Source organism: Dryobates pubescens, chromosome 12 (assembly GCF_014839835.1).
Source record: "Dryobates pubescens isolate bDryPub1 chromosome 12, bDryPub1.pri, whole genome shotgun sequence".
In the NCBI taxonomy this organism is placed as follows: domain Eukaryota; kingdom Metazoa; phylum Chordata; class Aves; order Piciformes; family Picidae; genus Dryobates; species Dryobates pubescens.
In genome coordinates, this window is record NC_071623.1 from 8469994 (window position 1) to 8534767 (window position 64774).

At 42.7% G+C, this 64774-nt stretch overlaps 1 protein-coding gene across 1 annotated transcript; it reads left to right on the top strand.

Annotated features, from left to right (window-relative positions):
- The first annotated feature begins 9218 nt into the window (after positions 1 to 9218).
- On the top strand, positions 9219 to 55384 carry PDK3 (pyruvate dehydrogenase kinase 3). The gene is made up of 11 exons (XM_054165894.1): positions 9219 to 9496; positions 26118 to 26259; positions 33655 to 33726; positions 39293 to 39477; positions 41465 to 41554; positions 45716 to 45793; positions 46382 to 46458; positions 48199 to 48300; positions 48902 to 49012; positions 53577 to 53690; positions 54410 to 55384. The coding sequence occupies exons 1-11, from the start codon at positions 9391 to 9393 to the stop codon at positions 54551 to 54553; spliced, it is 1221 nt and encodes a 406-aa protein (XP_054021869.1). The 5' UTR covers positions 9219 to 9390; the 3' UTR covers positions 54554 to 55384.
- Positions 55385 to 64774: the final 9390 nt, after the last annotated feature.

Here is a 64774-nt window from a genome sequence, read left to right on the forward strand (position 1 = left end):
TCTAGTTTTTAGGACTGACAGTTATAAATATATTTGCAGAGTAAGAATCTGACTGGGAGGCCAGCCTGGACTCTCTTCTTCCACATCAAATTCTTTTTTTTTGAGGACTGCATTATCAGTCTTGCCAGAGAGATTTGCCTTCAGTGCTGGTGTATTTCTTGCAAACAAAACAAGCTTGCAGAATTATGTTGCTGAGTAAGCTAGATTGCAGTGACACCAAGAGAACTGCTGCCTACCAAAGGGAGAAGGGAGATCGTCTCAGGAATGTTTCCAGCAGAAGCAGCTGTCCATATTTCCAGAACTGCACAGCTCAAACAACCTAGTCCATACTCTCATAAGTCAAGCCACTTGCAGCAGAGACTATGATGTTCTTTGCTCACATGAAGTAAAAAAACAGGAATCTCTTCTGTGAATGCAGTCCCTCAATGAAAGCAAATTTTTACCTTCTCAGCTCCTCTCCTCCCTCTCCCCCACCTGAATTCTCCTGAATTACTCATGGTAACCCACTCTGCATTTCAAACACATGTTTGTATTTGTGCAATGGTGTGCATGCTCTCGTTCCTTCATTGCATTTTATTTGCCTTTGATTAATTATTGAAGATGATTTTAAGTGCTTCCTTAGCAGAGAATGGAGCTTGCAGTAAGTCTGCTTTAGTGGCACAACACTCCTGCCTCTGCCAGCACCAGAGCTGGGTCGCTCTGGGCTGCTCATGAGCTCAGTCCTGCAAATATGACTTGAGATGATGCTTTCTGCCCCACCCAGACTGGTTTTATCTGCAAATACATTCACAAGACTTTGAAAACAACATTTTATTTAATAATGATATGGAGATTTTTCTGGTTTGGTCCTCTAATTTGTTTGGAGTATTCATGGTAGTCTTCTTATGAAGTAACACTACTCAGAGCTCCATAGCAACTGGATGTTCCCACTGTAATACTAGAGAGCAGTGACTGAAATCCATTTGTGCTTCATTGCCATTTGGAAAGGTAGCAGTAGGTGCAGTTGTATTATGCTGCTTTAAAGCTTTTTTCTCCTAGCAATGCCAGTGTTTGCCTTTCTGACTCAATGACTGACTCTGATGCAATAGCTGCTTCACTCCATAAGTCTCTGGACCTGATGGAGCAGGTCCAGAGGAGGGCCACAAAAATGATGAGGGGGTTGGAACACCTCTGCTACAAAGACAGGATAAGGAAGCTGGGGGTGTTCAGCCTGGAAAAGAGGAGGCTCCAGGGAGACCTAATAGTGGCCTTCCATGGAGAACCTGAAGCGGGCCTTGAAGAAGGATGGTGAGAGATGATTTAATGTAAAAATACAAACTACAATAAAATAATCAAAGCCTAATCTTATAGTGGAGAAAAATAATACAATAGGTGTAAGTGTGACAAACAATCTGGAAAATACCACACTGTTATATGTAAATACCACATGAGCCTTATGAGGAAAGGCTGAGAGACCTGAGGCTTTTTAGTCTGGAGAGGAGAAGACTGAGAGGGGATCTAATGTCTATAAATATGTGAGGGCTGGGAGTCAGGAAGGAAGGGACAGCCTCTGTTCACTTGTGCCCTGTGATAGGACGAGGGGCAATGGATGGAAACTACAGCACAGGAGGTTCCACCTCAACATGAGAAAGAACTTTACTGTAAGGGTCACAGAGCACTGGAACAGGCTGCCCAGAGAGGTTGTGGAGTCTCCTTCTCTGGAGACTTTCAAGCCCTGTCTGGATGTGTTCCTGTGTGACCTGTGCTAGATTCTGTGGTCCTGCTCTGGCAGGGGGATTGGACTTGAAGATCTCCAGAGGTCCCTTCCAACCCTAACATCCTGTGATGCTGTGATTATAGCCAGTGAGTCAGGAGACAAAAGCAGAACACAGGAAGAATGCAGCCCTACACCTAGTATTGTTAACCTTCTGTTCACTGTGCCTGCCTCAGAAAGATTATTTTTCACGTTAACAGAGCTAGATTCCAGCTTTCACTTAGATATATTGGAAAAGGATAGTGAGGAGTGACACTAGTTCCCTTAATGTCACACTCAGTGATGTGAAAGCATCAAGCAAAGGACAATTTCTGAGAGCAGCTCCCTCCAGTACTACTTTATCTCAGGTGTTTGCTTATCCCCAGGCTTCCTGGATGCTTTCTGCAGTGAGGTCCAGCTTGTATTTGATCCCATATCTTATCTGGTAGTATGAGATTCAACAGCTGTGCTCCTCCAAGGGTAACAGCTGTAGCACAAACAAGACACGGTCCCTTGGAGCTGTAGATAGATAGCTCGTGTTGCAACTTCAGTCATTAGTGCACCTGATGAACTTTTTTTCCCCCTTTCCCTTCTTTTAGAAAAATAATCTTCTATTTGCATCAGATTCATTATGCATGTGTAACATTAAACTACCAAAATTCAATACAGGTTAAATGGTTAAGGGTTGGTTAAGGGTTGGTGAATGCCTGCTGAACACAGCTGAAAATGACTTCTAAAAGGTAAGAATTCAGCAACCTTAAAAATGTTCTGGGCTTTATGTTTTGCTTTTTGGTGTGCCTAGCACACACCATTCCTGGCTTGAGCCAAGAGGAAAAGCATTAAAACTACCCAGATGTGGAACTTTCACTTGTTATTTGAGTGTGACACCCTCATGTTTAGTATTCTGTTATTTAATGAAGTGTAAAGATGACTTTGGACCATCAGTGATTCCATTCTAATCCGTGTCCACATCCAAATCCGTATCTAACCTTCCAAAACTAATCCATCCTATGACAAACATGTAGACCTGAGTGATGGTGCAACACAGAGAAAGTAAGACTTCCAGACAATCAGGGCTCTGCACAGAATCCATTTTTCACCTGAAGAATGGCATTTTATCACTCCTGTTATCTCAAAGCACACATCTACAAGCAAACACTGAAGCAAAAGTTTTCTGTCCACCCACAAAGCTCTCAGGCTATTCTTTCCTACTGCATCAGAATAATGTACAAACCAAACTGCATTTTATGCTTAGCAGGTAGAGCACTTAAACACCACACCCCATACCCTTTCCACCCCTGTTAAATGACAGAATTTCCCAGTCCTCTACTTTGAGGAGGCTGTGTAAAGAGCCCCAGGATATTTTGCCAAAGGGTACTCCTGGAAAAGCCCCCAGGTGTTTGCAGCAGGCCTTCGAACTGGAATTGAGGCCTAATAGATTTAGAGGCATGGATATACCAAGTTAACATGATGAATTTACTTCTCTCTTGGATTATATATATAAAGACAAGCTCAAATGTGCTGGGATTCTTATTTGGCATTGGTCTCAAGTGTGGTCTGAGCAACACACTTGCATCCTGATGCAACTCCTCACTGTTGCAGGGAACTAGAAATGAAAGCTTATCTTTAATCAAAAACTAGTGCTACCATAAAGCTGACACAGGTTTCTTGTATTAGTGAGGAGCCACAATCTTCCTTTGAATGGTTCTTTTCTTTTTCCTTGCAGAACTTCATCTGCTGGAAGTTAAGCTTAGGATTAATTTGTTAAGTCACTGCATAGAGACATGACCACTGTGTTTGCCTATTTTCTCATCTAGACCAATCTACAAGCTACAGTTTGCAAATTGCTACAGAAAATAAAGCAAAATATTGCCTGCTGTTTACTCTACAGTGAAGAGGAACTCCAGAATCTGGCAAAAAGCAGTATCAGCAAAAGGTGCAAAAGTATATTTGAAATCCAGAGCATTACAAAGAGGCTAAAGCTTACATTTAACTTGTGCTATGTAAAGCATTTCAATTTCTGTACTGTGCATTACCAAATCAGTATTAAATATGCTGAATAAACACAGGAAAATGGGAACAGTTAGAAGTTTATTGACTGAAAAAAAATGCAGAAAAGTTTGTTGTTGTTTTTTTTTTTTAACAGAGAAACTGGAGAAACTAAATCATAAGTTTAAACTTTCCACAGGCTCAAGCTAAGACTAAAAAATCCACCAATTTATGTGTAAATCCATAGAGTGAAAAAGCCTAATGAACAGTAAGAACCAAGGGTTAATAAAACATGTCAGGTCAGACAAACCCAATACTGAAACCCACTGTAATTGTGTGTGTGTTATATAAAGGCATTCCAGTGCATGTAATGCTTATTGATTTCAGAAAAGCACTTGATATGATACTGAATTATAAAACTTTCAGCATTTGATGCATGAGATACAAGGAAATATCATAATGGGGTGAAAAGGAGAGACTGATCGATGTGGAAGCACAAAGTGATGTATCACTGCACCCTCAGAGGGCACAGCTCCTACTGGAACAGATACTCCTCTCTCAACCCATTTTCTATTGCTCTGGAAGAGAAGGCAATCACAAAATGCTCTTGTGCTTCCCTAAAATGCATTACAAAGGGTGCATTTGGACTCAATTTGTTTGTCTCTTGGCACACAGATACCTCTGGAAATGGCAGCTCAGGAGCAGGAATTATTCTCTGAAAGATTTTTAATAAGCAGAAAGCTTCACAAGGACAGGCATGACAGCTCCTCTTCCCAGCTGTTTCTGGAGGTGAACTTCTACACTATGTTGTTTAAAGAATCCCATGAAATGGGCAATAAAGAAACTCCTCCTAGACAGTTTCCTTCTTCCTTTCTGAGAACTAATACTTTGCTTTATCCTGAGGAAGCTGGGTTTCTTTAGCTTGGAGGAGTCTGAGGGGTGACCACATTCATGTTTATAGATATGTAAAGGGCGAGTGCCAAAAGGATGGAGTCAGCCTGTGCTCAGTGGTGCCAAATGACAGGACAAGGGGCAATGGTGGAAGTTGAGGCAGAGGAAGTTCCATGGAAACATGAGGAAAACTTTTTCACTGTGATGGTGACAGAACACTGGAACAGGCTGCCCAGGGGAGTTGTGGAGTCTCCCTCTCTGGAGATTATACAAAATCTACTTAAATGCACTCCTGTGTGATCTGCTCTTGATGATACTGCTCTGTCAGGGGGGTTGGACTGAATGATCTTTCAATGTCCCTTCCAGCCCCTAACAGTCTGTGATTCTGTGATCCTACATGTTACACTAAAATGGGACTTTTCCATCCTCACTGACATTTTTTCCTGCCACAGAGGCATTGCATTCAGAACTCTGCTCATTCTTTTGGGGTGCTGTCAGGGCACTTGGACAATAACAAAAACAGGTTCCTGCCCAGAGCCCACAGAGACTTGTCCTCCTTCCCCTAAAATGCATTTGAGAAAGGGGCAAATATTTGTACTCTCTTGGGGAAAGAAAGAGAGAGGAACCCCAACAAAACAAAATAAAAATGTGTGGCTAATGGTGTAGAAATAAGTAAGAGTGAGTAAACTCATAAAGTGAGCTTTCCTCACTGATGAGAGATGTGGGTAAACTGTTTTTCTCTGTATTTACTCTCAGTTATCTCAGTGGCAAGGATTTTTCTCTCCTGCATGCCTGAACAACTTCAGAAGACAATCACCTCCTCATTTTTCCTTAGAGACTAAAATTTTTTTGGCTATTAAAGAATAATGTAGCTCTGTCCATTAATATTAGACACAGATGGCGTCATCTGACAGCCAGCCAATATAGCCACCATGGTGGCACCAGCTCTGCTTACTCCCTAACAAATTACTCAGGATAGCTGTGTAACTGAGGGAGTCATAGAGTGACTGCTCTAAAAAATCCTAACACATCTGAGCCAGTTATAAACAATTTGATGAGCCATGGTATTTTAATTTACAAAGAGAGTCAAGAATTTCTTTAACTTCCAAATTCTCAGATTTGCTGAACATACTTTTTGATAGTCCCTGATGGCCCCTTTAGAAAGAATGCTGAACTTTGCTGGTCAACTGACTAGGATGAGGAATACTGAATGCAATGACTACAAGCTTTTGCTGGCAAAAAAAACCCAACCCCGGGTAAAGGAACTTTGTTTTCTTAGGTAATAGATAAAAATGTCTGAAAATGAAGACTATGACAGTAACTGAACATAGCATTACAAATGCATTCCCAAATGCAATGATCATATCTACTGCAAACTTTGAGTGCCTTTGAGTGCCATCAATCTTCTGACCATTACAAACGTAACCCTGTGCATAAATACTAGGAAGAGAGAAATTATTAAAAATAAAACCAGGTAATATTTTTTCCTTCTTTTTTTTTTTTTTTTTAAGTTTAGGAAAGCTTCATTAAATAAACTTACCCCTTTTTAACTCCATGTGTTCCCAATGGGGCTTCACATGACCCACTGCTTGAAAGCATATAACAGCAGGTGGGAAAATACAGAGGTGGTTTTGAGAAAAATTAGTATTCTCAGCAGAGGGAATTTGTATGAAACATTGCACTACCCTCTACCACTTTTTCCTGTTCTGTGCTATTTTTTCCTTTCTTTCTTTCTTTTTATTTTTCTTTTTTTTTTTTCCCCCTGTCATCTTGTAAAATGTTCTTTGGGTCTATAATTCTCTGTGTGAATTTCCCCCAAATAACTGTTATTGGTTACTGTTAGTGTTTCACTTGTATTATACCCATTCTCAATGAGTGCCTCTGAACTTTAAGATACAGGGGTTTACAAAACTTCAATACAGGAGGGTTTTTTGTTAAAAGAAAAATAAATCACTATGAATTCCACAAACTCAATGTGTCTAGAAAACACTAATAGCCATATTTTCTTCGTTTACTGTTTAACATTCCTCTTCCTCTCATCTGACATCCATACAAAGAAGTTCATTATGCTGAATCCCCTGCAGCTAGTTTATAGAGCTACAGAGTATTCAGCAGTGAAGAAAAACAAGCTTTGTTAAGGAGGCTGTGGCTCTGGTGTTCTAATAATTGGAAATGCAGGCTGTAAATAAATCTTAATTGGATGGAACATCAAATGCAAAGCCTTTGATTCCTGAAAACAGAAGTGCAGATCAGAGGGCTGGAGCACCTCTGCTATGAGGACAGGCTTAGAGAGTTGGGGTGGTTCAGTTTGGTGAAGAGAAGGCTCCAAGGAGACCATATTATGGCCTTCCAGTATCTGAAGAGGGCCTACAAGAAAGCTGGTGAGAGACTTTTTAGGGTGTTGGGTAGTGGTAGAACTGGAGGGAATAGATCCAAGCTGGAGGAGGGTAAATTTAGATTAGATGTTAGGAAGAAGTTCTTCACCATAAGGGTGGTGAGACACTGGAACAGGTTGCCCAGGGAGGTGGTGGAAGCCCCATCCCTGCAAGTTTTTAAAGCCAGGCTGGATGTGGCTCTGTGCAACCTGATCTAGTGGAGGTTGTCCCTGTCCTTGGCAAGGGGGTTGGAACTAGATGATCCTTGAGGTCCCTTACAACCCTTACAATTCTATGATTCTATGATAGAATATAAAGGTCTAGAAAGAAGAAGGTCTGAAAATGTAACAAAGATATGTCTTCTAAATCATCCAGACCAGGTTTTACTACAAGAAGTGAATCTCTAATTGTAACTGAGGGCTAAGAAAACTAAGAAAAGTCTAAGAAGACTTTTTTTTTTTAAATCAGTAACTTTATTTTCTGACTACTAGTCACATCCGTGTTCCTTCTTTATCCCTGTGGCTCCACTGAATTAACATAGAAGAACTAGTCATGTCTGTAGAGCAGCAAAAGCTCTTCCATGTAGACTCTGCCGTAAGGGTACACCACCTCACCTCCCCATCACAGGCAAAGCACAAAACTAGGGGAGGCCAGTTTTTTAATACCAGCACTGAATTCAGTGGGAAGTAACCAGCAATCAAACTTTTTGAGTGTAGGAAACAATAAAAAGCTTTTGGTTATGTAATTATGCTCTACATCAGACCCCCTGTTTTAGAGAATCACTCTGCAGCAAACCCTGATGTTATTACTTTTCAAAGTTTCTCGGGTTTGTGAAGTCAGAGAATTGATTTTACACCAACTCCAATGCAGAAGCCCAAGAAAAATAATTAAGGCAAGACTGGCTACTCACATTAAATTATCCCTCTCCTTTGTCACAGTGATGACCCAACAAAAATTGATTCGATGTGTCGAGGTGCTGCAAAGGCTGAGGATCCCTGGGGCAGCTGGACCAGGGCGTGAAATCAAAACAAAATGCTGAAGAATATCCAACAAAAGTTTAAAAACACTTTTCTTCATCTGCCAAAAAAAGCTTCAGAATTACAGATTTTGCTTTTTGTCAGCCTTGATTACATTACATGCCTCAAGGTGGTAATTTCTATGACCTGCAATTGGAGTGATTTAAAAACGTTTTCCGACTGCTCTATTTTGTACATTAGGTCAAGATTCATTGGTCTCAAATTCTGTAATGACAATCACAATAGGAATGATGGAGAGAGGCTTCCAGTAACTGAAAAGCAGCTGTTCCTTTTGTGAGTCTGTTATAAAATTAGAGCAATGCTGAAGTTTATACTGAATTAATTGGAGGGGAAAGAAAAAAAGAGGAATTTGTGACCAGTTATTTGTCATCAGATGCCTTTGTCACAAATCTATCTAAACCACTGCAGAGCAAAGCAGGAAATGACAGGGATTTCATTTGGTGGTGCATTTCAGCTCACAAATACCCGGCTTCACTTTTGATTTTAGCAATCTAAGTTAACTTTTAATTGTATTCAGGTGCTTTCTCAGGTAAAACTGGACTTTTCAGGAAACTGTAAGAAATATCAGAGTAGAAACTTGACACACCCTTGACATAGGCTGTCTTCAGTAGGGCCCCATCTGCAGCCATAGTAGGCATAGTGTTACAGCATGGTGGAGTCTTCCACATTTCAACCTTGTTCTCTCCATTGCTTTAAACTTGCTTTGTTGTGTCAAGAGAAGGTGGCTTTTCTTCTAGCAGGCTTGCAGAAACTGCAAAACTCAGTGATTCCTGATAGCATGAAGGCTGAACCTCAGGCTGAAGCCAATGGCACATCCCCATTTTGTGCCCTGGTCGAGTCAAGATTAACTGATCAGGTCTCAATGCTAGCCCAACTCTTGCAGCGGAATGAGTGTCACAGGCTGGAAACGGGCTACACACAAAAGATGCCGGGCTATTCTGCCATTTGGGACGAGACCCTGTCCCCACTGTTCATCTTGGCGCTCCCTTTCTCCCGCCCTAGGCACCGGCTCCAGCCCGCCCTCAGCAGCCGCCTCACGCCGTGCCCTGCCCTACCACGCCTGCGCGTTAGAGCGCCCCACCCGGCGGGAAAGGGTGGCATGCGGACCACACGCGCCAGTCGCTCGCGCTCGCCCCGTCCATCCCCCTGCGGGGGCGGGTCCCTCCGCTGGCCCCTCCTGCCGGGACAGGCTGGGCTGGGCCAAGGCCGGGCTGCAGAGAGGCCGACGGGCGCCGTCGGGCCAGCCGCTTCCCTGGCATGAGCGCGGGTGGCTGCGCTGCTGCCACCGCCGCTCCAGCGCCCTAGTGCTGCTGCCGGGTAGAGGAGGAGAGCAGGTGCGGCGTAGAGGAGCCGGGCGGGCCGCGCCATGCGGCTGTGCGGGGCGCTGCTGAAGAGCCCCGTCCCCAAGCAAATCGAGTACTACTCCCGCTTCTCCCCCTCGCCCCTCTCCATCAAGCAGTTCCTCGACTTCGGTGAGTGGCAGGGCCGTCCGCCGACGTCTGTCCCGTCCTCCCCCCACGCCCACGGCTCGGGAACGGGGTAATGGGTAAGGGTCACCTCGGCTTTCCCGCCGCGTAGGAGTGGCGAGGGCCCTCCCGTGGCGGGGGGAGCGGCGGTGGAGGCCGGCGCCTAGGCCTCGTCTCCTCGTCCTCGTCTCCTCGCCAAGCATCGGTGCTGCGGGGCCCGCCCCTGCGTGCGGCCTGGAGAGCCCGGGGTGCACAGTCACGGCGGGGGCCGTTGCGGGGGGCGGCCGGGAGGTGCGCGCCGCCGCGTTGGGGCTGCCCTGGCCCGGCTCGGCCTGGCCTGGGCCGGCCGCAGCTTACCCATCCCGGGAGGCCCCGCAGGCAGTTGGGGACCGTCTTGTGCGAGGCGGGAACCTATGGTGACAGCCAGCTGCGCGTGCACGTCTGCAGCCGGTGGTAAACACTGCCTCTGCTCTATCTGGCACCCTCGGCCTCCTGAATTGTGGTGCCAGGAGACAGGAGAGGCAGGCTTACCATTCTTGTCTTGCGTTATTGCCAAACAGCAAGCTCCGTGGGAGAGTCAAAATAAGGGTTTCTGACCTGAAAATATGTGAGTTTAGCGAGTGAAGGAGAAATTAAGTTACAGATCTTGAATGTGAAAATTTCAACCTGCCGTGAAAAGATTGGCTCACTTAAACCTCAGGTGTAAACTCTGACGGTGCTTATGTAGGAGACCTGTTCGTGGAAGACCCATGTGTTTATGGAAGCATTGCTGATGAGTGAATAGCTTTTTTTCTTGTCAGAAGCACTGGACTGAAAACTAGAAATGACTTGTGTTCCTGTTAGAAAACTGACGTTTTGGTCTAGATGACAATAAACTTCTCCTATTTGTGTCAGAGGTTATTTGGCTCCTGCTCTTTGGCACAAGAGTTCTTTACATTTTTATTATCCTAAGAATGCTGCCAGTTAAGTAAATGTAAAGGCCATATGTAATATTGTGAAGCTGAATAGAGTATTCTTTCATTCCAGCATTACAAGAAGACAAAAATGAGTCAGAGGTGATAAACCAGAAAGTAATTAAAAGTGGAAACAGTTGCACATTTATGGCGATGGTATTAGTGAAAGAATGCTCTAAGTATAAAGAACCAAGACTGGGCTTGCTACCACATCTCAGTGAGGCAGATCTTTATATCATTAAAAAAACCACAACATTGCACCTTATCCTGTGTTTCATGTAAAGGAGGACCTGACTAGAACCCATGCTTTCCTGCTGTGTTCTGCTAACTGAGTTTCTTCTCAGTTTCCCATGCCTTCTTTTGCTTTTCTGCACTCTGACATTTGTGCTGCTTTTGCCTTGTCTTTCTGTACTGGCAGAAACAGTGGCCTAAAACTGAGATTATCTTTACTTCAGCCCTGGCACTAAAATAATTTTGTCATTGTCTGTTTGAAAGTCTGCTTTGTTTCTGGGGAAAAAAATGCATGTGAGACTTTTCAGTTGTGACTGAAGAGATAGAAAGATTTCAGTCTTTGCTTTAATGATTTGGGTCTTCTGGCAAAACTTTGGATTTTTTTGGTAAGGTTTTCTGCCATTCTAAGTTTTCCCTGCATTACTGCTTTCATTGGACCATCTGTCATGTGGCAGCGTTTTCATAATGCTATTTTTCTGACTTTGTAGTATCTGTATTACTATATGGTTTGAAAAGTGTCTCATGGTTTTCCAGGAAGTAGTAGTCCTCTATTTTAATGATTTTTAAGCCTTGTTTATGTTAGTGGAAATGAATAGAGTAAGAACAGTATGTTACAGCCTGGCCAGCCTTGTTCTCTGGATGTGCTCCAGTCTGTTGTCACTGGATATAGGCTATATATTTAAGCATATTCATGTCTTAAGGCTGATGGGAAACTATATAATAATTGACATATAAAACTTCTAGAGAAAAAAGTGCCTGTAGTTTAGGCTTCTAAGATCAGGGTGGGGAAGGTGAGGGAAGGGCTGTTTGGAAGGGCTTGTAGTGAATAGGACAAGGGGCAATGGTTTGAAACTGGAGCAGGTTAGATTTAGGTTGGACATAAGTAAGCTCTTTTCAGTGAGAGCAGTAAAATACTGGAATGGGCTGCATAGGGATATGGTTGAGATCCTGGCCCTGGGGACATTAAAGATCACAGTAGATGTAGCCTTGGGCAGCCTGATTTAGTTGGAAGTGTCCCTGCTGACTGCAGGGGAGTTGGACAAGATGACCTTTGAGGGTCCCTTCCAGCCCAATGCAATCTGTGAATTGGTAGTCTTGCATCACATCAGCCTTGCTAAAACTATCAGACTTATGGTCCACTTCAGATGGCCTCTTACTTTCTCTTCAGTTCTTGTACTGTGTTTACTTAGGAAACCTCAACTAGGAAGATTATAGCAGTTTAATCAAATAGATTAAAAGTAATGTAGTTAATTAATTTCTGGATCCTAGACGTTGACAGCTTTGGGTAATTTCTAGTTTTGTTGGAGACGTCAGAGGCCTAGAGGAGAAATTTGCAATGAAATGAAAGATGTTGATGCAGAAGTTTATCACTCAAGGCAAGGAAGGCCTGGACAGAATGCACCCACTGTATGAGGGAGTTATATTATTTATACCTGAATTAGCCAATAGAGTTTTCTGGTGGCACAGGACACAAATATTCAAGAGAGCAAATATGCACATCATATGGAGTATGCTACTCAAGGTGCTTGAGTTGTGCTTACAGTTATTTGAACAGTTGTATTTATCTAACCTGAATGTTTGATGGGAAGAAGATAGTGTTTTGTAGTCAGCTTATAGAAGCTAATGCATGTCTCAGTAAGAAATGGTATTTTTTGTATATGTGGGACTTAAGTTATGAAAACATGACTAAATTTTCATCAGATATTGCAGCATAAGCTCAAAGGAAATGTGTGAATAATCCTCCTGTGGCAGTTTGTGCTTTGGTTTCCTAATGCACACCTTTCTTGCATTTCAAACAAAAAAAATTTGCACTTTCTGTAATGCAAATTAATTTGGAGAAGAGTTTTTTCCTGCTGACAATAATGATACTACAGTATGGTCTTCATGTCTTTTTTTTGGTATTGATTAAGACTCAACTCACTTCTGAGCTTGTCTAATTGTGAAATCCTGGTGAATACTGAAAGGGAAACTTTATTTTTGTGGGCTGAAGAATCTTTTCAAACACAGTTGATGGCAATGTATATTGACATACAGCTTAGACTGTTACTGAGTAACAGTGTGGGCTGTATGGAATACAGTTGTGTGTGTAGTGGAGCTGTAGAGTCTCTATTCATTTCCAATGATAGAAATTAAGGATAGGTAGCTTAATTCAGTTAATTCAACCACTTTAAAAAACAGTTTGCCTGTTTACTCAGAAGCAAAAACCTGTGAAACATACCAGAGGTGGTCAGTTGGTTCTTACAGTTGTTTGTGTCTACATACCATGTTCTGCTATATGCCCAATGTACTTTCCATGAAGTTTGCAGCGATCTTGGTGCCTGCTGCTACTGTGCCAGAGGTTACTGTGTCAAGGGCTTGGGACTTGTATGTTGCAAAGTGTGAATGCTCAGATTATCCGTGCTGCTTTTTTTCCTCTGTTTATTTTCTGTTTGCACATTCTTCTTGAATGCTGTTCATCATTTTCTTTCTTGCAAAGTGCACTTCCCAGGGTTCTTGTGCAGTCTCATTCCTTTGCAAAGGAATGATGTTCTGTAGGTGTGCTTTAATACAAACAAGTTTTGACCTTGTTTCATGTCAGCATGTCACTCCAGGTTTATCCAGATCTCCATAATTGTTTTGGCCTGAAAAAAAAAAAACCCACACAAAACCAACAAACCAAACCCACAACCAACCAACTAGATTCAGCTGTATACTTCCAAACAGGGTAGTTACACTGGAAGTTGTTTTGGTAGATTTCCAGGTGCAGACATTCCTAAATTAAGCTGAGGGAGAGTAGGTTTAGACTGGATCTTAGGAAGAAGTTCTCCAGTATGAGGGCTGTGGGACTCCGGAATACATTGCCCAGGGAGGTTGTGGATGCCTCCTCCCTAGGGGTGTACAAGCTCCAGGCTGGATGAGGCCTTGAGCCAGCTGAGCCTAGTTAAGAGGCGTCCCTGCCTATGGTGGGGAGGTTGGAGTAGATGATCTCTAAGGTCCCTTCCAGTCTAAGCCATTCTATGATCCAGTCTGATATAATTAGTAAAATAATGGCTTCTGAAATGCACTTTCAAGTGGAGATGTATTTTAACATTTAGGTACAAAATACTCAGTCTTCAGCAGCAGCTACATACATGGGTACCCAGTTTGGTCATGTGTGCCTGGAGCAAGTAAATAACGCATCAGATAGGTCCATCTGAGGAAAGCAGACTTTCTATGTCTAGGAGTGCCCTAGCATTTAAAAAAAACCACAGAGACTTGAGCTCATTCTTGCTTGTACTAAAACCTGGGTGTGAGTGCTGGGTGTGAGCCAAACCCCCTTACTGATGCTGAACTCTGCCCGAGCTGGCAAGCTCCACGCAACTGCTTGCTCTGGGTCATGTTGACCAACCTGATCTCCTTCTATGATCAGGTGACCTGCCTGGTGGATGTGAGGAAGGGTGTGGATGTAGTCTACCTGGACTTCAGCAAGGCCTTTGACACTGTCCCCTACAGCAAACTCCTGGCCAAGCTGTCAGCCCATGGCTTGGACAAGCACACTCTGTGCTGGGCTAGGAACTGGCTGGAGGGCCAAGCCTAGAGAGTGGTGGTGAATGGTACTGCTGCCAGCTGGCAGCTAATCACTGGTGGTGTGCCCCAGGGGATCAGTGTTGGGCCCAGTCCTATTCAATATCTTTATTGATGGTTTGGACAAAGGGATTGAGTTCATCATCAGTAGGTTTGCTGACAACACCAAGTTGGGGCAGGTGTTGATCTGTTAGAGGGTAGGAGAGCTCTGCAGAGGGACCTTGGCAGGCTGGACAGATGGGTGGAGTTCAACAGGATGGCATTTAACAAGTCCAAGTTCTGGGTGCTGTGCATTGGCCACAACCTCATGCAGTACTACAGGCTGGGGTTGGAGTGAATGGAGAGCAGCCAGGCAGAAAGGGACTTGGGGATACTGGTTGACAGTAGGCTGAACGTGAGCCAGCAGTGTGTTTATCTGGCCAAGAAGGCCAATAGTATCCTGGCCTGCGTCAGAAATAGTGTGGCCAGCAGGAGCAGGGAAGTCATTCTGCCCCTGTACTCAGCACTGGTTAGGCCACACCTTGAGTCCTGTGTCCAGTTCTGGGCTCCTCAATTGAAGAAGAACATTGAGACACTTGAACGTGTCCAGAGAAGGGCAACAAGGCTGGGGAGAGGTCTTGAACACAAGCCCTATGAGGAGACGCTGAGGGAGCTGGGGTTGCTTAGCCTGGAGAAGAGGAGGCTCAGGGGAGACCTTATTGCCCTCTGCAACTATCTGAAGGGAGGTTGTAGCCAGATGGGGGTTGTATCCTTCTTCCAGGCAACCAGCAACAGAACAAGAGGACACAGTCTCAAGCTGCACCAGGGGAAGTTTAGGCTGGAGGTGAGGAGAAAGTTCTTCCCAGAAAGAGTAATTTGCCACTGGAATGTGCTGCCCGGGGAGGTGGTGGAGTCCTCGTTCCTGGAAGCGTTCAAAAAAAGGATTGGATGTGGCACTTGGAGCCATGGTTTAGTTGTCATGAGGTGTTAGGTATTAGGTAATAGGTTGGACTTGATGATCTCTCAGGTCTTTTCCAACCTGGTTGATTTTATGTGATTGCACATTGGAATGGGCTGCCTGGGGAGGTGGTGGAGTCGCCATCACTGGAGGTTTTCAGGAGGAGATTTCATGGGGTGCTTGGTGCCGTGGGTTAGTTGTTTGAGTGGTGTTTGATTGGTTGATGGGTTGGATGTGGTGATCTTGAAGGTCTCTTCCAACCTGGTTTATTCTATGTATGTATGTATTATGATTCTATGTTGGGGTACCTTGGTTGACAGTACAGATATTAATAAACATTTCAAAGAATGGATGGCTCTACTCAAAGGGTTACTTGTAAAACAGTTAAGCTCAAATAAAGACACAGATGAGATACAAATTGTGTAGTCCTTTGATCATGCAGGAAAGAATCATTTAAAGTGGTCCTAGTGCTCTATTGTGAGTATATGCCAGTATGCTATACTATTGTAATGCTTCATTGCTACTGCTCAGCTGCTGGAGTGCCTGACTGTGACTTTCATGAGCCTGAGATTTGTTTTATCCAAAGCAAATACTGCCTGCTTTTGGAGCTTGTTCACTACTAAAGCTGTCTTGGCCAGTTGTACTTGGCTATATTCTAGCCTTTTCTGCTTTTCTGTTTCGGATTAATTGTGTTCCTATGGAGTTACACTCTGCTTTTTGTTAGCTCTTCTGCACATATAGGTAAAACTTAACAACATGGCAGTTCCCTTGTTTGTTATGTTAGTGTTTGTGTACCACATAGTTACTCATGTACATGACTTTTTTTGTTCAAACTCATACTTCAGATAAGAGGTTGTGAATCATAGTGAATTCTTGTTGTGCAGCGTGGCTTAGGAGACCCTGATTTCATAGCTTATAATCAAAATATCTGTGGCAACTGCTATGGCTATGGGCATTGAAAAATATCCCAAAGGTTGTAATTTAGTAATTTTGTTGTACTGTGAAAGCTGAGCATGCAGCAGATAATCACAGTGAGTACATGCAGTTTGGGAACTGTGTCCTGGGCTATATCTGAAAGAAAAGATGAGCAATAGATCCTCCCCATTCTTAAATGCAAGTTTTGGTATGAAATTGATTTGTTGATGTGGTACCTCTTAACCTATCTTGAGGGAAACTTGTAGGCCTCTTCCTGAAGTGATACGAAGAGTAAACAGCACTGCTGTTGATTGCTGTCAGTTGCATGTGCAGCATTAGATCAGGTTTCTAAAAGTATTTACACTGCGTGCTGTCTTGTTGGGATCAGGCATGCATCAGCATTGGAACTGAAAACGTGCCTTTGAAGAAGTAGCTAGCAGATACAATTAGGACAACAAGGTGTGGGGGGTAGGGAAGTAGAGATCCAAAGTTACCTTGTATCTCCAAACCTATTTGTTAATCTTCTGATGGAAGGTTGTTTGGTTTTAAGTTCACAAATATAGTAGAAGTTTTGTGAGTTTATTTTATTACTTCATTTCTAAGACCACACTAGTGGAGAGAAACTGTGCATCTAAGAGATTCACAAGGTTTAGGGCTAGAAGATACTATTAAATAATTGCCTGACATTTGTTGTTGCCTGCAGCTGTGTTGTTTCTCTTGCTGTTTGTGCATTGACCTTAAAACTTCATGCTTGATTTAAATGCATCTTCAGAAAAATTTCCCTCTTCACGTGGATGTTAACCATTCGTATGCTAACCCCTGAATTGAATCAGAAAGATGAATGCTAGTCAGACATTGCTGTTTTCTTTTCATCTGACTGGCTTCAACTTCCAGACAGTAATTTTGTTACAGCTTTCATTGGGAGGTCGGGATCCTTTGATGCCTAAAATTTTTTGACTGTGAGGTATTTGTACGTTGCGATGGAGTATTTTGGCTTGGTTTTGTGACGCTAAATACATTCATTAGATGAGTTATTTCAAGCCTTATGAAAATACCATGGTATTATCCTTTTCTCTTTTTTTGGGTTTTTCCAGTATTTTAAGTATTGTTTTCAAATATGTCTGTTAGAAGTTTAAATAGAATCCTGATTTTTGCCTAACATGGGAATAAAAGCAGTTTGCTGCTTTGTTTTTACCTTGAAAGGCTACCTTCTTGTCTCAGTGAAAGATGGATGTGCAAGCTGCGTTATCTGTCTGCTTTTTGTCCTTGAATTATTTTTGGGTTACTGCTTTTCTGTATTGTCCTTCATTCTCTAGATCTGAGGATGGTTAAAGTTTGCATTTCATGATATTGTAAAGGGGTGGGTTGTTCCCCCTGCTTTTTGAACGCAGCAACTAGCTGGAAGCCTTTGGCTGATGGGAGTTGGTGTTATTTATAACCTGTTACTATTTACAACTCAGCCAGTCCCTGGCCAGCAGTAATATTCCAATACTATGTATAACATTGAAGGGTTTCATAAGGCCTAATATTGATTGTTGTGAAGGTCTGCCAGAGTCATTGTGGTTAGATAACAGCAGTCACTATTGAACTGTGGTATGACAGACTTTTTTTGTGTGGGAGTACTATGTAATGTTAGATCATGGTACATTTAATTTATCTGTATCAGTCACCTTTGGAGGCTGTTTCAGGGATTAAGTGTGCTTGTTTGGGAGTCACTTTCTCAGAAAAGGTTTGTTTTCAAGTTTTATGCTGTTAGTTAAATCTCAGGTAGTGCAGTTCTCAAGGAAAATGTTAGTTTTGGTTTCGATTTCTAACTGTTTTGATTGTGCAGTAAAAAACCCCACTCAATTTCTAGGAGTGATTGAGACTTCATATTCTGAATTCAGCATTTTAGTATAGTTATAGAACAGATTGCATAAATGGATGTGAATGATCAAACTGTATCCCCAAGACCATAGATTTATTTGTGTTTTGGCCTACTTGCTGGGGCAGGAGATTGAGTACAGCTTTCCTGCTGTGCAAGGAAATAGGCAAAGCCAAAACCTAGGTGTATCATCAACACTTGTAGTCACAAATCCAAAGCACAGCACCTTCTAGGGTGCTCTGAAGAAAGCTGACTCCATCCCAGGCAGAGTCAGTACGTGTTTTTGAAGAACACTTCATATATACATTTCACTAGCAGTCATTGATCTTCACAGTACTGTTCTGTGTAGAGTATTACTGCAGTTCTGCATAGCTCAAAACCGTATCATATATAATTGAATTAGGCATAGTTTTAGGAACTGTTTTATCTAATTCCATAACTATAACACGAAAGCAGCTTTTCCTGATGCTAGTTATCCCTAGTAGCATTTTTAAGAGCCATTCTTTCCCCAAAACCTCTAAATAATTTTTCAGATTGCTAGTTGTCCTTCGAAAAATGTTTGATTTTCGTGTGTGTTCCTGGGATTCAGTTAAATGTAATCTTTCTTCCTGGAATAGTAAATTGAAAGGTTGGATTAGAGAACTGAACTATGACTTTGAGAGATAAAATTATTCTTAGTTTTCTGAATGCTTTGTGTGTTCTTGCATTTGACTTTTTTTTTCCTCTGAACTTTTCTGTGTAAATATGACGTTGTCCCTTAGGTGCCTCTTTGCCCTATTTGTTTCAAATATTTTCTTTGCCTGGGAAGAGGCTACTCTTTGTGTGTGTCTGAGTATCTCTATCTCTGTATTATATATATATATATATATATTGAACTGGCATATTAGTTCCTATTCACTGTAAAACAAGTAACACAGTATTGTAAATACTTTTACTGATGTAATTCCTGGTGCAAGTTTTTGTTGGTATTTTTTTCAGAAATAGGTTTAAGAATGTGTAAATAGAGGAGGAGACAAAAAGTGACGAAACAGATGTTTGAAAACAAACAGAAAAACCCCACCCAAAAATATTCTTGCTGCTTTGCTGTAGTCCTTGTTTATGCTTTTCTTAAATGTTTTATAGACTGCATAAATGCATTTGAATCTTTCTAGCTAGCAGTGGCATGGAGGAATCCTCTAATCTTCTTTTTTTGCCATGTGGTTTGTTAATCATCAAAAGCATTTTGTAATGAGATGTTTCACCTCATGGAGACTGGAAAGGGAAACTGGACCATGTGGTATTGGCAATATTTTTATGTAAGTGATATTAACTGAGTCTTTCCTCACAAACGCTGATTTTTATTTATGCCAGAGATTTGTAATAACTTTCCCTTTGGCATGTTGACAGAGGCTGAAGGATAAAGTTGGGGATTTATATTTTTCTGTAACAGCTGGTAGGGAGTTAGGGAAGTTTTTCATAAAGATTAGGGAGGATGATGTCAAAGCTGTGAGAGCTTAAGAGAGTGTTAAAAATTTGGAGCATCTAATCATAACCTTTAATTTGAATTAGGTCTTCATCTTTTGTGAGGGGAAAAGGTGATGATCAGCTCAAAGGGTCAAAATTCAGTCTTTTCTAGTCAGTTTATTGTAACAGAATCTGACCAGCAAGCATCAAATGGAGAATAGAATTTCTTTGGTTTGGTGTTTTAAGCCCCATCTACATTTAAAAAACAAAACAAAACAAAAACAACCACTAAAAATCTTCAAGTCACACCAGCACAAAACACTACATTTGTGTTGTCCAGGATCTCTGTGTTTGAAAGCTATGGAGCCTCTACACAGTGTAGGTGATGTGCTGCACAATATGCCCACCTCTTCCCTGCTCTCAGGCTATTCCCTGCTTAGTTCTCAGCAGTGTTAGTGGCAGAGGAGCAGATGTCTGAGGAGCCACTTCATTGTGCTCTTTGTGATTGATTGGGGAGGGAATCCTTGAGTTTCAGGTATAGCTCTAGGATCAGGAACCGGATCCCAGGCCAGAGTTTCAGGCTCTCTGCCTGTCATGTGCTGAGATGATTGCCTGTAATACTGGCAGGACAAAGCTTAACTGCTGAAATGATTCCTCTGACTTTCAGCCTGCCACCAAATTGCCCGAAGGAGGGACAGCCTTGGGCTTACATGTCTTAAAAATAATCCAGCCTGTGGGTAATTGTCTGAGTGCTTCTGTATTAAACTTGATTACTGTGCTTTCTCTGGGAAGATGCTTTAAAATACTGAAAAAGTTATTTCAATAAAACTGAGTGGTAAGCAGTTAAACATTAGTTGTAGATCAGGGAAGGTTATTTTAAGAACGAATGCTTTAATTTGGGATGATCCATAAAATACATGGTACTGGTATACAGCTTTTAAAAGTGTTTGCCTGCTAACCCATTTTTCCTGAGAAAGAGACGTATGTCTTCCTTTGAGTCTTTTCTATGACAGGAAGGCTATGGCTTTTAAGATTTAAAATTAGATTACAGTTTGACTAAGACTTTGGTAGATCTACAGTGCATTGTGCATTTGTTAATTCCTTCTGTTTATCTCTTCCAGTTCAGGAATAATGTAAGTTGCTTTCCAGCACAGTCAATTTCATTTGGAGCACCATTTACTTCAGACAGGCTTACTGGAGTTCACAACTTATATATTGTAGCCTATTACATTATTATTACAGTATTATTTAGTATCACATTAGTCTACAGCTAATATAATAGTGAATGTAATAATTTTGTCCAGTTGTGCTAATGACAGCTGTCTAACATTTTGTCCTTAAATTGAATTTACGTGAAAGTGAGTTGACTTACTCACGGTGCCAGTTTTACCACAGCAGTTAATACACATAAGACAGAAACAAACTGACTATCAGAGATTTTTGGAAGTAAATGGAGATAAGTGTTTTCCCCCCCCCCCCCCCGTATACAAATTGATGAGTAGTTACTGAATTTTGAAATTCTTAAGTTGAATTTTAAAACTGTGATTGTGAATGGGATTTGAACTGGTCTTTTAGACAACAATATATAAACTAATGCATTCTCATTAGTGAAAGGGATCCTGAAGTCTTCTCTTGGAATAGAAAGTAAGTGCTGCAGTTGGCCCGGTCTGGGAGTGCTTGAATCTGTTGTTGATTGAATTGGATAAATCAGAAATGGTTTATTAAACTCACCAGTTTCTGTACTTAATCTCTGGTAATTTACCTGTATGCTTTGTCACATGGCTGTTGGAAAATGTAACTGGAAAGCTCACTAGCACCCGAGTTTGCTAGTTTGGGTTGCACTTGGCAATGAAATGGCACAGACTGAAAACCAGTGGTCAGGTACTGTTAAAACCTAAATTATCATCTGTGAACAGAAACAGTTTAGATAGAGGAGGTTCAAATGGCTCTTTCTGTGCTTTCCTTTAGACTGCAAAGGAGCAGCTGGTGAAGGGAATTGAACTGAAGAACAGAAACATGTTATGTGTGGAAGCTCACTTGCAGACTTAAATTCCTCTGGTTTTAGTTGGTTTACTGGCAGTAGTTTTGTAACAAAAACTTAGCTGTTCAGACTTTTAAGAATGATACATGGATGTAAACTACAGCACAGGAGGTGTGAGGAAGAACTTCTTTACTGTAAGGGTCACAGAGCACTGGAACAGGCTCCCCAGAGAGGTTGTGGAGTCTCTGGAGACTTTCAAGCCCTGTCTGGATGTGTTCCTGTGCGACTTGCATTACATTCTATGGTACTGCTCTGGCAGGGGGGTTGGACTCGAAGATCTCCAGAGGTCTCTTCCAACTCTAACATCCTGTGATGCTGTGATTGTGGTTCAATAAGATATAAAAGTATTCTCCTGTCCTTTATTCTTTCTAAGTTGAATTTTTTGAAACTCCAGAGTTTCTTCAGTTTCCTCACTGACAAAGAATCAGTCTTTTAATAGCATGATCACAGGTTCACAAACTTTGTTGGGTTGGAAGGGACTCTCAGTGGTCAGCTAGTCCAACCCCCTTGCAGACATCAGGGACACATCTAGCCTGGTCTTGAATGTCTTCAGGGATGGGACCTCAACCGCATCCCTGAGCAGCCTGTTGATCATATTTACCAAGTGGAAGCATGCTCTTAAAACTGGGCACTTTAATGAAAAAAGCATAGGTGTTGGTGGAAGTAGCCTAATCTTAGAGTGCAGTGATGGAACTTGGTCTGAAGCTTAGATCTGAAATGTCTAAAAAGAAGAAGGGGGGGGGGGGGGGGGAAGGCAGCTAAATACCCAAGGTTAATGTTGCCATCTGCTGGCTACCTCTGTTTGAACAGCTGAGGCTATGGTTGCTATCCTGGACCACAACGTGGTAGGTCCAAAAACGGAATCCAGTTTCAGCACACAGCTTTCTTAGATGAAGCCTGCGGTAGAGAGTTTGGTCAGTGGGATTCAGCATCTCCACTTATCTTGTGTGTGTTTTTTTCCTTTTGCTTCATCATTTGAGTTGGGTTTTGCAAAGCCCTGTTTTTTACCAAATAAACAAACCCTGTCTGCTTTTTGTGGGATTGGTATTTTTAGTGGTGGGTGAGATAAATACCCTAGAGCCTGTGCTGATGAAAATGGGGAATAGGAATATGCTTGGAATTGGAGTTGTTTTGGGTTTGGGGTTTTGTTTGTTGGCTTGTTGCTTCTGAAATGGTGTATAATCAATGGAATTCACTGATCCTTCATCAATTCTGTTTTTCTACCTTCAGCAGCAAGTTACTATTTTTTAGCCTTTGCTTGGTCCACTGTGATGCCTTGACCTTTTTGCATACCTTTTGGAAAATTTCTTCATCCCTCTGCTTCATGTCTGTCTATCTTTTTTTCTTTGCCTGTATAGAAGAGAAAAGGTATTCTGGAAGTACTTCTGGTAGTAGATAGGATTCTACCTCTCCCTTCCTGTCTTTCTTCCTTTATTTTGCCCTAGCTAAAAGCAATAGTAGTAGTTTCACAGGAGGTGAAAGGCTTCCAATCTTGTTTTGTGGATTCTGAATGGAGTCCTTCCACTGAGACATACTACAGGTGGCACTTACCTGCTTTTGAATCTTAAACTAGTGTGGTCTTGGCTCTGTATTGGATAGATAGGAGAGAGAACTAGACCTCAGGGTGCAGTGAAAAGTCTAAAAAGAGCACTTAGTTTCTTCTAAGTTGATGTTTCTTTCATGGGCATAGTGTAGCATGTGGACTGATCCATAAGTGAAACGCTGATATTGGAAAATTATCCAGCTGCCAGTTCTAACTGTTTTCCTAGGAGTTAAAATCTTCCCTAACTTCTAACTTGCAGAAAATTGTCACTCTCTTGCCACTGCAAAACACGAATCTAGTTCAGCATTGTTAGAAAAACAACCAAACGCTCTCCTCAAATGCTTTACTTTTAAACATTAAAATCACATGTTGAACAAACAATTCACTGTTGTGCTCTTTTGTGACTAGTGCTTGAAATCTAAATTGAGGTTTTGGACAGCGAAGCAGAAGTACATCATATGTCATTACCGAGTCAGGAGAAGGAAACTGCTATGCTACCTCAGCACATTTTTGCTTGGGGAAAATGAGTATTTATTTGTATTTAACATAATATGTCTGGTTGGAATAAGATCATCCAGTCTAACCCTTGAATCCGGCACTGAAGGGTCAGCACTAAACCGTGTCGCTAAGCATCTGGTCCACATGCTGCTTGAACACCTCCAGGGATGGTGACTCCAGCACTGACCTGGGCAGACCATTCCAATGTTTGACAACCCTTTCACTGAAGAAATATTTCCTAATAGCCAGCCTAAACCTCCCCTAGCACAGCTTGTAACCATTTCCTCTGGTTCTGTGGCTTGCTACCAAGGAGAAGATGTTCTCCCCTCCTGTCTCCAGCCTCCCTTCTGGCAGTTTTAGAGAGCAATGAGGTCTTCCCTTGGCCTCCTCCGTTCCAAACTGAACAACCCCAGCTCCCTCAGATGCTCTTCTCATAGGCCACATGTTCCAGGCACTTCTCCAGCCTCCTTGCCCTTCTCTGCACATGCTTCAGCACCTCAATGTCCTTCCTGTAGTGAGGGGCCCAGAACTGAACACAGTACTTGAGGTGTGGTTTGAAAGAGTATTTGCTGGTAGGTTAGCTGTTTTTAATTGAAACATTTTACTTACTTAATTGGAAATCACTTTACTTAGAAAAATGTAGATGGGAAGCACTACTAAAGAAGGAAAGACAAAAAAGGGAGAAGAGGAAGTGAGTCTCTTTGACCAGTCCTGCTTTCCAGTCCAGTAGCTTTTGTCATCTGCCTTGCACAAACCCGTTAGCTGTCTGTGAAGGGCCCCCATGGACTTTCACAGGCTATGGGTTCTTGTTCACCATTTCTTTATTCTCAGTCTGGGCTATCTTTTGCTTTTTATTGCCTAGAAAATAACTAAGCTTGTTCTCAGTCACTCTTGAGAAGCAGCGGTTATGCTTTTGTTTCTGAGGGTTTTTCCATCCATGAAGGTGTTGGGTGAGCTAGTTGAAGAGTGTTTCTTGCTGTCCAGCCACAGTATTCTTATATTCTTATACTGTATACAGTGACTTGTGAACAAACAAGTGTCTGTCCTCTATTGTAGGTGAATTGGTATCTAACTTAATTGCATGTCTGAACCCTGCAATCATTACTGTGCTTCCCAGGAAACAACAATGGAATGTCTTATTTCCTTTGTCTAATTTTGACAGGATGTGTATATTTGTAATTGAAGATGTAAAAATGCAAGTAAGTAGAACAGGTCTAAATGTTTGCTGAAAGAGCAATTACAGAATTGCTGACGCTAATAGAATTTAACGATCTGCTGATTGATGATATCTAAATGAGAGGGGAAAAAAAAACACACCAAAAGGAAAGCCCTAATCCTTCCTCCATAATCCCCGAGCCTGTGTTGTGGTTTGGAAATGAATCCATCAGTGAATGTTACCTATGCAAAGGAGGTGAAAACTCTGCTGTTCAGCTGATTATAATGGGACCATCTTAAAAAGTATCACCTTGATTGTGCTGGTTGCATTGTACTTGAGTTTCTCAAATTGCAAATCTCAGTGATTATGTGCCCAGCAGTGCTTTAACACTCTCTAGTTTGCTTGAACATAATTTATAGCTCTTGTATTATGCCTTCACTCATAAATTTTGCAGGCAGCTTTAGTGGTTATCGTCACAAAAGACACTTGCTGTCTTTCCAGACAAAAGCAGAACACTAGCTGCTCATTACAAGTAAACCATGGGGATTTTTAAGTTTAGTTTTTAAAATTTAATTTACCTGGACTCTAGAAAGTAGTTGTGGTGAGGAGTGCCCCTTGTGAAGTGCTGCAAAATACACAAGTGTATGTCAAGTCTGATCTTCCGTCTGAACTACTTGGGCAAGAGTTTCAACAGAATACTTTGAAGTATTTTACTCATTTCCAGCTAATGTAAAGTCTTTGGTATTTCATTATTTTTATTTATAGGAGAAGATTATTTTGTGTATAGGACTTTTATTTATAGGAAAGAGTACAGTGTTGGAGAGGGACTGTTTACAAAGGCCTGTAGTGATAGGATGAGGGGCAGTGGCTTGAAATTCAAGAAGAGGAGATAGCATGTGAGGAGTGTGTTCTTTGCCATGAGGGTGGCAGAACACAGGAGCAGGTTACCAAGAGGTAGTTGAGGCCTCATGCTTGGAGATACTCAAGGTCAGGCTCAACAAGGCTCTGGCAACCTGGTCTAGTGGAGGATGTCTGCTGACTGCAGGGGAGTTGGACTAGATGACCTTTGGAGATCTTTTCCAACCCAAACCATTCTATGAGAGGATGTGAAATGAGGAAGAATGTCAGATAGTAGAGGTTAAGCTCTAGGAAAATGAAAGTATAATGTGTGTCTTGGGAATGAGAGCAAAATTAAGATGGGTGCTGAAAGAAATGATTTTAAAACTCTTATTTCCACAAGTGATTTTTTTTTTCCCCCCAATTGTTGGGGTTTTGTTTAGAATCACAGAATTGTTAGGGTTGGAAGGGACCTCAGGGATCATCTAGTTCCAACCCCCCTGCCATGGGCAGGGACCCCTCTGCTAGATCAGGTTGCTCTAACCCCAGGGATGGGATTTGTTTGTTGGTGGATTTTTTTTTTATTTTTTTTTTTTAAATCCTCTAGCACTGAGAGTCTAAAATTTCGTCTGCTGCAGCGGACTTATGCTTTTTTCCTTCCCTCAGGTCGTGACAATGCATGTGAGAAGACTTCGTACATGTTTCTGCGGAAAGAACTTCCCGTGCGACTAGCTAACACCATGAGAGAAGTCAATTTGTTGCCTGATAACTTACTGAACAGGCCTTCAGTTGGTCTGGTACAGAGCTGGTAAGTGGTAAAAGGTGTATTGAAAAATGAGTGTAAACCAAACACTGTATGTATTGATTTACTTGCAGCTCAGCTTGAATTGTCTTGTACTGAAGTCTGTTTTCATAAATTCATAGAATGGTTTAGGGTGGGAGACCTTAAAGATCATCTAGTACCAATCCCCTTGCAATGGGCAGCAATACCTTTCACTAGACCAGGTTGCTCAAGGTCTCATCCAGCCTGTCCTTGAACACCTCCAGGGAGGGGGCATTCTAGTGGAATGTGTCTCTGCCCATGGCAGGATGATTGGCACTAGATGATCCCTTGAGGTCCCTTCCAACCCTGGCAGTTCTATGTGATTCTACAGCCTCTGTGGGCAACCTGTTCCAGTGTGTCACCACCTTGACTGTAAAGAATTTTTTCCTAATCTCCAGTCTACATCTCCCCTCCTTAAGCTTCAATCCATTCCCTTTCATCCTACCACTACAAGCCCTTGTTACAAGTCCCTTCCCAGCTTTCTTGTAGCCCCCCCTCCATGTACTCTAAGGTCTGCCTTGAATTGTTTATAAGCTGTGTTTCTTGTCAAGTGAAGTTTCATTTTCTTCTCTCTAATGTTAATTAAATACTCTAACATGGATCTTGGAGATAACAATTTGTAAGTTAGTCTTGTCAGTTAATAAAAGCATATCCTTACCTCCCAGATAATTAGAATCAGTCAATATCTTCCTTGAGCAAGCTTTCCACATACTCCTCACTGGATTGAATTATTGAAATTGCTGTTCTTTCTCCTTTGTCAAAAATACTGAGAGAAAATTTAAACATTGATTAGTCTTCTCATTGCTAAATCTTTGAAAACATAACCTCCTATTCAGTGACCGTTACGGATAGGGAGAAAAATCATCCAGTAAGTAACACTCTCCATTGTAATAACTACTGTGTATCCAAAGTGATTCAATGTCCTCTCATCTTTTCCATAGTAAATAATTTCTAGCCTACTTGCATGTTCAGTGAGGTTTGGAGACTTCTACCTTGTATGTATTAAGCTGTGAAAAATTGTTGTTCATGGGGTATTGATTGCTTCTACCTGCAAATACTTGATCCAAAGAATTTTGTGTAAAAATACCTTCACAGTGTACAAGAAATACAGCTTGTCTAACTGTAACAGCAACTGATGTTGCAGGCTTCTTTTAAGTTCAGTGAGAGCCTCTGAGCCAAGAAATTCCACTGTTGACTGTACATTGATTGCTGGTTTGGGTCTCATATTTATCAAAGCCTCAGACTTAGAAAATATAAATTAGGATATGTGATACTGTACTTTGGTTTAAATACACTTGTCTGTGTAAGGTAATAGCAGCTGTCTTGATGACCACTTCAAACATAGTGATTAAGTGCTTCAAATAAATGTAAATGTTGAGCCACACAATAACAATCACTTGGATGTTAAGTGGCAGCTTGGAAGGTTTGAAGGCTTGTGTAGTGTGTCTGATGTTACCAGAAGCTGTTATGGCAAACAGGAAAAAAGTGAATAATGTGCAGGTCTTTTATGCTTTTCTAATCCAGATGACTTGTGGAGCTGTTTCTAGTGAAATGTTGGCAGATAGATGAAGGAAGGAAAGAAAATTTTTCTGTGGTGACTCCACAGCATAATTCCTCTACTCATCACAGAATGTTAGGGGTTGGAGGGAACCTTGAAAGATCATCCGGTCCAACCTCCTCTGCCAGAGCAGGAGCACCTAGGTAAATCACACAGGAATGCATGCAGGAAGGTTTGGAATGTCTCCAGAGGAGGAGACTCCACAAGTTCTCTGGGCAGCCTGTTCCAGGGCTCTGGCACACTCACAATGAAAAAGTTGTTCCTTATGTTCACATGGAACCTCCTCTGCTCCAGCTTGCATCCATTGCCCCTTGTCCTATCACTGGACATCCCTGAGCAGAGCCTGGCTCTGTGCTGCTGACACTGCCCTTCACATCTTTATAAGCATGAATGAGGTCACCTCTCAGTCTTCTCTCAGTGAGACAGAATTAGCTTGAAAAACTTCAGTTCCCAGTCTGTTCCTCAGTGTCAGCATACCATAACATACAAGAAGCATCTAATCTTTAAAGCGGGTTTTATTAAACTTTTAAATTAGAATAAGGTGGCTCTGTAAATAGATGGAACTTGGCTTTCATGAAGTAAGAAAAAAAATTGATGCTGCCTGCTGTGCAGCATGGATTCTTTCCTGTCAATCCTGTGTCCAGGCAGTGACATCCTGGATTGTGTGGGTTTCCTACCCTCTTACAGGTCCCTTGGGAAGCAACCTCATCTTGATGTTTCTGAGAATATGCTTTCTGCTGCAGGCAAGCCCTGCTCTCAATTTTCTCATCTATCTTCATAGCTGTGCTGTAGGATTTTGCTTTCCTGTACCACACTCTTTGTCTGCACTGTGCTGCCTAACAGATTTTACAACTGGTTGCTTGATTGCTCGCAGGAAAGGTGCCTTTTTTGTTTTGTTTCCTCTTTCCTTTCTGGGTTCCTTAGCCTGATGTGTGCAACAGTGAGGATAGGCAAAACAGCTGCCCTTCCTTTATGTTCCTCAGCTATGCTTTCTTTGAATAAAGCTGGCATTCCCCACAGTGTGAACTATGAACAACAACAAAATGGTTTTGCATTTGAGTCTGTGCAAAGGTAAAACATGAGGTTTGTCCCAGTTGGAGTTTATAACTTAGATTATATGTGTGTTTTGCATGGAGTAATAGGGGAAGGAATAAAGTGAATCAAAATAACAACACAGTTAGTATGTTCTGGTTGTGAACTGCAGCGTATCCAAACAAATCAACAACTGGCATGCTAGAGATTAGCAATTTATTTTCATCTCTTCAAAAGTGGTGAGTAACTTCTGTTTCCAAAGAAGTGGGCCTATTTTTTAGGCTGGCTTTGAAGAGGGTGCTTTAGACAGGTAGCATATTCAACATGTGGTGGAACTGCATAATAAATCATCACAAATGTGATGTGAAAAGGGAAAACAGTTACAGTAAAACCTTATAATGGAGAAGGTCAGAGATTGTAAAATACCTAAAGTGAGTGTGAGGTGGAAGGTGTCCCTGCATATGGCAGGGGGGGGTGTGGAACTATAGGATCTTCAAGGTTCCTTCCAACCCAAACCATTCTATGAATCTATGAATATGCTACTCGGTCATATCCAAGAGTCACATTTTAACTAACTCTGACCAAATTTCTCTACTTTTATTCAATAGTTTTCTCTGGAAAAGGCTAAAAATTTCTATTTATCTGTTTTGAAAGACCCATGAGAGAAGTCAGCATAGCTTGGAGATTAATAATTGGTTTTCCTCTATTTTTTACATTCAGACTATGCTAACAACATTGTGTTACCATGGAGCTGCAGTCTTAGGACCAATGTCCCAGGAAGCTAATAGAAATATCCTGCTGAGAGAGATGAGATAGAATAAACTCAATAGATCTCAATGCAGCATGCCAGTAATGGTAGGCAACCAACCAAATCTGCACAGCACAAAAGTCAGGTGTCTGCTACCTTCAGTACCTCAAATACTGATTGCTGTTTTATCCTCAGCATTGGCACAGGATTGCTGATGCTCAACACTTGTGGTAGGACTTCTGTAGTATAAAGCACATGCTGTGTTGCTTCTCAAGTGTGGGTGGTTGTCCTGGATCTTCAGAAACAGAACTTTTGATGACAGATGGGGTTGAGCAGCTTCCTAATAACCTCCTCTGACTTTGCCACAAGAGAAGCTGCCACTTCTCTCACGACACAGATTTACGGAAAAATCTTTCACATGGGGGAAAAAGCTGAGACAGCTGAATGTCTCCTTAGAGATACTCAGCAAGCCATCTGGACTGTTCAACCTGAAGAAGAGAAAGCTTGGGTGGGTGAGGGGCTGGATATTATCAGCATGTATAAATACCTAATGGGAGAGAATGAAGATGAATAAAATGGAGTTTCTTCAGTAGCGCTCGGTGACAGGACGAGGGGCAATAAATACAGGTTAAAGCACATGAAATTGCATCTGAATGTAAGAGAAAACAATGAGAGTGGACAAACATCAACAGAAGATTGCCCAGAGAGACTGGGGTCTCCATCTGTGGAGATGTTCAAAACCCAACTGTGGTAGTTTTAGGCTATGTCTTTAAAATGTTGTTACAGATTTCAAGCAGAAAAGTAGAAAAATGTAAATAAGTCACTATTGAGTGTGAAAAGGAAAACTAAAGAAATTCTACACAATTCCATTGGAGAGAGATCTGCCATAAGTCTGCTTGTACCAAAACACTCAGGGGGCCTCTTCTGACCTCTTCTCTGCTTGCTTTGTGCTTTGAAGGGAGACTAATCTGCTTCTGCTTGACCTTGGCTGCATTGTGTTGCGTTAAGTCTAACTACTACTTTCTCTTTCTGCTCTTTTCTCCCATTTGGACAAGGGTTGGGGGTGCAGAGGGACAGCTCTCTTGGCCTTTGACCAGGGGAGTTTTTGTGTTGGTTGTTAACTGTAAATTAGAGGACACAGTCTCAGGCTGTGCCAGGGGAGGTTCAGGCTAGATGTTAGGAAAAAGTTCTATACAGAAAGAGTGATTGCACATTGGAATGGGCTGCCTGGGGAGGTGGTGGAGTCGCCATCACTGGAGGTTTTCAGGAGAAGACTTGATGGGGTGCTTGGTGCTGGGGGTTAGTTGTTTGGGTGGTGTTGGATTGGTTGATGGGTTGGACGCGATGATCTTGAAGGTCTCTTCCAACCTGGTTTATTCTATGTATGCTATGTATTCTATGTAAATATCTGTAAATACATATTTTGTACATATTCATTGCATTTGATTATAGATTGTGGCTTTGCCTGTCAATACAGCTTCCATCTGAGTTAGTCTGGCAAAGTTAATGCTGGGGGGAAATCTCAGCCCACCACACCAACTGAACACAGTCTTGGATAGCCTGCTGTAGCCAATACTGCTTGAGCAGGGAGGTTGGACTAGGTGATTTGGTGAGATCTCTTCCATTCTAAATGATTCCATGATTGTGAATTTCCTTTCAAAGCTGGCTTGCAGCCCTGGGTGTTCTGGGAGGTAGAAAGGGCTATTGTTGCCCTTAGGAAAAGTGGTGTAGAAGAGTGGGCTGTGAGTCTGTTGAAAAACAGAGGCCAAGGAAAAAAATCAAAGGCCTCCATTGAACAGGGAGGATGGCAACAGAAATTGAAGTAGGAAAGGAAGGGATTTCAAACCAAGAGGAGAGTTTGAAAGGATGGGTGAGTGGAGCATAAAGAGTAGAGAGGTGGTTGTTGGCGCCTACAGTATTTCATCTTTTATGTAATGTGAGAAGCACTTTACAGTGTGGATGGCACTTTTGACAGTCCATAGTCTGCTTCCTTACATGTATTGTGCCTCTGCTGAAGAAATCAGAAGGGTTTGGCCCACGCATTGGTTTGGGTTGTGATGGTTGCTTTGGGTTAGGTACATCTGTTTCACATCTACAGCAGCTTCCAGTTCAGCTTCTTCAGAGAAGTGCAAAAACTGCTTTGCAGATATAACCAGTGTGGATTTTTTTAGGAATTCATTTCAAAACCATGATGCTGGTTTAGATTTAGAAGTAAAAATGCTAATGTAGGCATAGTACTTGAGTGGCAAGAGATCACCCTGTGTTTGAAGGATAGGACTCCCACAGAAATCATGCAGGTATTCTTTGGGGTAGACTACTTTCCTCTGTAGAATCAAATAAATACTTTGCCTGATGGCCTTTTACCACACAAACAAACCTGTAGCTGAGGCCCCATCCTTGAAGACATTCAGTACCAGACTCCATGTGGCCCTGGGCAGCCTGATCTAGTTGGAAGTGTCCCTGCTTGCTATAGAGAGGGTTGAACAAGAGGACCTTTGAGAGCTCCTTTCCAACCCAATGCAATTTGTTAATCTGTGATGGTTACAGGAGGGCAAAACCACGCAGAGGAGCAGGAGCTAGTGTTACTGTGCTGACCATGTTGAGATGACACAGTGACCTGTGATTGATGCAACTGAGATGGGGGTGGAGTAGCAGGACATAGTGCTGGAGGGAGTCATACAGGCAGCAGTGCTGTCTTTGGCATTGCTGTAGCTTTAAGATGCAGGGTGAAGTTTCATAACCTGCTAAAGCTGATCTTGACATAGAACTGCTACCAAAAGAGATTTTGTTGTAATGTGAAGTTGTCCAAGCTTCAGTGACTGAGGCCAGTCTCCTAGGCAGTGACCTTGCACGTAGATCATTCTGTTGAGCTGCTCTAATGGGTTGCTGCTACTGGAAGGTGTTTTTACTTTCCCATGTAAGCTTTGTGGTTGTCTTTTCTCTCTTGTGCTAGCTTTAGCAGGTTAGACCTTCTAGGAGTTGTTTTCATGTCAGAGAATGATCAAAACCCCCAACCTACTCTTTCTGTTTTGACATTGCAGGGAGTTAGAGCTGTTAGTATTGATGTTATCATAGTGTAAGTGGCAGTGCTTAATCAAGTATGAAGGGAGGGCAAAAGAGAGAGGAATGTTGTCTCCTGGTAAAACTGAAACCCTACTTTTACATGTCTGATTGATACCTTGCCTGATTTATTTTGATAAATTAGTCCCCATTATGTAATTTTTTGCATCAATACTTTTAAATATACCTCCTTCAGTGGGTGATAGCTGGTCCCCAGGCCCTGTGATGTGAGATGGTAGCATTTATACTGGTATTGGGCTAGTTTGCTGCAGATCAGGCTGGCCACGTTCATGTTGAGTGGTATTTTGCCTTAAATCTTCTTTACCCCCTGTGTAGTACTTCTGTGTCTCTTGAGTCTCAGCGAGTATCTTGTCTGTGCTGAATGTCTGAACTGGAGACAAGTGTGTGTGCAAGAGTGGTGGTGTTAGGAAACCAAGGGTTGTGTTGCATGGCCTGAGGTACAACATGAGGAGATGCAGGAGTGTGTGTGTGGGTATACTCTTCTGGAGTACTCTGGTAGGACCAACTTGGTGCAGTCTTACACCACAGCTTTTGGGGAGTGTTCCCTGGAGCTTTATTTTAGAAAGAAGATTGGGTCACTGAGGAATGTGGGAGCAGAGCAATGTGTACAAAGTGCATGACCAGAAACCAAGAACAAGGGATGAACTAAGTTACCTGAAATTGCAGACCTTCCTGAAGAGAGGTTTTGTTCCTATTAACCTTAGCTTGATTTATATAGCAGTGTTCCTGAATTGTGGACGTGCAGGCTCACAAAATCTACTTTTTAACTCTGTATAACATACTGCAGTTGCTTTCTTTGCCTTTGTTGTTGTGGGCCACTTCATTTTAGCCTTTGCAGAGGACTGTGTGCTATGTTTCTGCTGTTACAGATGAGACTGTACTCTTAAGATTAAAAAAAAATTAAAACATAATTTAGGTTTAAGTATTTTAACTTCTCCTTTATAATTTTTGCTTCTTTCAGGTACATGCAGAGTTTCCTTGAGCTTTTAGAATATGAAAATAGAAGTCCTGAGGATCCTCATGTTCTGGATGAGTGAGTAATTGGTTTCCTTGTGGTGGTTCATTTGAAAATAATCTACATCAAAAACCAAGTGGTGTTGGTTTGCTTTTGTATGTTTTGTTTTGTTTGGGTTTGGGGTTTTTTTACTACAGGATATCGGTTGTCTTATGTATGAGGTAGAATTTGTGCAGTAAAGGCCAACATTTTAATCTGGAGCAGAATATAGGAAGCTTAAGTGCTTTTGAACAGTGTATTTTGCATTTATACAGTCTGATAGTTTAAGAAATGGCATGAAATGCTTCCTTAAAGGCTGTATTGATAAGACAGCATTCATGTGAGAGTATACTTCCTTGTCAAACACCTAGACCTTAGTACTCTGTTGTATATATACTGTATATTCATATTCTGATTCTTTTCAGTTTGAGAACATTCAGTGATCAGTTACTGGTTTTATCCAAAAGGTTTTTTAGTGGACTTGAATTATTGCTGTTCACCAGCCTCACTGAATATGTTCTGAAAAGCAAGTGTAGCCAATTTTCTTTATCTGCAGATCAGATTAAAATTGTCATTAGAATGTTTCCTTGAAATTTGAATGCATAAAACAGAAGAACCCCACAGGAGGGAACAACAGATGCCACATATGCACCTGTGCCCATGCATAACCGTGTGAAAGGCAGTGTCAGGAGGATGGAGCCAGGCTCTACTCAGTGATGTCCAATGATAAGACGAGGGGCAATGGGTGCAAGCTGGAGCAGAGAAGGTTCCACGTGAACATAAGGAAAAACTTTTTTTCCCTGTGAGGTTGCCAGAGCCCTGGAACAGGCTGCCCAGAGAGGTGGTGGAGTCTCCTTCTCTGGAGACATTACAAATCCACCTGGATGCCTTCCTGTGTGATCTACTCTAGGTGCTCCTGCTCTGGCAGGGGGGTTGGACTTGGATGATCTTTTGAGGTCCTTTTTAACTCCAAACATTCTGTGATTCTAATGTGCAGTGCTACTTCAGTTAGTTTTGCACTTTGAAAATAGCTTTGCTTTCTAATAGTGAAATCTTCAAGAGCATGAGCTTAAATTTCTCTTTCTGGTGACTCTCAACTACCAGCTACCACTTATTTTAAAAAAAAAAGGACAACCAATTAAAACAAACAAACAAAACCCAACAAACCCAAACCCCTTATTGCATCCCTGTTCCCTTTAAAAGGATTTTATTTTTCTTTCAGTCTACTCATCACTTTCCTACTTTTGATCTTTAAGGTAATACTATCCATAAGAGACATAGCAAAAATCTCCTTTGTCTTTATGTTAACCTTCTTACAACTTCTATTCTTATGCTGTCCTGCCAGATTGAAACAGAGTCATCTGTACAGTCATTAGGGAGTTAAATAATAGCTTGTATTCTGACACTTACTGCCTTTGCCCATGTCTACAGGCTTGGTTTATTTAACAGCAATGGTAAAGCCTTAAATATTCCTTTATTAATACAGAGCCACTGAAGCTCACCTGACTAAAATAGCTTCTTATTAATAATTTCTTATCTGTCAAACCAGCTGCATTATTTATTCATTGTGGATTTCAAAACACAGTACAGTGAATTTTGTCACAGCAGTCATTGCTCAATAAAATGTTCAGAGCTATCCTGGAGTAATCTCCCTCCCTCAGCTAATCTCAGGAACATTTTACAAATTCCATGATGTGATCTCTCTCAGTTTGTGTTCAGTAAACCCTTGTATTTTCCAGGGGTAAAGGGGTGGCAAGAGATAAGTGGTAAGAGTAAGAGAATGAGTTTTGATTTGTGCCCTGCTGCTTTGAAAGGTACCTGTATTCTTCATGTGTTTGGTCACACAGAATGGAAGGGGTTGGAAGGCACCTTGAAAGGGGGAGCCCAAACCCCCTGCTGCCAGAGCAGGAGCACCTAGAGTAGGTCACACGGGAACTCATCCAGGTGGGTTTGGAATGTCTCCAGAGAAGGAGACTCCACAACCTCTCTGGGCATCCTGTTCCAGGGCTCTGGCACCCTCACAATGAAAAAGTTCACATGGAACTTCCTATACTCCAGCTTGCACCCATTGCCCCTTGTCCTGTCACTGGGCATCACCAAGCAGAGCCTGGCTCCATCCTCTTGGCACTCACCCTTCACATCTTTATAAACATGAATGAGGTCACCCCTCAAGTCTCCTCTTCTCCAAGCTAAAGAGCCCCAGCTCCTCCAGCCTTTCCTCAGCAGGGAGATGTTCCACTCCCTTCAGCATCTTTGTGGCTTTATGTTGGACTCTCTCAAGCAGTTCCCTGAGGTCCTTCTTGAACTAAGGGGCCCACTGGACACAATATTCCAGCTGTGGCCTCACCAGGGCAGAGTAGAGTGGGAAGAGAACCTCTCTCCACCTACTAAGACGACGACTCCTAATCCACCCCAGGATGCCATTTGCCTTCTTGGCCACAAGGGCAGATTGCTGGCTCATGGTCATCCTTCTGTCCATCAAGACCCTCAGGTCCCTTTCCCCTGTGCTTCTCTCCAACAAGTTAGTCCCCAACCTAGGCTAGTCTATGGGGTTATTCTTTCCCAGATTCAGGACTCTTGTCCATGCTGTATTTCATTAGATCTTTCTGCCAACCTCCAGTTTGTCTAGGTGTCACTGAATGACAGCACCTTTAAAAGCACTTGCTTGATGGAGACACTAGAGTGAACACAGTTGTCTTTGAAGATGGAATGGGAAGTTTGGAGAAATTCTTTGTTATCTACGTTTGCATACTAAGCTTTAGCTGTGATTTGTTGGTTGGCAGCAGATAAGGCTCTTAGCACTTTGTTTGACCTTTGACATGCTCCATGTGTTTAAGCACTTCAGTTGTGGGATGTCAGTGAGCAGTTTGCCCTCCTGGAGCACTTAGGCCTCAGGCTGTGTTGTGGATAGTGGAGGAATTTAAAAACAAATAGCAAATCTGGCAGCAGATAGTAGTTAGAAGGGAGTGTTGGCAGCTGTCTTTTAGATAAGATTGTGTTGCTTCTCAGCTCTGTTTTTAGCTAGGGTCTTGTTGCTCTGGAAGAGAGAAGCAGCATGAGCAGTGACAGGCTCTAGTCTTGTCTCCAAAACTAGCACCAGATCTCAGTGGTTACAGATCACAAACGGTTTAAGCTGTCCAGTCAGAAGAGTAATTTTGTAGTCTGGTAGCATTTAGACTGAGGAATTAGGCAGTTTAAAGTTTGCCTCTCTTATGCAACAAAATGGTGTGGAGAGATTACTGAGCTGTTTGTTAACACACAGGCAAAAACTAGTAGACTGAGGAGGGAGAAAGAAGTATGAAAAATGAATCCTGTTTCTTTGGAGCAGGCAGGGTTGAGTGGAAGAAATAATTTTAAGTGTATCACTTGTTAAGGATGGTGTGGGGTACTATCAAATGATTGTCTTGGCTGAGTGGCTATGAAAAGGAAGGAAGCCCTTGTCCTGGGCCGTATCAAGAGAATTGTGACCCAACAGGATGAGGGAAGGGATTTGGCCTCTCTGCTCTGCACTTGTGAGAACCCACCTGCAGTACTGCATCCAGTTCTGGTGCCCCCAGTGTAAGAGGGGTATCTAGCTGCTGAAGTGGGTCCAGAGGAGGGCCACTAAGATGATCAGAGGGTTGGAGAACCTCGCTTATGAGGACAGGCTGAGAGATTTGGGGCTGTTCATCCTGGAGTAAAGGATTTTCTGGGGAGACTGTATAGCAACCTTCCAGGACCTTAAGGGGGTTTACAAGAAACCCAGGAAGGGACTTCTTTAAAAGGTCTTGTGATAGAATGAAAGGGAATGGATTGAAGCTTGAGGAGGGTGAATTTAGACTGAAGATTAGGAAGAAATTCTTTCCAGTGAGGGTGGTGACACACTGAAACAGGTTGCCCAGGGAGGTCATGAACACCCTGGAGGTGTTCAAGGCCAGACAGGACAAGGCCTTGAGCAATCTGGGCTAGTGGAAGGTGTCCCTGCAGGCAGGGGGTTTGGAACTAGATGATCCTTGAGGTCCCTTCTATCCTAAACCAATCTATGAATCCACCTTAAATGTAGTTTTAAGTGGATTTTAATGTGCTTTTAAGATGAATGAGAGGTCTTTTTATTACTTTTGGCGCTCTTAATGTTCTTCCCTCTGTTCACTGCAGGGGGATGTTGGACTAGATGCCCTTTATAGGTCCCTTCCAACCCAAAGTATTCTGTGATTTCTTCTGTAGCTGGTTTTCTGTAGCTGATCTTGTATAGCAGTCTTAGAGGATTGTAGATGCTGTCCATGTACTGTCACAGTTGTCTCTAAAGCCTTGCATTTACTACTTTATATGAAAATGATATTCTATTTTCATAAAAATAATGGATGCATTTGTTTTCATTGTTCTTTATAAATGTACCAAGAATGTTTTGCTCTTGAAAAAAATAGCTTTAGAAAGCTATTAATCATTAATATGCAGAGGGGAAAAATAAAGATGAGCACTTTGGAGGATTGTAGGTGCTTAGCTGCCTCATCAGGAGAAACAAAATTCCTCCTGACTGCTTCAAAAGTGATTGTTAAAAGCAGCCCGAGTGTGGCAATATGGTTTAGTGGTGAAGTTGGTAGAGTAGGGTTAATGGTTTGACCTGACGATCTCGGGGGTCTTTTGCAACCTGAATGATTGTAAGATTCCGTGCCCTAAAACGTGCCGAGCTACCACAAAGAGCCCGTCCGAGCCCCGTTGTATGCGCTCTGCCATCCAGTGGTGTAAAAGGAAACTGAGCAGCAGTCACACTGATGATCGTTTCCTGTGCTGTTACTTCAATTTACCAGAAGAGAGGTAAAGGAAATGCATTAAAACGCTACACTGTATGGGGTGAGTTGCTGGGAAGAAAGTGTGAAGTATAAATTATGAAGTCAGGTTGTTTTTTTCCTGAGTTTCCTTTCCAATCTCCTAGCTGCTGTTGGTTGCAGAGTAGGAGTTAGGATCATAGAATCATTTAGGTTGGAAAAGACATTCAAGATCATCGAGTCCAACCATTAACCCTTCTCTACCAAGCCCACCACGAAGCCATATCCCCAGGCAATATCCTTTAATATTTAAAGTGTTTTACTCCTTGGAAGCACCCAGAACACTTTTTGGATAGCAACTGAGTTGCTCAGGGCTGACCCAGCTCCACTGCTGCCAGGCAGAGCTCTCTGCCCTCAGGGACCACTTTGCTCCAGCCAAGAGGAACTGAATTTTAGCACCAAACTACTGGAAGACAGATCAAGAGGAGGGGTCTCTCCAAGGAGAACTCACCAGGGCATAGTTACCATGGTGCATACTACAGCAGTAACAGATTAAAAGAGGATTTTATTGTAGTAGGAAGGAGACATTGAAATAAATTAAATTGGGGGGGGGGGCGGCAGATGACTTAGTTTGAGGCCTTAAATATTTCATAGCTCTTGTGAGTGAGAGTTTGGCCAAATATTTCTCTGTAAATAGGTTTGTTTACGTACTGCTATGTTTTTATCTTCTCCCTCTGATACTGGACTGGCAGGGATAAACAGCTAAAGTGGTTATGCTGTGGGGGTTTCAAACCAGAAGTGACAGACTGAATTGAATTATACTTGTAACAATCTGTTTCTAATTTTTTTTTTCCCTTTAGCTTTTTAGATGTTTTAATTAAAGTCAGGAACAGACACAATGATGTGGTTCCAACCATGGCTCAAGGGGTGATTGAATACAAGGAAAAATATGGCTTTGATCCATTTGTTAGCAGTAACATCCAGTACTTTCTAGACAGATTCTACACCAACCGCATCTCTTTCCGGATGCTTATTAACCAGCACAGTAAGTGATTGCTTTTTTAATGTGTGAGAACTTAATTGCTTGCAAACCTGAAGCCATAGCTTTGGGGGTTTGCTTTGGTTTGGTTTATTTTTTTAGGGCTCTTTTTATGTGTGTTTTGTTTTGTTTCTTGTTTGGTTAGAGTTCTTTTGTTAGATTGTGTTCATGTTCATGACTAAATCTTATCTTTTGTCCCAATTATGGTGAAAGATACACTGACAGCTGGTTAATTTGGTACTCTGCAGTTCCTAGAAATAAATCCAAACCAGCAGTGTGCTTTCTTTTAGAACTGTCAGGCTTTGTCAGCTTGGCTGTCACTTTTTAATCTTGTTGGCAGAGGCAGCTTGCATAGCGATATGTGAAGTATTTTTAGGTAGTAGTAGGGGGGCTGTATTTTTCTGCTCACAGATCTCTCAACATAGTTTTGTAGAGCTGGCATTCCATACTCAAATGCAAAGATACCACAGACTTCGACTAGGTTATGCACTATGAGTATTTTTATAGTTGTTTGTTTTATTTTTTCCCCAGCAACTTATTTAGGCTTTCTTGCCTTCTAAAGAAGTTAGAAATAACTTTAGTTTGAAATTGTACCACCTGCTCTCCCTTTATTTCCTATTCCCTATTTATGATTAAATGTTGAAATTAGTCATCCTTTTTCATTAGGTTCTGTTTCACTTGTTACTAATAATATTCATATTACAGCATGAAAGGAGTTACTTGAACAGCTCCCATTAACCAGTGTGTGCAGCCATGCAGAAAGTGATCTGTATGAAGTTAAGGACTGTTGTGTGATCTTTTAGTGTGTCTTTGTCTTTTAGTTCTAGAGCTTCATTCTCTGCCAAGTACTCTGCTTTTGTGAGCTCTTAGAGATTGTAGTACACTACATCTTCAGTATCTAGTACACTAGATAATACAGACACTACATTACTACAGTGCAAGGTATTTTACTACCAGTTGTGTGTCTATCCAGTAACCTTTTATGTTACTAACAAATGTCCTGCTCTGTATGTACAAATAACTTTAATGTGGCAATAAATGTGCAGCTTATCCTTCACTCGTGCCTGGGCAGACAAATGCCAGAGATAAAACTAAGATAAGTTAAAAGGCTCCCATGGAGTTATTTCAGTAAGTAGAAGGATGGTCCTAATAAAATTCTTGGGCCAAGTGCTAGCATAATTTGCACTAGTTCTAAAGTATTAAACTTATTTCATTGAACCAAAGTGACTTTGCCTGTAGACACACTAATTTAGTTGATTAAAAGCAGTTGTAGACTTTATAAAACCTTGTACAATTTCACTGTGCTGAGCAAAGTTAGTGGTCTGGCAGTGATAGCAAATGCTAATCTTGAAGCCAGACAAAAAAAGAATGCAGAAGAAAAGTTTTTTTTTCCTGTAGTTTGCATGACAGTTTGATACACTAGTCACAGACAGTTTGATACACTAGTCACAGACGGTGCAGTTCTGCAGGGTGCAGTGTGCCAGCCTGTTAGCTCACCTTGACTGGATAGGAAAAGCTTTCAGGTTTTGTCTTCTGCTCTCCTCATACTCCCATCTGTTTCATAGCAGAGCTGACTAGCTTGCTAAAATAGCACAAAATAACCTCTGCAAAAAAACCCCAACAGTTAAAACCTTTCTACTTTTTTGAGAGTAAAAGCTCTCTGGTGAGTGCCAGACCCTTGTGCAAAGGAGAGTGTGGAGGGAGTGACTGCTGAGAGTCAGGGAGAAAGTCAAGTGAGAGAGACCTCTGTGCCAGGTGTGAAATTCAGCATAGGTTTTAACTATTCATAGCTTTGAAAAAATGAAAAAGGGAGAGGGGGGAAAAAAAAGAGGGAGGCAAGTAGTGATCCTGAACAAGGATTCTGACCACTTGGTAGAGTATCTTTTTGAAGAATGATGCATTAGCCAGTAAGTCTCAGATACCCTCAGGTTTAAACTTCCTGAGCTGTTTCAAGTGGAACAGACAATTTACTGTCATCTCTTTTTCCTTTCAGCACTTCTTTTTGGTGGAGACATTAATCCTGCTCATCCCAAACATATTGGAAGTATTGACCCTAACTGTAATGTGGCAGAGGTGGTTAAAGGTGAGGTGAAGTTAATATTTTAATTGATTGAAACCTTCTCACGGTTTAGAATATGCATAGATGTGTAATTGAGATACAAGACACTGAAGGGGATTTAAATTCATTTAATAAAGTAAAAAAGAAGAAATGAAAGTTCTGCAGTTATTCACAGTAAAGCTATCAGCTTACTGAGAAATTCTAATATTTTCATTATTTAGAATGGAGAAATCTTGTGTTTAACAGAACTAAGAAAACAATTGACTTTTTAAATAACTTTAACCCATGCTTCTCACCTTCACTTCTCTCAGCCTTTGGTAAAGAGGGAAACCTTTCTTATGTAGTCTTTGACCTGTCTGATAGTTTGCTTTGTAATGTAGATAGCTTTTACTGTTAAGAAAGCTTGTTGGCTTCTAGCTCTTTGGCTCTAAGGCCAACCTTTTCTTTCAGCAGCTTTCTTTTATTTTTGTTTTCTTCTGAAAAGTTCGACCTTATTTTGACCTCAACATTGTGTGTCTTGCAATCATATTGTTTATTTAGATATTCTCTCTAATAGCAATGTTTGAATGTATTTTGATCATCAAATTCATAGTTGCTGTCTGGGACAAAGGAGTACATACTGCCAGAAGGTTCTCAGTCCAGTTTTCAAGCCAGTAGCTAAAATAGATCTCTCATATCTGAAGAAGAACTCATTAGCAAAATGAGGGTATTGTAAACAGTACCCAGTGTTGGCTTTCAAAGAGAGAAGATATCCTTGAAGATCCTTTCCAGTCTCAAGATCATTGAGGCTTTTTCCTTGTAGAATTGGTAGAGGGTTTAGTTTGCATTCTGTATACTGTGCTAGCTCCAAAATGTTTTGGTTCACAGACAGCATTCTGAGCAATTTGTCAGAGATTAGATGTTGCTTTTGGCACTCTGGGGTAGGTACAAGCTCTGTATGCCCTTCAGGCACTGAAGAAAGGATTTAAACAGCCACTTCTCACTTCATGCAACTCCACCAGGTGTTGTGTCTGTAACTGCCTGAGCTTACAGAGACAGAGGGTCTCTATTTCACTGACTGCCCTACACCAAGATTTTTGAGCTGACAGCAAATCCAGGCTTGTTCCAGAGTCAGGATTTCAGATGTACTGATAGATCCTTCACTCTGTTGTAAACTTCCTCCAGCTGTGACATGAAGCATGCTTTGAACTTTGCATTCCCTTTTACAGTCTTGGGACTCTGCCAGAGAGCTGGCTTTTAGGAGAAGGTGAAATGTAAGACTGCACTCCCAGAATCACAGAATGGTTTGGGTTGGTGCGAAGGTCATCTAGTCCAGTTCCCCTGCAGTAAACAGGGACTTCCTCCACTAGATCAGGTTGCCCACAGCCCTGTCAATCCTCACCTTGAGTATCTCCAGGGATCGAGTCTCAACTACCTCCCTGGGCAACCTGTTCCAGTGTTCCACTATCCTCATGGTAAAGAGCTTGTTCCCGACATCCAGTCTAAATCTGCTCTGCTCTAATTTCAAACCATTGCTCTTTGCCCTATCACTGCAGGCCTTTGTAAACAATCCCTTTGCAGCCTTCTTGTAGGCCCACTTCAGGTACTGGAAGGCTGCTACTGGATCTCTCTGGAGCCTCCTCTTCTCCAGACTAAACAACCCCAGCTCTTAGCAGAGGTGTTCCAGCCCCCTGATGTTTTTCATGGCCCTCCTCTGGACCTACTCCATCTTGATCTCTGACATGATTTTGTTCAGGACTGGATGTTTTCCTGGGTCATGAAGTGATAGTGCCTTCCTCTTTATCTCAGGGATGGTAAGGTGACTACTTCTTGAAAGTGGATGAGAGCCCTATATTAAATTTAGGGAGGCTAAATAAATTTATTCAGTCTCATCTTGCATAGTGACTGTGCCTGCTCCACATCATGTATTTGAGGCCTTTCAGTTTATTCTCACAGTTACTGAACAGCTTTTTGGGGGCCTTGAAGTTTTTCTCCACAACAAGCATCCAACTCCCATCCACTGGATCCATATATAATTCTCCTTTCTACCACGTGGAAACTCTTTGAAACATGCTAAGGTGTTCCTCTCTCTATGTAGATAGCCTTATGGTCATATTAGCTACGTTATCTTCAGCTTTTGATGTCAAGGTTGTGGCTGTGCTTCCTGTGCCCCTTTTTTTCTAAAGTACATGGGCCCTATGCCATCAGAAATTGAGATGATCTTAAAATATCCCATAAGCGTAGGTAGTCCTGCATCTTCCCCCCCAAAATTATGCATATCCCTGGCTGACTTGGGGTACAGCTTGGGTATTAAACAGGATTTTGACCCTTTTGCTAGGACACATTTTATGGTGTTAGTGACAGTAGCCTTGTAGAATGTCTTTGAAGCTGGCCACAGAGGATTCCTACTGGGTAGCTGGTTTTGTGAGACATTCCCAAGACTTGATCAAGAACCCTTCCAGTGGTGATTAGTTCGTTTTTCACAGAATTTCAAGGGCTGGAAGGGACCCTGAAAGATCATCCAGTCCAGCCCCACTGCCAGAGCAGGAGCACCTACACCACGTTACACAGGAATGCATCTAGGCGAGTTTTGAATATCTCCAGAGAGGAAGACTCCACAACCACCCTGGGCAGCCTGTTCCAGTGTTCTGTCACACTGACAGTGGAAAACTGTTTTCCTCATATTTATGTGAAACTTCCTATGCTTCAACTTCCGCCCATTGCCCCTTGTCCTGTCACTGGGCACCACCGAGCACAGCCTGGCTCCATCCTCTCAGGACTCATCCTGCACTTATTTGTAAACATTGATGAGGTGACTTCTCAGTCTCCTCTTCTCTAAGCTAAAGAGCCCTCAGCTCTCTGTCTCTCCTCATATGGAAGATGTTCCACCCCCTTAATCATCCTCATGGCTCTGCGCTGGACTCTTTCGAGTGGCTCACTGTCTTTCTTGAACTGAGGGGCCCGCTGCTAGGCTTCAAGCAGTGTTTGTGTCAGCCTGGTGTGAGATGTCCGGCCTTGCAGATGTCAGCACAATTGATAGAAAGTTATTTCAGATAACAGGGTACATTATAGATATTTCTGTAGACATCTTGAAGGAGGACAATTACTGGTAACCAGCCCTTTCTAGGCACTAGTGATTTCTCTTTCTTTGTGCTTGTCACACAGCTCTGAGTCTTGGAAGTGACTATTTTCTTTTAGAGTGTCACTTTGGACAGGAGGGAAGAGGTTTGTGTAGGATGAGGTCAAGTACAATTGTTAGGGATCCTTAGCAAGTTGCTTGCTCTTAGCCTACACATACTAAGGTAGCTTCAGCAATGTAGCTAGAACATATCTGGGCTTGTGGTTTCCCTTTATTCTAACACTTACTGCTTGTGGCCAAATTGGTTTTGTAAATGAGGTATCTGTGAGTATTTAGAACCAAGAAGAAATCTATCAAGCAAAATGTGACTTTTAGATTTCCTTGCTGTGTTTTAACAATACATAAATCCATTAGGATTATGGGGAGGCTTGGTTTTGTTTTGTGGGTTGATTTGGGGTTGGTTGGGTTTTGCTGGTTTTTTGGGGGTTTTATTTTGGGTCTGGTTGGTTGGGATGGGTTGGGTCTCGGGGGTGGGGGTTGGTTGGGAGGGGTTGGGGTTGGTGGTTTGGCAGGGTTGGGTCAGGTTGGTTGGGGGGGGATGTTTGGGGTGGGTGGGTTGGTTGGTGGGGGGGATTTGAGGATTGTGGGAAAAATGGAGAATCTTAGATTCCAGCTTTGTCCCCAGAAAGCCTTGAAAATATTTTGAAGAATATTATATCTGGGAAAAACCCCTGCATTTGTGGTTTAATGTCATCCTTTTCTATGTGAGCTGGAAATAACAAGCATTAAATTGTATTCAGGACATGACAAATAGGTAGATACTGTGGTCAGCCTAAGGTTATACCCTTTTACCCTTCTGGGTTTCCAGCCCTGAAGAAAAAGGAAAAATAACTTGTCTCTAGTAATCTGCTTTTGTTTGTAGAGTTCTAAATAGAATTTTCCCTTTCTTGCCAAATGGGCTATAAATATACAGGGGAAAAGGGATTAGGATGGATACCAATTTCACACTTGTAAACCAGTTACTAAAATGAATGTTCTGCTTCAGGTCTTTCCCATAGAGGAAGAACTTTGCTAGTGGCCTCTGGATGATTTTGATAAATCAAATCTTGTGTTCTGTTGCATTATAGATGCTTATGAAACAGCTAAGATGTTATGTGAACAGTACTACACGGTGGCACCTGATCTGGAAGTTGAAGAATTCAATGGTAATTGTGAAATTAGTTGATGCATTTTTAATATCTGTGATTTTTCTAGTTTTGTTAATTAATTAGAATGCTAGAATCATAGGGTTGGAAGGGACCTCAAGGATCATCCAGTTCCACCCCACCCTGCCATGGGCAGGAACACCTCACACTAGATCAGGTTGCCCAGAGACACATCCAGCCTGGCCTTAAAAACCTGCAGGGATGAGGCTTCTACCACCTCCCTGGGCAACCTGTTATGATTTGAACTCTGCAAATTCTACACTTGTCCTAGTTGTATTTCATTCAGTTTCCTCCCTCCCAACACTCTTCAGTTGAACTGCTGCTGAGTCTGATGAGACTAAACAAATATCTCGGCAAATTCTGCTGACATAGATGTCTTTGAAAATCATCATTAGAACCTGTTACTTCAGGTGAACTTTATCTTTTTTACTTTATGGAGCTAATCTTACACTTGGAAAATTAGGACTTCCATACTTGACTTTGCCTGCAGCTTTATGTTACTCCTCTAAATAGAAATGCTATTAAATGGTGGTTTAAAATAAAAAATAATTTGTCCTCTTTTTCTTCTTTTTCCTGTTTTGTTTTCAGCTAAAGCTCCAAACAAGCCTATTCAAGTAGTCTATGTACCTTCTCATTTGTTTCATATGTTATTTGAATTATTCAAGGTAGGTTGCACTTGCTAATATCTGCAAGGGTTTTAGGAATTTAAATGGCTGTTGAAATAGGAGATTCTTTTAAATGTTAGTTAATTTCTTCTTTCTTAAGTTTACTCTTAAATAAGTGAAGGGGGTTTGAAACTGTTAAAACCTAGGCTTACAGCCCATTTTTACACACTTCTGTATTTTCTGACTTCCTTTTTTGTGTTTTTGTAGCTCATTAGCTTAAAGCACTCAGAGTTTGTTTTTGCAATGATGATTCTCTACCTTGCAATTTTCATGAACTCCTTTATTGCATATTTGAAGACTGGTTTTGATCAGTGTCTTTTGTTTATTGTGGAAACAGCCCACATAGCTTAGAAAAGTGTAAATGGGTTTTGTTTGGGTTTGTGTCTTCTGAATAATTGGAACAGTAATGAAAATGAAACCTGAGAGCTGTTGTGTGTCTTTGAAGCAGATGGTCTCTAGGTGGTGCAGTTGAACATCAGAAATTCAGGGGAAAAGGTATTTTTGATCAGAGGGAAACTTTACCAAATTCATGGTATTTTGGGTTTGAACTCTGACGTTTGTTGAGTGTGTGTCCCAGGCTGCATCATGAGGAGTGTGGCCAGCAGGGAAAGAGAGGGGATTCTGCCCCTTTACTCTGCTCTTGTGAGACCACACCTACAATACTTTATCCAGTTCTGGTGTCTCCATCATGAGAAAGGTACAGAGCTCTTGGAGCAAGTCCAGGAAGGGCCACAAAGATGATCCAAGGGCTGGAACACCTCTGCTGTGAGGACAGGCTGAGTGAGCTGGGGTTGTTCAGTCTGGAGAAGAGATGAGTCCAGGGATCCTACAGGAAGGCTGGAGAGGGACTTTTCATAAGGGTTTCTAGCAATAGGACAAGGGGGAATGCATTTCTATTGAGGGAGAGCAGGTTTAGACTGGATCTTAGGAAGAAGTAACTGTGAGGATGGTATGATTCTGGAACAGGCTGCCAAGGGAGGCTGCCTCCTCCCTCGAGGTATTCAAGGCCAGGCTAGATGAGGCCTTGTGCAGCTGAGTCTGGTTGAGAGGTGTCTGTGCCTGTGGCAGGGAGATTGGAGAAGATGATCTCTAAGGTCCCTTCCAACTTACGTGAAAGTCTTCTTAATAGATATGATAAAGTCAGACTTCACACTATGTGACCCAGGTTGAGAAAATCAAATCTTGTTCTTTGCAGTGAACATCACTCTTGGTCCTCTGCAAGGTAGAAGTGAAGGCTGTTGTCATGCCTTATGTATAGTTGATTTCACACAGAAAAAAATTCTTGATTTATGTTCTCTGACTCAACATCAAATAGATAAAAGGATGTACAATGGTGTTCTGGTGTGTGAGGTTGACTGGAGAAGTCATAGAGTTGTCAGGGTTGGAAGGGATCTCAGGGATCATCTAGTTTCAAACCCTGTGCCATGGGCAGGGACACCTCACACATCAGGTTGCTCAGAACCCCATCCAGCGTGGCCTTAAAGACTTCCAGGGATGAGGCTTCCACCACCTCCCTGGGCAACCTGTGCCAGTGTCTCACCACCCTCATGGTGCAGAACGACTTCTTAAGCCATGAACATGAAAGTGAATGTGTTTTAAATGCAGACTTTCCTGTCTTGTCTTACATTTGTATACAAAAATCTAGATTCAAGAAAATAAATGCAAGTTTGAAGTTGTCTCAAAACAAGCATCTGTGGCCAAGTTAGAATTGAAGATGCTTGTTTTTTCTTTTCTTTTCAGAATTCAATGAGAGCTACAGTGGAACTGCATGAAGGTAAGAGAGAAGTCTATCCATCAATCAAAACCTTAGTCACTTTGGGAAAAGAAGATCTGTCTATTAAGGTAAATGTCTAAAAATCATATGCAGCTTACAAACCTGCCAGCTTCAGCCCAGTATGGCTTGTAATTTTTGAGAAGGCAATTTAGTTACTGTAGCACTTCTGACACTTGCTTCAGATGGATTAGAATAGAGTATTTTCAGTTGGAAGGGACCTGGGCCCAACTGCCTGACCTCTTCAGAACTGTCCAAAAGTTAAAGCCCGCTAAGGGCATTGTCCAGATACCACTTAAACACTGACAGGCGTGGGACATGGGTTGGATCCTATCTTTCTAGGAAGCCTGTTCCAGTGTTTGACCACCCTCTTGGTAAAGAAATCCTTTCTAACATCCAATCTAAACCTCCCCTGGAACAACTTCAAGTCATTTCACATCTTAACACTGGATACCAGGGAGAAGCGATCAGCACCTCCCTCTCCACTTCTCCTTAGGACACTGGAGGGAGAATGAAGTCATCCCATAGCCTCATTTTCCAAACGAGACAAGCCCAAAGTTCCTAGCTGCTAAATACTTAACTATTTCTTGAGTCATTTAGCTAATACTGCTTGAGTTTTGCATGTTTTCTTCAGAACACAATGTTTAAAACTTTGAACTTTTTATTCCTTAGATAAGTGATCAAGGTGGAGGTGTACCTCTAAGGAAAATAGACAGATTGTTTAACTACATGTACTCAACAGCACCCAGGCCTAGTTTGGAGCCCTCAAGAGCTGTGCCTTTGGTAAGCAATTGCAATGTGTATTTAGATGTCTCTTTGCACTACTCTGGTTGTACATTTCCCTTCACTGCCATCTACTGAAAGAGATTTTCCCTTGAAGAAATTGTTTATTGTTAGCAATTCTATGTAGGCGAAACATACCAGGAGAAAATGGGTTCTGTTATGTCCTGGTTTAACGCAGTCTGCTCTCACAAACTTCCTCCACACAACCCAGTCCAACCCTCAACCTGGCACTGAAGGGGCAATGCTAAACCATGTCCCTAAGTGCCAGATCCACACACTGCTTGAAAGCCTTCAGGGCTGATTACTCCACCGGTGCCCTGGGCACACCATTCCAATGTTTGAAAACCCTTTCAGCAGAGAAATATTTCCTCCTATCCAGCCTGAATCTCCCCTGGTGCAGCTTGAAACCATTTCCTCTGGTCCTGTCAGTTACCATCAAGGAGAAGAGGCTGCCCCCTCCTCGCTCCAACCTCCCTTTAGGTAGTTGTAGAGATATCAATCCTTCACAGCTCCTATCCCTACAACATATCTCAGTGGTGTGTTTCAGACTTCTTCTTTTTCATAGGAAATATTCTTGAATGCAGTGGGTGATAGGGAACAGGTCCTAATTCAAATACAACATTCTGTCTTTATGTCAAGAATGGTAGAATCTTTCTTGGGTCATAATCTGCCTTTGTTCTGTCTTGCTTTTGATCAGCAATTTAGTTTATCAGCCTACAAGGATTTCCTGAAACTTGTTCTCACTATAAACTTGTCCCTTGATTACCAGTTGTATTCACTATTAAATGTCTTTCCCTTTGTGACTCTCTGATTGTAGGATGTGTTCATTTCAGGATTGACGCTATTCTTTCGGGTATTTTTTCCCCATGCATTTTTATCAATGCATTCCTGTGTTTATTTCTTCATCTTTTAAGACTGCTTGATTCTGTGGCATATATATTTAGTATTCTTCTACTGTACCCTCTTTTCAGGCCTTGTTTTCCTTTTCAGTCTGTGTAGTCAAATCTGCAAAGCAACCACCTCTCCTGTGAGCCTGGCAGCTTTTGCAGTCTGAATCTGACTGATTCTTGTACGTGGCTGGATGTCCAGAAGTATTAAGCTCTGTTATTTGTGTGTGTGCAGAAAGAATCATAGAATGGTTTGGGTTGGAAGGGACCTCCAAAGGTCATCTAGTCTAACCCCTCCTGCAATCAGGAGGGACATCTTCCACTAGATCAGCAAGCTCGGAACCCTGTCAAGCCTGACCTTGAATAGCTCCAGGGTTGGGCCTCAACCACCTCCCCAGGCAACCTGTTCCACTGTTCCACCACTCATGGTAAAGAAAATTTTTCCTAACATCCAATCAAAATCTGTTCATCTGTAATTTTAAACTTTTCCCCTTGTCCTATCACTGCAGGCCTTTGGGGCTATTATCTCTGCAGCCGCCTTGTAGCCCCCTTCAGGTACTGGAAGGCCACTCTAAGGCCTTGCTGGATCCTTGTCTTCTCCAAGATGAACAACCACAGCTCCCTCGGCCTGTCCCTGTAGCAGAGGTGTTCCATCTCCCTAATGATTTTTGTGGCCCTCCTCTGAGCTTTCTCCATCAGGTCCATGTCCTTCCTCTTGAGGGCTCCAGAGTTGGACACAGTACTCCAGGTGTGAGTACTGGGTGTCTAGGACCTACCTTTCCACTAAAAAGAAGGACTTAGCAGTAAAGCTTGACATGTTAGGTGTTGTGGCTCAGATCCAATTATATGAACAGTTATGCTGTACTTTATGTCAGTCTGGAAATAAAAATCCTTCAGTAATCCTTCAAGTTCCACAAAATGCTCTTCACAGTCCATACAAAAGGAGAATTTCTTTATTGTTTAGTGCTGAAGACCAAACCACGTAGGCAGGTAGGTGTCTGCTTGGATCATTCTTGACTTAGATAATTTTTTAAACTAAATTGCAGTGCACTTTAAATATTAGACATTTCACTATCCTAAATCTCCATCCCCTTGCTGTGTGATCCCTTTGATCCCTTTAAGAAACATGTATGGACTCGCAGAGTGGGAGAGAAGGATCTTTTTGTAGATTGGTGAAAATCCTTTCTTAGTGCCACTGGGTATGTTGTCTAAAAGCTGCTGAGAAACCTTGTTACCATGGCAGCACTCAGATTCTAGCAGGTCTGGTGTTCATCTGTACTGCTATAAACACACTGGCACTGTTAGAAACACATGGTGGTGTTTGATGGTAATTAAGTTTTCTTACAGAATGTAATGATTCTGTCTCTGGCAGCATTGATTTACAGTGGGAGAAGTGTGGCTTAAATTAGGTTTCACTAAACCTGCAGGCACCACTAACACAGAAATTTAATACTTTCCTGATTTGTATAATGCATAGTGTAATATTCCCTGAGAAATTGCCTTTTGAAAGTATTCCCTTCTCAAGGCAGGTGTGCCATCACTGACTTTATTCTGTCCTCTAGGGCAAACACAGACCTGGGTAGCAACTATTTCTTGTTAAACATCTTCTGCAAGGTCTAACCTTAAGGTACTCACTCATCTGGGGTCTGTTGTCTTCATATTTCTTACAAGTTACCTGGTTTAGAAAATAACCCTGAAGGCAACGTAGAGACTGATGGGAAACATTTGGAAGGCAGCAGTATGAAATAATTATGTGGGCTAGGACAGAGCATAAAAATATTTCTCTAGGAGGAGGCAAGCAGAAGCTGGGCATAGGTTTTGAGGAGGTGCAATTCTAGGGAGATGAAAGAATGATAGAAATAATAAGAATGATAGAAATAATAATCTTGTGTTGTCAGGGTTGCTTGTTAGTGTCCTTTACTCAGGCTGTTCTGAGGGGTATGTACTGTCTACAACTTGCTTTTCAGTTGCTCTGCTTTTTGTTGTGTATATATTGTCTCATAGAATCAATAAGGTTGGAAAAGACCTCAAAGGTCATCAAGTCCAACTTGTCACCCAGGACCTCATGACTACTAAACCATGGCTCCAAGTGTCATGTCCAATCCCTTTTTGAACACCTCCAGGGATGGGGACTCCACCATCTCCCTGGGCAGCACACTCCAATGGCCAACAACAGTAAACATTAAAGCCTTAGACATGGTAGGAAGAAATTAGTCACAGAAGGAGTGACTGGCCATTAGAATGGGCTGCCCAGGGAGGTGGTGGAGTCACCATCATTGGAAGTGTTAGAGTAAGACTGGATGAGGCACTTAGTGCCATAGTTTAGTTGATTAGATGGTGTTGGGTGATAGGTTGGACTTGATGATCTTTAAGGTCTTTTCCAACCTGGTTAATTCTGTATATAGCTTTTTGCAGTAGTCTTCTGGTCTCTATTACAGTATGACATCATCAATCACCTAACAGTAACCCCTAGATGAACCCTGTCTGGGTTTTAGGTGTAGTCTCTTAAGCCTGAGCACATTTCAGGATAGTAACCCCAGGAAGCAGTAGAGAGGTTTGCTTTGATGGTTGGAGGCAGCATATGCTGTGTGCTGCACCTACCTGCCTCTTCAAGAAAATGCAAAATGGACAAGGTAGTCATAGAATCACAGAATTGTCAGGGTTGGAAGAGACCTCAAGGATCATCTACTTCCAACTTCCCCTGCCATGGGTATGGACACCTCCCACTAGATCAGGTTGCCCAGAGCCACATCCAGCCTGGCCTTAAAAACCTCCAGGGATGAGGCTTCCACCACCTCCCTGGGAAACCTGTTCCAGTGTCTCACCACCCTCATGGGGAAGAATTTCTTTCTAATGTCTAATCTGAATCTCCCCTCCTCTAGCTTGGATCCATTCCCCCAGACTTATCACTCCCTGACACCCTATGAAGTCCCTCATCAGCTCTTTTGTAGGCCCCTTCAGATAATGGAAAGCCACAATAAGGTGTCCTTGGAGCCTTCTCTTCTCCAAACTGAACAACCCCAACTCTTTGTCAGTCCTCATAGGAGAGGAGCTCCAGCCCTCTGCTCATCCTTGTGGTCCTTCTCTGGACACGTTCCAGCATGTCCAGATCCTTCTTGTAATAAGGGCTCCAGAATTGGACACAGTGCTCCAGGTGGGGTCTCACCAGAGTGGAGCAGAGGGGGAGAATCACCTCCTTCGACCTGCTGGCGACATTTCTCTTGCTGCAGCCCAGGCTCCGGTTGGCTTTCTGGGCTGCAGGTGCACGCTGGCAGCTCATATTGAGCTTCTCATCCACCGGCACCCCCAAGTCCTTTTCTTCAGGCCTAGTCACTGACCAGCCTATATTGACGCCTGGGATTGCCACAGCCCAGATGCAGGACCCTAAAGAAAGGACTCTGATGGTTTTTTCCTTCCCCCCCAGCTTTTTCTTTCCCTTTTTCTGTACTTAAAGCCTAGGGAAAAAAAAGGAAGATTGCTCAAGAAACTGAATTCTAACTTAATAGTGTAGGCTGATTAATAAAGGAAAAGCTTGAGAAGCAATTTGATGCGGGTCTGAAATTCAGGTATTTGTTTGATAAATGATTGCAGTGATCACTTGCATTTTAATTTTTATTTTAACTGTACATCATGTTTTTTTCTTTCTTGTTTACTTGTGTCTTGGGTTTTTTTTGTAGGCTGGGTTTGGCTATGGCTTGCCAATTTCTCGTCTGTATGCTAGGTACTTTCAAGGTGACCTTAAACTCTACTCAATGGAAGGTGTTGGTTCAGATGCTGTAATTTATTTGAAGGTATGACTCTGACCCTTTAAGAACCTGGTAATGCAGTGCAGTTTGTTCCTAGCATGCTCAATAAGTGAGTTTTCTTTTTACTCTTCAATTTATTTCCAGATTTCTAATTGGTGTCTGTTGTTCTATTTTATCTAAATCAGTTACAGAGAATCCCCCCCCAAACACATTAACATACTAACCTGCCACCAGGGAGTTGGCTTCAGTTCTTTTTTGGTTTTTTTCAGTCCCCTGTGTTGGATCTTCCATTTTGTTAAGTGTTATTAATAACTGCACACTGCAGTGCAAAACATATAAAATACACAAAATCTCTAGTCTGGGCTTAACACAGAAGCCCGTTAGGCATCCAGACAGGTCTTGAAAGTCTCCAGAGAAGAAGACTCCAAAACCTCCCTGCGAAGCCTGTTCCAGTGCTCTGTGACCCTTACAGTGAAGAAGTTCCTCCTCATGTTGAGGTGGAACCTCCTGTGCTGTGGTTTTTGTCCGTTGCTCCTTGTCCTATCCCAGGGTGCAACTGAGCAGAGCCTGTCCCCTCCCTCTTGACCCCCAGCCCTCAGATACTTACAAACATTTATTAAATCCCCTCTCAGTCTTCTCCAGACTAAACATCCCCCGACACTTGGAACTGTAGAACTCCCCGGAGTGTCAGCCTGCTCTCGGTACCTCTAATACTAATTGTGCCATTGCTCTGGTTTTTTGTTTGTTTGTTTTGTTCTCCACAGGCCCTTTCAAGTGAATCATTTGAAAGACTTCCAGTTTTTAATAAGTCAGCCTGGCGACACTACAAGACCACCCCTGAAGCAGATGATTGGAGCAACCCTAGCAGTGAACCGAGGGATGCTTCTAAATATAAAGCTAATCGATAATTTGCCACCTTTCTGTCTCTGTTGGAGATGACCTCTGCATTCAGTATAAAGTCTCAGCTTTGTTCCAAAATCCTTTAAACCACGATAGCTAAAACACTTCCAAACAAAGATCTGATCAGGGCATTTGGAAAATCCTAAAGAACAAAGTGATGATTGGGACTTGAAGGAAGGCGCTAAGCACGTTTGGTATGTGAATCCCATCTGCTCCACCAGAATATGCTTGGTTGCTTCAGTCATGCATTGACAAAAGGGGGTTGCACTGTGGTTGCACTTCAGAATACAATGTTGTAACAACAACAACAAAAAGATACTGTTTGGAATAGCCAATTTTTGTTCCACGGTGAGGATTGGCCTGAGGTGCAGAATCCCTTGAAATGGTGAACAGCATCTGGCACAGCGACGTGGTGTAAGAGGAAAAAATTGTGATGTAGTTAAACATACACTTGGAAAAACCCACTCTGCTGCATTTCATATTGCACACTGTGTCACCTCTTACAGGGAATCCCTTTGAGCTCTTCAGATCTTCTATCTCGACGAGCTTAGTAATAAAAAAACCCCAAGGGTTGTGCAGCTTTAAAGTGATGCTTTCCCTCCAAATCCATTTCTCAAGTGCATACAAAAATGGTGTTCTTGTAAGACATTGGGACTTCCACTACTTGGGGGGCACCTTAAGGATTTGCTTGACACTCACACCCAGAAATGAATTCCTGTACATTTCTCCTTGTCTTCAGGAAAAACTAGAAAGAATTAGCTCATTGCTCCATACAAGAATTTCAATACAGGGGCAGGGAAATTAGAGTTCATGTTTATTGCCTATCATTTTTTTGGGGAGGGGAGTGGGGAGTGGGTTGGGGAGGGAAAGAAATCCTGAGAGGCCAGCCAGCCAGTCATACAAAATGAATCTTGCCTTAAGAGCGTTGGTTGCTTGGAACCTGATTAGTTTAAAAACCTTGTAAATAGTTGGCAAAGTTATTTATATATTTAGTGTCTTGATGATTAGAGTCTGGTAATCTGAGTTTGTAGTGTGTATATAAAGATGTTGTACATCAGCTCTTTGGAAAAGTGTCGTTGGTTTAAATACACCAAACAGGAATTGCCACGGAAAGGGTGGGAGGGACAAAACAGAGCTGGTAGCTAATCGAAGGAAAAAACAATCAAAAGGGGGGGGTGGGGAAAAACCCAAACCAAAACAAACCCAAACTATCTTCCCCTTAAATTTTTGCAAGGGTTATGCTGACTGTTAGCAAACCATAGTTCACCAAATCTTTGCCAAATACTGTCCCTGATACTCTTAACTTTCAGGAAAATCTGTGAAATGTAGGAGTTCTGCTGATGAATCCTAACCCTGGGAATAAAGCAGATGAGTTGTAAGCAACTCAGGTGGCCTCTTAAGGTCTTTTGATAGTATTTTTTTGGAAAGATGTGGCAGATTTTTAGCATGGAAAAATGGAACTTGTTTACTAAAATTGTGAGGGAAGTGTCCCTGGTGTCCTCTCAATATTTATTTTTATAAAGAGCTGATCTGTCAGGGAAACAGGGAAATGCTGAGAAATTCCTAGGTATTTTTAGAAGAAGAGAACAAATCTTAGTTTGACTTCATGAGAGTACTTTGCACTTACATAGACCATCTCCGCAAAGGATCACAGAGTGCTTGGAGCAATAAACTTCATGTAGCCCCCATTTATGAAGAGTCTGAGTCCTTAACTTGCAAACCCTCAATCAGTTCAGGAGTTTGTGTGTGAGCAGCTGCTGAGCTGGCAGGGCCTGAGGTTCTGTGGGCTTTACTACACCGTGCAGATGAAGTCACATTGGAGTGCTGGCGTGGTTTAATGCTCTTTAGTACACATCTCTGTGGAGTGCTGCTGTGGTGTTCAGAGGGGCTGTGACACTAGGACAAGTGCTAAAGGCTGTCTGACCAACTAGCTGGTAAGTGGTGCCTTTCTGAGCCCTCCTCTGCCAGCAGATAGGAAAGAGGGAGTGTTGGCATGGGGTTGGCCTCTGTTCCAAATGATTCCCTGGTGGGGGGAATCTTCCCATGGCACAGTGAAGGCCTGATGCCTGTGGTCTCCAGAGCAATAATTTCCCATGACTGCAGGCATTGAAATCGCTATTCAAGCAATACAGCTGTGTTGCTGGGGTGAAATCGCAGTTGTAGTTTGACTGAAACACCAGTTGGGTGTCGCAGCTGCTCACATTTAGTCACTTCTGCCCTCACCCCTAGTTTCTTACTGGTTTTTAAACTCAAGTTGTATACAATTTCTAGTAAATCATAGAGGAGGGCTTGGTTAAAAGCAGACATTTCTGACTGAAACTATTTTCCTAGTTGTGTGTGGTCAGTTTTCTCTGGAACAATACCTAAAACATTCCAAGGAATTAAGGTAGTTTGTGTAAGTAGCTGAGTTTTGGCTTCTGTTAGCAATGGTGTTTTGAAATTTTAAATCCTGACCTGGTGCTGCTTCTTGGCTGTCTATTCATACATGAAGAGAAAAAGAATGAAGGGGTATTGAACTTGTTTTCAGTAAGGACATAAAAACCACGGAGGCCAGTGAATGGAATCTGAAGACACCATGGAAGATGTTATGGTCTAGTAGTATTTTCACTTCTTTATTCACAAAAAAAAAACTGGCTGGCTTTCAGGATTGAGGCGACTGGTTCTGCATTGCAGTGGTCTGAAGTCCCCTGAAGTGGCACCTCTTTCCAAGAAGCGTCTACAAAAAGCTCAGAGCAGAAGGGTAGAGCACAAGGAGTGCATTTTCTTCCCACTTCCCCAAGGTCTGTTTGTGGCCATCACAGTGAAAATGAGCAAGAAGTGACTCTTTTCCTCTTCAGCCTGTGCTTTAGTGGAGATCTCAGGTATGCCATAAATTGTCCTTCACTTGTCCTCATGCCATGTTTCTACATAGGGATATTAGTCTGAAAACTTAGGAAAAGCAGCAGGCCTTCAATTGGAGGAGAGTTTTTCAGTGGATATGCCTGAAAGGTGAGAGTGGCTGGGATTTTCATGTGGTTAGTTGAACTACAGATACTGATCTTTCTTTCACTTGCTTCCACCTTCGGTTAGAGTCTGTTACAACTGTTTTCATTTCATGGGGCTATTAATTCTGAACTTCCTGAGGATACAAAATTATATTTCATTTGATACGGATTTCAGATGTATGGCCTGCTAATATTATTGCAAACTGTTTGACTTGAGTTAGAGGACACAGAAAAAGGTTTTGGGGTTTTTTTGTTGTCAAAATGCTTCGTTGTCTGTTATGTTCACTGATTAACAAAGGGAGCAAGAGATGTTTGCTCCTCAGTTCTTCCTAAGAATGCACAAACAACTTCTCTAGAGGGCTGGAGCACCTCTCCTCTGAGGACAGGCTGAGAGAGTTGGGGCTGTTTAGTTTGGGGAAGAGAAGGCTCTAAGGAGACCTTGTTGTGGCCTTCCAGTATCTGAAGGGGGCTACAAGAAAGCTGGGGAGGGACTTTTGAGGGTGTCAGGGAGTGATAGGACTGGGAGGAATGGAGCAAAACTAGAAGTGGGTAGATTTAGATTGGATATTAAGAAGAAGTTCTTCCCCATGAGGGTGGTGAGACACTGGAACAAGTTGCCCAGGGAGGTGGTGGAAGCCTCATCCCTGGAGGTTTTTAAGGCCGGACTGGATGTGGCTCTGGACAACCTGATGTAGTGTGAGGTGACCCTGGCCAGAGCAGGGGGGTTGGAACTGGATGCTCCTTGAGGTCCCTTCCAACCCTGACAATTCTGTGGTTCTGTGTGATTATGTTGCAGTGTGACAGATAGTTTAATTGTTGTTTGGTTGGTTGGTTTTGGTTTTTTTTTGTCCAGGGTACATTTTTCTTGTCTTTAACAAAATCTTATTAATCCACTGTGTAGTTCAGTATTAATGGATACCGAAGTCTGTCCAAACCATACATATCTGTGCTCCCTGCTTTTCTAGGCATTGTTAGCATCAGCACTTGTTGAGAAATACTCAGAAGATGCATAAATGTTTCTTTCATAGCCCAGATGGACCTCAGTCTTTGCCTCTGTACCTGATTGTAGTGAGCTAGGATAGTAGTGAGAGTCTTTGTCCTGCTGCAGTTTGTGCTACCTCTTGGGCAGTGCTTAAAGCAGTCCCTTGGTGTGTGCTTGAAGAACAGAATTTGGATATTAGCTGCAGTGTTCTTGGAAAACTCCAGCTGCTTTTTGGCTGTGTAAACTACACCTGCTGCTCCAACTGGGTAATATACTTTGGAATGTGGAATTTGCTTTGAAGCAGCTCTTTATTTCTTCCAAAAAGTGACCACGAGTGATCTTTGAGTGTAGAGCAATCTCCTGTTCACCTCCACCCTAAATTCAGGGTGAAATCTTGACCTCAATGACATGGAAGACATTTCCTCCCCTTCATCCTTTTAAGAAGCACTTCTAGATCCTTATGTGGTAGGGGCTGCAAAGTGGTCTTGAAAGATGATCAGAGGGTTGGAGTACCTCTCCTTTGAGGAGTTGTGTCTGTTCAGCCTGGACGTGAAAAGGCTCTGGGGAAACCTTATAGTAGCCTTTCAGGACCTGAAGGGGGCCTACAGGAAAGCTGGAGGGGGACTTTTTGTAAGGGCATGTGATGATAGGACAAGAGGCAATGGTTTTAAACTACAGCAGGGTAGATTTAAGATTAGAGGTTAGGAAGAAATTCTTTACTATGGAGGGTGGGGGGTTGTCAAGAGAAGTTGTGGACACCTCATCCCTGGAAGTGTTTTAAGACCAGGCTGGATGTGGCTTTGAGCAAGCTGATCCAGTGGGAGCTGTCCCTGCCCACAGCAGGGGTATTGGATTATCTTTAAGATTCCTTCTAACTGAAGCCATTCTGTGATTCTATATGTAAATACTTTTGTAGGAAACAGCCAAAATGTATGTTGTTGGTATTTCTCTCTTGAGGCTAATCGTGTGTCCCTGCATGTATCCCCAGCTGCCACAGAGATGCTGTGGTTTCTAACAGCTCTTCATCTCTCCTCCTGACACACTGACCTGTGAATTAACAGACATGATGAATCTGGTTTTGCAGAACTTAATGTGATGGCACATGGCAGAAGGATACATTGCTGAGGTCAGAGGTGAGTTTATTCACAAATAAGGAACACAGTTAACTATTTTTGTTCAGGACTGCATCTTGCAGATAGTTGCACAAGTAAAGAGTCTGTGAGAGTAATCCCACTGTTCTCAGGATCAGAACTTAAGCTGTTGACATTAATTGGAAACAAATGAAGGTGTTGTAACTGAAGTGGCTTTCTGATTAAAAAATAAATAAGAAGCTTTAAAGTCCATGTGCTTTAATTGCAGTATTTTTTGTTGCCTTAAAAGATCTCAACAATTGGCCTAGAGAACTTGTCTGTTTCTTTCGATCTAGAGATTTTCTTATGCACTGTCAGTAGGAGTCATGTGTCTGTGACAATGCTGACCTTGTCAAATTAGCATTCATTATAGTTTTGCTTTGATTGAACCCTGCAGAGAGGTGCAAGATTACCATCCCTGGAGCTACTCAAGGTCAGAGAAGGCTCTGAGCAAGCTGATCTAGTGGAGGATGTCCCTGATGACTGCAGTAGGGGTTGGACTAGATGGCCTTTGGAGGTCCCTTCCAGCCCAAACCATTCTATGATTTAGAAGGATCAAATACCAGGTAGGGATTGAGCTTCCTATTTTGGCAGTGCTGACACTTCCTCTGAGGTGAATGAGGAGTAGAGAGTGACATTTCCTTTCATGTTCAATATCATCAAAGATTGCCTCCAACTCATCTGTGCTGCTTTGCAGGCTTTGATTTCCTGACCTGCAAGCAGTACAAACTCCTACAGCTGTTTCAAACCAGAAGCAAATTATTTCAGTGGTCTCAGTGGTCACAGTAGTTGGGCTGTGATTGGACTTGATGATCTTAAAAGCTCCAGCCTTAAGGATTCTGTGGTTTGGGATTTCTGAAACTCTGGTTTCCAGTTGTCCTGGGTACATCAGCATGGTTCATCACCACCATGGATCTTTGAAGCAGGTGAGCAGCTGCTGGGTTCATCTTTTTTCCTGTTACATAAATCTCCCCAGAGCTAATTGCTTGGATCGTTCTTGACATCTGAAATACCTGGTACAAAACAACACCTGAGGCTTCTACCTTGAACTTCTTTCAGCTTTCCATATAGTTTTCTAAATGCTCATAACTTATTCAAGAAAATGGGGGTGGGGGGGAAGTTTCTTAGCAAGCAATTCCAGAGCAGGAAAATGCCTGGAGACTCGCCTGACTCATTAACTCTCTTACTGAGTAATAAATGAGGCTCCAGATGGTCAGAATTTTGCTAGAACTGAGATAATTTTCTTCCAGATGAAGAATTTATTTTAAACATTCAGATGAGAAGAAAGCTGCCTGCTGCACTTTCTCACTGCTTCCCATTTGCCATGAGAGGATATTCACAGAAGCTGGGTGGCTTAATTAAGTAGCTCAAAACTGCAAAATCTGTCAGCTTGTACCACCTAATATTCCACATCTAGTTGCAGCAGCAAGCAGCATAATGATTTGTGGCCCTAAGACACAGGCTTATGTGGGAGAACAATTGGCAATAAGGGGATCAGTTTTTCATTGTACAATCCATGCCTTTTTCAGACTGTTAAAGACTCAGTTCAGCACTTGAGAGTTGTTACTTTCAAGGGAAAGAGAAGCCTTGCAGCAGACAGTTTTGAAGTCAGGTTTTTCACTACTGTGTCTCTTAAAGTAGTAACTGCCAGCCCTCAGTGCCAAACAGGGGGAGACTGACTCCAGTCACATTCTCTTTGCTTGCTTCTATTTTCCTGCAAGTTATGAAGCAGACCTTTAGAGACTTTTTGCTGAATCACAGAATGTCAGGGGTTAGAAGGGACCCCCAAATATCATCCACTCCAACCCCCCTGCCAGAGCAGGAGCACCTAGAGCAGGTCACACAGGAATGCATCCAGATGGGTTTGGAAAGTCTCCAGAGAAGGAGACTCCACAACCTCTCTGGACAGCCTGCTCCAGGGCTCTGGCATCCTCACAGGGAAAAAGTTTCTCCTCTTGTTCACATGGAACCTCCTCTGCTCCAGCTTGCACCCGTTGTCCCTTGTCCTGTCATTGGACATCCCTGAGCAGAGCCTGGCTCCATCCTCCTGATACTGCCTTTCACATCTTTATAACCATGAATGAGGTCACCCCTCAGGCTCCTCCAAGCTACAGAGCCCCAGCTCCCTCAGCCTTTTCTCATAAGGGAGATGTTCTGCTCCCTCCATCATCTCTGGCTCTCTGCTGGACTTGATGATGGCTCCTGTTGTCCCTGGGTTTAGATCAGACCTGTGTGCACAGTGGTCCCTCCCCAGAGTGCTAGCAGCAGTGCAGGTTTATGTGTATGCAGAACTGGAACTTAGGCTTTTGGCACTGAGATCATGGGCGGGCATTAGTCAGATGTGGTCCTTCTCCATAGGGCCATGGGAGGCGGCTCAGTGGCAGAAGAGAAGCAGGGCTGCAGCCAAGCTGACTTTCCTGCTCCTGGAAGCATACAAGGGTATCCCAAGGGATACAAGGCACCGCTCAAAGCAGCCCCCAAATCATCTTTTATTAGCAGGAAGCATTTTGGTGTGGCTGCTGTGCCTTTAAACAGTTTCTCTGCTCTGCTGAAGGACACTGAAATTTGCTTATCCCAGAATTAAAAATATCTTAGCTGGGAAGTCTTTAACTCCCCATCTGCTGGTTCAGCTTCTTTCTGCCTGGGGCAGGAGTGTTCAGTAAATAAGCAATCTCTTTTCTACAGCTGTTGCAGTAAGAACTTTGTTCTTAAGGGAAGGGCAAAAGGAAAAGAGGGAAGCAGGAACGTTCAGGCATCAGACTGACTTAGCTGGAGGAAATCAAGGCCAAGAGCCAGTGTCAGGATTCACCTCTGGCTCATGCTTGCTGCTGTAGTTTAACATGAGTTTGGCACAGCTCTTGGCACACTCAGGATCCTCACAGCTGCTGCTGGGGATGGTTTGCAGAAGCAGCAGCAGAATGGCAGCTGCTTTCCTCCATCTACAATGAAGAATTAGCACTGGCTCCTGATTCCACTAGGCTGGGGGCAGAGGGTAAGGGAGGTCACACACTTTTGGTGTCTCATGCTGTGGCCTTGCCAGCTGAGGCAGTATTTCCCCATCTTTACCTTGCAGCCAGAAGAATGTGGGTGAAGGCAAAGAGGTGATTCTGTCAGAGCAGAGAGCAGCAGGATTGTGGGCAGGTTGGTGAAGCTGATCTAGTGGCATTGGTGGGGGCATAAAGCCCTGGGGTACAAAGGATGGGGCTAATAAAGCATCACTGCTGTCAGTGGGGCTTATGATGAGTGTGGCAGGTTAAGGTCCAAACCAGGACAGAAGAAGGCTGTGTATATGTGCCCAAAGGTGCTAATAAAGGAAGGTGGGAGGCAGCAGTAGCTGTTGTACACTGTTTATTTTTCATGTGGAGCTTGGCTGATAAGTAGGTCTGAACTAAAGCAACACTCATGAAAAATAAAACCCAAACCATGACTCAGAAGTGCAAAACTGCCTTCCGTGTGTCCAGAGACAATGAGGTTCTGGTTTGCTGGAGACAGCACGTGGATGTTGGTGTCTGTACCAGCAGGGCAAAGGCTTCAGCTTATTGGTATTCTGCGTGTGAATGGATGCCTGGTACAGTCTATGGCTTTGTTGCTGGGTAGCCACCTGTGCCTCTGAGAAACAGCTTCTGTTAAGAAGAGGTGACTGGTGAGGTTTGTTCCAGTTCCTATTTACAAGTCATGGTGCTGTCTTCCACTCAAACCACTGAGAAGGGGCTGCTGAACAGTTAAGTGCTATGAAACCAAAGCAACATAAACCCCAAATGGTTAAGAACAACACAAACTTGCCCACCTCCGTCGCGTGTGGACTTGGCTCCTCGAATAAACAGCACCAGTGGAGAGCAGACAGTTCCTAGGTGGGGGAGTGGTTTGTGATGGGAAGACTTTAGACTTGCTAAGGTTCAGAAAAAAAACTTAAGAAGTGCATCCCAGGTATGAAATTACAGTAACAGGTTGCCTAAGGCGGAGAAAGGTCTTAATTGCATCATCCCATCAGGTGCCCAGCTGGTGGCAGCTGAACTAGCTGTGGCTCTCCTTTTGAACTTCCCACTGAAAGCCACAGGTTACCCCAGTCCCTGCTCATCTCTTTGCAGCTCGCTGAGGAAGGAACTGGCTTGACTCCAGGAGACAAAGCCAGTGACAAGATGTCATGGACTCGCTCTTGTTGGAGTCAGAGGCGTGTGACAAAGCGTTCCCAAAGAACCATCAGTTATCCAGTAGTGGGTGAGGGATGAAAGCTGCAGGGACTGAATAGTGTGAGGCTAATTTGGTGCCTGGTACAAAGCTCTGTAATTGACTTGCCTGGAAAGTTACCTAGTAGGGAAGAACTGGAAGGAATTCACCTCACTAGTTCCCTCAGCCAGGCAAGTCTGATGGGCTAGGGGGAACTGCTGCCAGCAGGAACTTCCAGCCTGCGTGCTCAGAGGGCTGTTCCTTCATAGCTGGTTTCATTTTTCCCCTTGTTACTCTCCTGAGAGGCACTCAGAGCCCTCCCTCTCCCAGCTGCCTGTGCAGGGAACCAGCAAAGCACTGATTGGTGCTGCCCACAGCAGCCTGGCCTGATGGGTTTGCAGCTCCAGGGAGCAGTGACATGGAGGCCGTTTTGCTGCTGTGCCATAGGCCCAGGCTGCTGGTGGGACAGGCAGGCAGTGGCACCCTTGACCTCACTGACTTGACACCAAAGCTTATGCTGGGCTGGAGAGCCTCAATGTGCCCATGTGCTGAGGAGGCTTTGGCCAGGCCAAACTGCATCATTGCTTCACAGCCCTAATGCAGTGATGGGGGCTGAGTGCTGCTTCCAGCCTTGGAGCCTGGGGGTCTCCCACGCTCAGAAATCCTGCAAGTCTGCCACCAAGTGCCATCCGTGGGACTGAATGATGGAGCTGGACATCAGGCAGGTCTGGCTCTGCCAAGCTGGAAGGAGATCTAGCCAGTGCATAGAGGGGAGGGGAAATCTACCCTTTCTATGCTTCTCCTTGAGGCTGTACAGGTGTCATGAACACAAATACAACCCCCAAGCCCAATCCTGTTTAAGAGGTTCCCATTATTCTTCCCACTTTTTCTTCCAAGTTAGGGCAGAGGAATGGCCTTGGAATCCCTGCAGGGGCATTCCTCTTGAACCCCTGTTTATAACTAGCT

What these genes read in the sequence shown, in the direction of transcription:
- PDK3 (XM_054165894.1), top strand. Translation starts at nt 9,391, where the DNA reads ATGCGGCTGTGCGGGGCGCTGCTGAAGAGCCCCGTCCCCAAGCAAATC. An exon ending in GATCCTCATGTTCTGGATGA is followed by an intron (nt 33,727 to 39,292) that starts GTGAGTAATTGG and finishes TTTTCCCTTTAG; the next exon opens with CTTTTTAGATGTTTTAATTA. An exon ending in TGTTATTTGAATTATTCAAG is followed by an intron (nt 46,459 to 48,198) that starts GTAGGTTGCACT and finishes TTTTCTTTTCAG; the next exon opens with AATTCAATGAGAGCTACAGT.